The 72,089-nt window shown below is 38.7% G+C and overlaps 1 long non-coding RNA gene across 3 annotated transcripts; it reads right to left on the bottom strand.

The window, feature by feature from the left end:
• Positions 1-19,180: 19,180 nt before the first annotated feature.
• Positions 19,181-44,257, bottom strand: LOC135328007 (uncharacterized). Of its 3 annotated transcripts, none has more exons than XR_010388727.1 (4): positions 43,822-44,257; positions 38,235-38,335; positions 30,344-30,505; positions 19,181-19,976 (listed from the first exon to the last, which is right to left on the bottom strand). It is a non-coding gene; the product is annotated as an uncharacterized LOC135328007 (long non-coding RNA). The 3 variants fall into 3 exon arrangements; XR_010388726.1 differs by lacking the exon at positions 43,822-44,257 and adding an exon at positions 43,419-43,741; XR_010388729.1 differs by lacking the exons at positions 19,181-19,976; positions 43,822-44,257 and adding exons at positions 28,593-28,785; positions 43,419-43,741.
• Positions 44,258-72,089: the final 27,832 nt, after the last annotated feature.

Here is a 72,089-nt window from a genome sequence, read left to right on the forward strand (position 1 = left end):
TATTGGGCAGCCAGCTGGCTGGATCCACAGGCTGCCCACCTGGTGGGCAGGTGAGCTTCCCCCTGTTCTGCACCAGCTTCCCTGGCTGTATGAGCCATCGAAAGGTGGAATATGGAGCACGTTTTCTTCTGGGAACACTAATACATCCCTGCTGCAGTGATGCAGTGGTGTTTCCTAAAACAAATGTTGTGGAATTAGAATTCTATAAAAATATCACTGGTTAGGAGGAGGGGGAGGGGAGAAGGGGAAGAGGGTTATTGACCTGATTTGCCAAAAAAAAATCTTTTTCAAAACCTTGTGTTTTTTCCTGGAACTGAAATTCCATTTATTGGCCAGTTCTATGTGGATCCTGGAAAACAATAGAAAAACAATCCTCGTTGGAAACCAAACTGATTCCAAATGAAGATAAAAGCCTCATGAGCCTTGCAAATTACTTCATCAGACCAGACCACAGCCACTTTATCCACAAATAATGCAACAAACTTGTCAAAGGAAGCAGATGAAAGAACTGTATTGTCATGAAGCTCAGATGATTGTTAGATGGTCTAGAATAATTAGACATTATTCTACCTGGAGGAATTCCTATAGAAGCTTCTTGTTGTTGACTAAATCTATAAAACAAATAATATCCCTTGGCCTATGAACACAGTTCTACTTTATGTTTACATCAAAAGTTTGCATTCAGACAGGTCAGACTCAAGCTGGTTTCTTAACTAAATTCTCTAGGAACAACCCTATACTGTTCAACACTCTGATGTAAAATGCATGTGTATATTGTAAAATGAATATAAAATGGTGAACACTGTGAATACAACCAGCTGGAATGACCTTTATATAAATATAGTTCAAAAACAGGGTGCAGGTAATGAATAGGGAACCTTTAAGAGACTATGAAGATTTCAGGGGATACTAATATGAAGGCACATGTCAATATTCTTCTTTATTGATCAAAAAGAACAACAAAAGATTGAATAATATAACTAAAATAAAAATCGTTATATACTTTTATTTTTACAAATTATTATATCATGATTACCAATTATATGTAATAAATGAAAATAACATTTGCTATGCATTTTTTTGTCCCTTGCATCAACAGGGTTCACTAAAATGGCTATAGTGTATGTCGTACAACTTTCTGCCGTAGAGATTGTTATAGCTGGTCAGATCTGTCCATCCTATCATCCTATTGCTGAGGGTGGCCAGAACCAGATGGTTCAGAAGAATGTATTAAACCCCCCATGAAATGGTAATGTGGAAGGATAGTCTTTCCTCAAAAAGGTTTCATTCTAATCCCCAAAGGTAAAGTGCATTTTAAGCCCGAAAGTACCAAGCTTTCTTCTTGTTATATTTCATTTTTCATAGCACTAACCATTGTAACACTGGATATTGTTGACCTATGAATCCTTATTTGAATTGGCCTTGATGACATCCTATAGCAATGAGTTCCACAGTCTAATTATGCTTTCAGTGAAGAAGTTTCATCGGTCATGAAAGAAGTCAAAATTTCATTAGTTCCTTGCCTAAGGCCTGACCCAGAGAAGGAATAACTTTAAGTAGTCTCTCTCAGCTTGCTGAACTAGGAGTCTAGCTAAATTCAGGTCAGGGTTTTGGTGGAATAAAATTCACATATTAAGAGACAGAATAAAATTCACTCTGTGAAGAATATGAGGGAACTGAAGTTGATTAAAATTTTGTGTTTGGTCATAAGTTGCTAAAATGAGAGGACTGACTAAGAGCACAGTATCTGAGTTCATTTAAAAATGACCTCTGAGTGAGCGTTAAGTAGGATAAAACTCTTATAGCCTTATGAAGTTTGCATCAAGTCTGAAAGATTTCAAATCAGGGATTTTGATATTACCATCTCAGTCAGAAACAAATTGTTGGCATTGACAAGCTTCTTGCAGCACACAGCTGGAGAATCATAGAAGAGATTATAGAGGGCATTGCAGTCGCAAGTGGAAGCTTTTCCTTTGCTTAAACTTGTCTGCGGTCAATTCACCAAATAGCTGGAATACGGTGTGACTCATTGTGCAATGTTTGATGCAAAGGTAAGAAAATGCCAGCAGTAGATGAGTAAACCCATTTGCTCTGTATTGCATACTCACTTGTCCAAATCAGTTCACCTCATCTTTGCATCTAAATGTCAGGGAAATAGCTGCTCATGATATCCCAGACGTGCTTTGTGGGAAGGAACTTGCAGTTTAAAAATGAAGTTCCCAATTTCAGTAGTATTGATACTGCTGTTCTAGTTAGATCACCTTCCGAAAATAATTTATTGCTGTGGGAAACAAAAGACCATGTTTTTTGTGGTTGTTGTTGTTGTTGTCTAACACAAAAAAAGTGAAAAAAGAAAAACTTTCACAGCTTTCCCATTATTAGTTCTGGGAAAACATAATAAAGCCACAGCTGGCAGGCACTTATTTTTTTCTTAGCATTTGATAATAGAATTAATTGGTAAGTGGAAAGCTTACAGCCCTCTTTCTGCTGCAAGTTGCCCTCTGCTATCATTGTGAATAGATGTTAAAATCCAAGCTAATTGTAATTCACTTAATAATGAAGAAATATATTTGCATCATCAGAAATCAATGCTTTTTTGTGACAAGTAGTTTTAATGTAGAATGTCTGTAAACTGGAAAAAGAGATGGTCAGGTCAGCTTGAAGAGTTTAGGCTGGTAATGAGTTAAGTTCTAACGCAACACTTTTGTATGTGTGTGTATGTATGTATGTGTGTGTGTATATATATATATATATATATATATATATGCAGTCCGTGTGATTCCCTTTTTATGATAAAAATCCCTTTAACAGCATTTTAGCAAGCAAGGAGGGGTGAGGGTAGTGAGAGGAGTATGGTACTACCAAGCTGAAGTTAGCCATGCTGTGAGTGATGAACAGCAGTTCCAATGGAGTAGTCTACAGTAGTTCAAGCCCATTAATCCATCTCCATTAGAGACATTTATCATTTAGTCACTATGCTTATGCAACAGTATTCTAATGCTGCAAAAAATACCTCGCCAGCTCCATACTAGGGATGGGTGAATTTATTCCTATAAAATGAGAGCTATTCTTAATTTTTCCCAGATCTGTAACTGAACCAAAACCTAATGTTCATCCATCATTATTTCAGACCCGAGATCTTGTGCTTTGCAAGCAGGGTCCTAAAGTACAAAGCTCAGCGAGGTCCCTGATGCAATGGTGGTGGATATGGTATAAGAACCTGACCAGAATGGAACAGATTATATGGGAATTTCTCCATCCCTTTCCATCTGCAACCTTCTCTCCTAGGCTTCTTGCCAGTGGTGAAACCATGGTGAGGATGTAATATGATGGCAGGCCAAAAGAAGCACAGTGTCAGCAATATGGATTGATATGTATGTTTAGGAAAGACTGGATTTGAAACACAACATAAATTTATACCTCTCAGATTAATTCTGGAAAAAGGCCTGCTCACCAGTAAAATAATATACAAAAAATTACCTGCTTCTCCTATTTTAATTCCTCTGTGTCATTCTTTTCACATTTCATTATTTATGAGTCATTATAATATACATGCTATTTAAGAGAAGCTTTCAGCAAGTTTTTCTTATACAGATACAGAAAAGAATATACCTGTAATTACAGCAAAATTCACCACCTTCAATACCCAGTTATATTGCATCTTATTGGCTTATCACCCGTATCCAACTACACATTTTTACATCCTCAGAAGATATCTAATAATACAACAATCATCAGAAATCTCCTGGATTACAGAACAGAATTTCCTAATAATCGATAGAGGGTAAAGGAAGAAATATGTATTATAGCAGTGGCAGGGAACACACATAACAAAATATTTAGACCTTAAAAATCTTGCTTATTTTTAGGTTGTTTTTCTCAAAAGTGCCTAAATAACAAGCAAAAGCAGTCTCAATAGTGGACCTTAAATAATTTTCAGTGTTTAAACTGTGACATTTCAGCATCTTCCCTCCAAAAAATAATCTTAAGTAAGAGTCTCCCCTAGTCCTTCATCCTGCAGTAAATGAATATATTTCCGCATGTTACAGTTCAAGAACTGTTCACAGTTTACATTTAATCATCTGCAGCCAAGAAGCAAAACATGTTACAAGAAGTCTTCAAAAGTTAATACAAGGACCAATGTAAGGGCCATTTATTGGAATATTATTGGTGACCACAGTCATAGATTCAGCACTGCAGGTGCTCAGGGCTACCAGGGCTATGGGATTGTTTCAAAATTCCAAATGAGTCCTCTTGAATCCTCTTTAAGGAATTTTTTCAATGTTTTCAATGACAAAAAAGAATTTTAATTACAATAGAAAAGTCTCTGAAGCTATTCCCTCCTCTTCATCATAGAGATGTGGGCAAAAAGTCTTTGATGGGTAATTCTTTGTTTTGGGCCATGAGGAATATCTGATCCAGCTTCTCACAGCCAGTCCAGTGGCATTACTGGAGCAGGAGGTGTGACCTTTAACTACATTACAGATTTTTCACTTATCTGCTCCTGGCACTACAATTAGTTTTGTGGATGTCTTCTTCACAAGAGTCACTGGAATTTTGCCAACTAGCTGAATTCTGTCCTGAATGTTGTCTAACATGACTAGGATGGAGAAGAATAGCTTAGGAATACTGCAGGGGTAGAGTGCAGGAATGGGCCATCTATATTAGCTTGAGATGTAAGGCTAATAAGTAAGCCCAGTAAGCATACATGTAAGTAGACACTACAGGAGAATTTGGGGCATCTTCTGTGGAATAATCTCATCTATTGTGTGAATAAAGGATTAGGAGGACTTCAGGATTTGGACAATACAGTCTTGGCTTGGTTTCAAATCATTGCCACATAGCTAGAGATTTCTGCATGTCTACAGGAGTCTTGTTAGGGCTATTCTTGATTTACAAACTAAATGAGAAAAAATTAATCAATTCATTAGCTAAAGCGTGAATGACAGGATAATGCCAAAAAAGGCAAAAAAAAAAAAAAAAAAAAAAGAAAAAAAAAGAAAAAAAAAAAAGACCCCCTAAACCCCTATGGTGATTAATACTGGCAATTAACCATGCAGGAAGATGTTGCTGGATATCTCAAAGCTTATTTCTTGCATCATGTGCTATATGCTCTTCTTTTTTGCACTGTTTCAGACATAAGCTGATATGATGGATGTATCATGCAAGATCACTTTGCAATGTGAAACACCAAATGTACCCATAAAGTTAGATTAAAGTTTTCAGTTAAACTGGATAAATCTTAGAACTTAGTATCCTTAATTAGCTTAAGCAGAGACTGGTGGTGGCAAGAAAAAAGTTCTGTATTATTTCAGTAACACCAGTAACACCTGTTTCCAGCTTTACTATGATGCAACATATTTGGTACCTAGTCCACTGAGTCAGTAAGAAAACAACAGGTAGCTGTTGGCTAAAATTTACAAAAGAAAAAAGGGATCTCTGAAAGTATGTAGCACACCCCACTCTATTAATAAATTGTTAAACTGAAGGCTCAGATGTGCTTTCAGTAACTACTGACATTTTATCTGAAATAAGGATGAGAAATTTCACTTACTACAAAGCAAAGCATTAAAAAGGCTCCTTATCTATGGGACCAGAATAGGGATATTAGTAACACTGTCTGCTTCTTTCTAAAACCCTATTAGTGTCAGGTAATATGTTTCTCCAATGGCGCTTGACATTCACTAGGCTAAAAAAATTGTGAGAATGAACTTTCTTAGGGAATATTTTAAGTAATACACTAATCACCAGCTAAAGAAAATGTAACCTTTGATAGTCAGTAAACCCACACCAGCTTTGCTCCTAAAACTGCCTTCTGAATGCATACAGGCATTAGAAAGATAATCTGTTATTTCTCTTTCTTGTATGTGTTTCTCCTTTGATGTATGTGTATACATGTACATATCTATTAACCAAATATTGGGCATATGCTATTTCCTTGAATTCAGGAGGACATAAAGCTAGAAAGCTGGACTGTTCTAATGGCCAAAACCTTTGTTTTTTCTTTTTTTGCCTTACTGTACACAATATAAGTGAAGAGATGTGTATCTCACACTGCTGTGTTAGCATTGATCAAGCTTTTTCATGACATAGTGTTTTACTTTACATAACAAGTTAAGACCGTAAGGACTCAGACCTCTATCTGCCAAGCTGTGCCTCACAGACTATCCTTCCAGAGCTAAAAGGCCTGAGCCTGTTCAATACAAATACTGAATGGTATATGAATAGTATAGCTGGAATGCTTGAGGATATATTTATATTTTGAAAGACAGGAAATATTTATATTTTTGCAGGATAGAAAACTGGCACAGGCTGTAATACTGTAACTGGAAGTATAAAGATAGAAAACACCATATTACATGCAGAGAGCATCACGTGAGAAGCAGAGGTTATATTTATGCTGCTAAATAAAACAGGAGCAGAGAATGAACTTCGGCACTGGACCACTGATTGTTTATACTGACTGATCGCTAATACGTTCAGAGGCATGGTACAGGCTTGGCAAATACACTGTTCTCCCTGACATTGCCAGGGCACAGGTAGGTGGATAGCATGTGGTATGGACTATTCCCAAATGGCAGTATGGATAAGACTGGTTTGTCTCCCTCCACCCAACACATTTCTCCATCAATATTCCTACAGGACGTGCATGTTCAAAAATACCTTCTTTCCTGCATAGCACACTGCCTTGGTGTGCAAAACATTCCCTCAGTCCTGTGCCATGAACCCGTCTCTGCGATGAGCTATAACATGGTCCACACATTAAATCAGACCCTTAAACTAACAGCAATGTACAAAACCCAGTAATTATGTCCTAAAACCACTTGGAGTCCTGAGAAGATTTAGGACTAAACACTATATGGTGCAGATAGATGACACTGGTGTGTGCTATCCCTAGTCCTCAGAGGACATTGTCCCCCATTTATTTTGCAGGGCCAATATATATGTATCCAATAACAGAGAAAGTAAGTCAAAGGCAGTGGCAAATGTGGCAAAATGCTAGCAAGAGGTGGTGAGTAGACCTATCTCTAAAAATTTTTGATAGGATTAAGGCAACATTACCGAAAACAGCTGAAAACCAAGAGAGCCGCCAGAGTTACTCAGGAAGAGTGAGTAGAGAAGGGGCTTAGATGGAAGAGCCAATGCATTCATAAGGGAACTTTGGCCAAAGTGACTTCAGCTATGCTATATGTATAGAGCATATTCAAACTAAGACATGGAAAGAGATGGGAGTTTATTATCTTTGCCGGCTGAGTCAGCTAAAAAGAAAGCATATGCTTGCAACAAGGAGCCGTATTTACTTCAGAGTCAAGCTGTGTTTACCTCAGAGTCAATTTTGTGATATTGGATATTTCTTGTAGCATCTTGCACTATAGTCAGTGTAGAAAATAAACAAAGAAAAAATGGTGTGGTATATGCACCTCATAATGGGATAATTATTTGGCACACTGGGAACTTTCATCAGTGTGATGCTACAGTGACACACAAACAATGGACACACAAACATGTTTTATTATTTTGACCTGCTACAGGCTCTGCAGATATATGTTCTCAAGACAGGAGTAAGGCAAGGAAGGTGAACTAGGGCTGATCTCATTAGTAGTTCAATTAGTTTTGTTCTATAGCCAATGTACTGTTAAATGTCATTAGTGGTGCTACATATATAGACCAAATTCTCTTTCCATATGAGTGCCAAGGAAAGTGAGAGCCGGTCTGGGTTCTCAGGGCTGAATAGTACTTGTTTTCAGTCCAATTTTTCCGAAGAACTGAACCCAGTGTATTGGAATCTTTCTGAAAACGCCACCAAGTGTTTGGGTGTCCAAATGCAAGCAGAGATTCCCTGCAGCTCTGAGTCTTACCAGTTCTTCTGAGCTGCTTTTCAGATCTATCCGTTAATGTCCTAAAGTGAAGCTTAAAGAAAAAAAAACTAATACTTGGATGAGTGTAAAAAGAAAATCCCTAAAATCTATATGTTCCTTAATGAAATGATTGGTTCCGCTCAATAGTGGCAGTAGGTTTCTACTGAAAAGGTCTCTTGGAAGTCCACAGTGAATTCCGGACAAATGTGAGAGAAACAGTCCCAAGTGATGGATTGCTTGCTGAGTGGTTCAGAGTAACTTTGTGCCACATTCTTTCTCTGGATAAATCTTCCTTTTGAGAGTGCTTCTGAGGTTAAAAGTCTTTCTCTCTGTGAAAACTGCAAACAAGAGGAAAGATTCCACCAATGTACTTTTGGTGACAAAGCTCCCTGGGCTGTGAAGCTTTTCATTGTTCCATGCCCAGTTCTGATGAACTGGTTTCACAGCTGCAGTTTTAGGAATATCTACTAAATACAAGAGAACAAAAAAGATTAAAAGCCTAGGGAAAGTTTTCACTGACAACCTATGGGGCAGAAAAGCAGTGTAAAAACTGCACATGTGCTAATTGGCTAGAAAGCACAAAATCTATGTTTTTAGATTACTAAAAACTGCATTTTGATCTGCTTACCCATTTCTGGGTGGTGGCTCACTCTCAAAGTGCTTCTATTTGTTTCAGTAGGGCTATGGGAGACGTTATGCAGTGTGAGCAAGCAAGACAAAGCTTCACTGCTAATTCATATGCTACAGTTAACCATGGTTGATAAACATTTATCTCTTGATCATGACTGTGAGTCATGCTCCCATATTTTCATTATGAAACACGGTGGTGCAAAATATCGTGCTTGCTGTGCAAAAACCATCGCATTCCACGTGGTGAGTCTTTTTCACATCATCTTTTGCTCTCAACACAGGTTTCAGACTTCACCTGCTGTCACTGCAATACCCAACACTGGCAGTGCAATCTGATCTTGAAGCCAATCTAGTAGCTAATGCAGGCTTCCTTTTGATAAATACTATAGCCAGCATAATACTTGTGTACTGTTCTGCCTCTTGCGGCCAAGCTTATAGGTGTTATGTCCAGTCCCTGTTGTCCGTCTGTCATGTCTGTCTCTCATTATGCAGCTGGCACAAATGAAAGCAGCTTGTACCCTGGTTGGCACACCAGGCTTTAACATTGCATCTGCTTCTTTACTTGTTACTCCCTGAGCCTTATTTAAACAGTAAGAGTCTGGCTCTATTAAAAAAGAGCAGGTGAGCCATATTCTCTTGTGACACCTAAGATGGACTTCAGCATCAGCGCTGCTTCTAAGAGCACGAGAGTTATGAGGGCTTCAGCCTGTCAATGATTCTTGGCTAGCAGACCCTGAATCCCTGCAATCTGTGCAGGAGGAAAATGCTGCACCTAAAGCTGCCTGTATCCATATGGATACAGGTCCCACGTGTGCACATGGAACTACACACTGTGCAAATAAAGCTCCATCCGTATATTATTCTTTATTCATTCTAAAAGGCAGCTCACTCATACTGTTCATTTGTCAGGTACCATTTACAAGGCTAAGTAGATGGTCATTACTATTTTGAATACAGGCAGAAGAGATCATCTTTTTCCTTCAGACTTACCACACAAACAAATAGCACTTTACACTGTGAGTCTTGGTCACAGCTTCTTTTGTCCTCACTAAGTCTCTAAAGTGCAGATTAGAGGGATGTGTATATAACCAATACTGAATTTTTAAGACATTGATACATGTGGTGTCACCTGTTTCTATCACAATAGTAATGCAGCCCTCGCCATGCAGACTTTTTCCTTACACCGTTGTCCCTACGCTGGTTTTGTTTTTTCAGTCACCTGAAGGCAGAGACATAATGTTGCCTGTCTGACTCCAAGACAAGTTAAATAACTGTCAGGTATCATAAAGGCTCCCCTTTGTTATCAGTGCTCTGTGGTTGGTTATAATTAGAACAGTGAATTATTTAAGAAAGCAGAGGAGTGAGGTGGTTCCCAGGAACATAATTATCTACCTACTGCATGATCCTCAGAAAACTCCCATGGCTAGCAATATCCCAAATCTTCCTTCCTCCCCTCCAAAAAACCTGGTATTGTCTGTACCTTCACTCTCTCAGTAGTTTTAACAGAAGCTTTTTTTTTTTTTTTTTTTTTTTTTTTCCATGATCATTTCAGTTTTGTGCAAAAGCTGATATGGAGCAATTTCAGCACTGCTTCTCTCTGAGATTAAAGAACACAACTTTTGAATTTCCCCACATCTGTGAGTAGCACTAATCAAAGTTCTCAGTGTATCTGAAAGACGTAGAAATACTATTATTTCCTTTCTCACTTTGAGAAATAACGGCACTCAGCAAATCAGTTGATGGTATGACAAAAAGTCAGCAAAAGAATAACAAAGCACAGAGGTTCATGTGTTTTACATTGATTGACACGAACTGACGAAGCTAATTTTATCCATGCTCTTAGCTTTGCCTACGAGTTGTAAGTGTAGTTAGTCTCCAGACTAGTATAACCTGTCTTTAACAATGCTTCCTAGCTGGGCATAAGGCGGTAGTAGGATTTCTGTGTAGTCTGCAGATCAGAACTGGCTCATGTCAAGTCAGCTGGGCACTGGTCAGGGTGAGCTAGTCTGAACCTGCTGGTGTAGAGAAGCACCCTATGATGCCTGTGTCTATGCTGCTGCTAGCGGATTTCACATCCTCCAACTGCATAGGTACTTGCATCTGTACTTGCTCTTTCTCAAGGGGCCCAACAGGAACTGCTATGAAGGTCCTCAGAAATGCTATCTATCTGAAGTTTTTTCAATTTACAGTATAAATGTACTGAGAAACATAACTGAAATAACAATAATGCTGTTCCATCTATGCTGTGATACTGCTGGTCATGTTTTGTAAGGAATTGTGTGGTTTGTACTCTTAGTTCTCCAAAGCGATGCTGATGTATCCCCTATAGCATATGTTTGAAGACTAATGAGCTGCTTCTTAGATGTAACATTGACGAGCTGCAACAGAGCAATTCATCTAACTGTTGCTGTTCTGCTTAGTGTAATCATACTCCTAAGACCACCTAGTAAAGCACCAGTCTTCTTGCCTTCTGTCTACATTGAGCTTTGAAAATGCTTACTTGAGGAAAGGAAACTTCTTTTATTCAAGCTCTGATGGCTATATCTAGAAGCAAAAGCTATAGCGTAGTAATACATCACTATCCCACAACTCTCCAGCCCTACTGTTTTTCTCTTAATGTTGAAATAGGTTTTCATTTCAAAATCATCTCTCCTGGGTACTGAAAAGAGACCATCAGTATAATGCTGATTGGTGATACTTTGTCTGTATAACACATTAGGTCATCCATCAGTACAACCCCTATTATGCCAGGTGCTTCAAAGCCTGGGAAGTTACTGGTTCTCAAAACCCATTGTATTGCGAGCTGCCCTTGCTGCACAGAGAATGTCTTCACTATACATATCAGTGGGAGCTTGTTAAAAGTGACAGACCTCTACTAGAGGGGGAATCTCGGGAGATTTAGTTCAGACAATACATTAAACATTTTTTCAGTAACTCTTTGTTATGAAAATCAGCTAGGAAATCTCAGGAGAATAGGTCTTCTCTTTATGAGAGTTACATTATTGTCCCAGTTTTGGCCAAGCTGAAAATACCAGTAGAACAGACTTAAAATATTTCAGTAAATAATGACTGCTTCTTATCAAAACTAGGGAGAGTAAGAAGCCTGTGAAAACTCAAAATGCTAAACAGGGAAAGAAAATGCTTGAAAATGGATAACATCACTCTGGAGCTGACTTCAAAACCTGGAAAAATCCCCTATAGGCCTATCTTCAAGAAGGTTAGAACCATATGTTCCTGTGCATTTCCTCTTTATCTTCTCAGCTAAACCAGAAAAGAAGGAGAAAAGTAATAAACCCCTCTAACTCTGTTACAGCTTTTATCATTTCAGATCTTTCCCTTAATAATTCAAAGTAAACTAATTACCTAATTAAGTTAACAGGTGTCAGTCATTCATACATAAAGAGCTATTACATAGACCTGAATTGGGGAATTCTTTTCCTTAAGTGTCTGCACTTAAAATTTGAAACATAATGGCATTAAAACAACTGATTGAGTTCTTTTAAAGACATTGTAGCTCAGATCTTACTGGAGGCATTCACCTGTGAGGCAATTAGGCTTTTACCTCCCATTACAATACTCTGGCAAGTTTCCTGATGAATCCTTTATGTGTGGCCCCTCATGTCTAGAAGCCTACAGTAAAAAGTCATACTGTTTGAAAGGAGAATGAGGAGCTGTTTGTTAAAGGAGGGAGAGAACACTGGCCTTGCTGTGATTGTAATTGTGTTGGTAATTATAGTGTGTCCATTATCTTCCTTAAAAGTACTGTATTGTGCTAACATAACAGCCAGCAGCACTGTTGAGGCCATTGTGCAGTGGGACAGTGGTGTAAAATTATCGGGTGCTTTCAAAGTACATAATACCTATTTTTAATAAGAACTTAAGAAGGTTTTTTCTACTGTCTTTCTAATGCATTTTGTGCATCCCACTTTTTTTCTGCCTTTTTTCCTTCCTGAATAGCTGCAAGTGGCTGCCTGGGAGAGCTCTTCAGTGCCATAATTTCCTAAAAAGCATGACAGCACTATGTCTCAGAAATAACAATAAGCAGCAAGTCATTGGAAATGACAAAAAGAAAAAAGAAAAAAAAAAGAAAAGTCTGGGACCCATGAATACAAATAAATCTTATTCTGGGAGATAAAGCGTGCAAACATTTTACAGGTCTCAATACTGATTTCAGATCTCTCTTATTCTGTCAAAATATTTCAGGCTTTGAATGTTTAGGGTTTCTGGAAAAAGAGCATCACAAAAATCCAGCACATTTCTTTATTTGTAATGCTCAGAGGAAAACTAAATTTTCTGACAAAAGCAAGATCTAATCATGACTGCCATTAGAAAAATTGCTTATATGACCTGTAATTAATTTTTCTGGTCTGCCACATATAAGCACTGAACCCATTATTATTTATATATCCCTAAGGATATTGCAGATAAATGCTGTATGTGTGAATATTGTTTCTACTGCCTTGATTTCTTACTTCTGTACTTCATCCAGGAGCACAAGCAATAGCTTGTATGTGTTGTGGTGGTGAAAAACCATGACTGAAATCCCATTCATGATATTGATCCAGCATGACATTACAAGGCAGAGAAGTAGGTGTGATAAAGTGTGTGTGTGGGGGCTTGACTGCTGTTTAGGGGACCTGTTGGGACTGACCAATAAACCCCTACAATGGAAGAAGACTCAGAGGAGATGGGCAAGGAAGATGCGATGAAGCTCAGGGAAGGATGTAGGGAGTGACTGACCACAGGTGCTTTAGAGAAAGCTGAATTTATCTCCACATAAAGAGGATGGGAGGGTAACCTTTGTTTTAGACAAGCAGGTATATCAGTTGAGTGTTTCAACCAACTACAGTATGTCACATCTGAGTGGTTCAAATGGCTGTGTAACTGTTTTTCCCTAAGTTAATCAGGAGTGCAAATGTCTCCCTGAGTTAGCCGGACAGGCAGGGGGGAATGTGTATGTGGCCCAGTCCAAAATAGAGCATAAAACTGGACAGCTAACAAAAGAATTTTGAAGACAGCAAAGGGCATGAGCTGGTTTCCACCTACATATTCCTTTCTGGTGACTGGGGACACCCGGCATCATGACAGTGAGCATATTATAGAGACAGGTAATGAGAATCACATTTGTTTTGTGATTCAGCTGTATATTGCAATTGCTGTATTCTGCTAGGTGAAACTTACACTTGTATTGTGATTTCAGTATATTGCTGCATCACTCTGCTAAATCAAAATTCTGTGCAACAGCAAATATCTTCAAATAAGTAAATTTGATATTAAACATTACACCCTTCATGTGTGGAATATCTAAAAGAAACTGGTCAGAGACTATTGGACTCTAACACCTGTTTCTTATTATGATTGTCTAGAAAGATGTCCAGGAACTAATGTTAGCCTAAGAATGAATGTACGTAATCTGGCTATAAAGAAATATAAGCCAAAAGTTACCCTCTTCTTCCTTCCTTTCAGACAGGAAGGGGTTCAGGTTCCTGTGAAAGTTTGGAAGGAGTGAAGGGGCATAACAGCTAAGGCCTTCAGAACAGAGCTTGATGGCATGGTGGAAGGGATTATTGGCTGTGTACTGGGGTGCAGGACTGGAGGGCCCAAAGGTTTTTCAGTAGTTTTTTTATTGGTGCTGTGCTGGATGCTATGGACATGTATTTGAGAAGACTGGCTATGGTAATGGTGAGCCTGAGGCAACACTGTAGAGAAGGGAGCTCTGAACAGTGCAGAAGCAGGAGTTAAGCCATGATGTGGGCACATGATCCAGACCAGAGGACTGAGTTTAGGTGAGTTGTCTAGTGTCTTTAGTGTCAATATGTATATGGTAAAATTTGAAAGCTGAGAAGTTCCTGGAGTTGTTAAAAGCAGCACTGCAGAAGTCACATTAATTCTATCGCTTTGAGAAACTTTTGAAACATATAATACATGGAAGTGAGTATGAAGTGCCTGCATTCAAAAGCAGTTAGACAAATTCATGGGAGAAAGGCCCATCAGAGCAGTTAAACACAGAAATGTCAATGCCTACATAAAAAGTCTTTGAATGACTTATCACTGGGATGTGGAAAGGTATGCTGGGAAAGCATCAGCCTGTGTTCACCCTCTTTAACTCTTTCTCAAGCACTATTGGCTGCTGATGGTGACAAAATATTGTGTTAGATGGACCTGCAGTCTGATTTGAAATAGACATTCTTATCTTTTTATATTAGCATTTTTTCTGTGATGTTTGACATTATTTTTTGCAGTGCATTTATGTGCAAGAAGTATGCAATAATAAGGTTACATCTAGAAAAAAACATGCATAGAAATGAACAAATAACATTTTTCCTTCTTCAAGTTCCCAGCAAAAAAAATTACTTTTAGTCTAGAGGATACCTGGAAGAATTGAATAAAAATCAACTTTTTTTTTCACTTGAACTTTTAAAGGCCAAGCACAACAAAAATAGTTTATGTCCTGGCAACACACAGGTGTCAGGCAGAACATAATTTATTTGTATTAGTAAAAACATTTAGCATTCATAGTGGTTGTGTGCGGGGACAGAGGTGGGTTATGGGGAGTTTGTTAAATAGAAAGTGAGTAAAGGGAAAACAGGTGTTGTTTGATGTGGACACTTACAGATAAACTTCCCAAAAACTCTGCCAGCCAAAAAATTACTTTAATAGACAAGCCATTATGTTAATTATCTGTCTATTTATTTATTTATTTTTAAGGAAGGCTTAAACACATAGCAGCCAAGCAGTTCTATAATTAAAACTGTAACCTCTCCATGTGTCACTGAAAAACAAAACTGTTTCTCTGGCAGGGAAAGTTTATTTAAAGTTAACAAAATTATCAAAGAACATGGCAAATGAAGAGTTTGGGGAAACACTGTCAGGTCAGGCTGAGGGTGGTGGAAACACCACATCACTGGGACTGAGGAGCAGGGAAAAGAAGGTTCAACAAGAGAGATGTTAAATGATCTGTAGGCTAGAAGACGCCAGGTCAATGGCTTTAAGACAGATGGGAATGGCAATGAAAAAAAATGTCCTCTTATTCTAAGACAGACTGTAGGATGAGAACTGTAGTAGGTGGAGTCTGCAATGGCAAGAGAGTGGTTTATATGTGGCATACCCACTCCCGTAGGAAGTTCTTGGTTGCGTCTAGAAGGCTCTGCTCCTTGGTTATGTAGCTGAGTTACCAGATTTTTCCACAGAGCCAGGCAACAATATATTGTCCCCCTTTAAAGATGAAAACCATACACGTAATTCAGGTTACAACTCTGAATTATGCTTGCAAAAAAACCCCATAGAGTTTGCATGGAATGACTTGCCTGGTGAAGTCCTTTTAAGAGTGGAACTGCTAACTTGTCTGCTAATATGTATTTTTAAAGATAGCTAAATTATACACAAGTATACAGACATCTTTTAGTATTTAGAGCATATTAAACTATCTGTTTAATTTAATCTACTAAAATCTTCAAATAGGATGTCTATCATTCTTAGAATTACATTTGCTCACTAACAAAATATTTAGTTATTCTCTGATCTATTTGTGGCATATATTTACAGAGTAGCAACAGTAATAGTACCTACGTGTTTTCCCATAGATACAGTCTATGAACTATGTTTTTCTTTCTGTTGAAGAAATGCATGACTATTTTACTCAAACAATCAATTTTGACCTTCAAAAAGAAGAAACACCCCTTGGCCTGAAAATATAACAAGCTAAAACCATTTTGTCTTATGTTTGTATGCAATAGGATCCTATTAACTGACTGAGAAGTGTCTAATGGTTATAAACACAATAATAATTGGAAAAATATTTAAATTAACTAAGTTTAGGACCTTGAAATACAATTAAATTCATCTGAGTAAAATAGATTTAGTTCTCAATTAAGTGCTGTAAACACCATGTGTTTTTTCAACAGAACAAAACCAGAACTGAAGCTTCAGACAGGGATGGTTTGCAGTATATTTATGGTGGATGTCAGTTTTTCATCCCTGGTATGCAGTTTAAACTGCATTTCACCATAAAATCTCACTATCCTGGCTGCTCTGGGAATCCAACAACATTACAGAGTTGGTAAATAAGACCCAAGAGAGAATCCAACATAGGTACTATATCAGCACAAGCACAAGATGGAACAATTTGAACTGGCCGAAATGTGGCTTTCTTGTGTGTTGCTATATGGAATTATCTATGAGGCTACTACCATTTTTCATTGTTCTGGAGATAATTATGACACTAGTTGAATCTGTCTGCTTTCAGTGAGAGCAACTGAAATTACTTGAATGGCTGAGTGGAAATAGTTTTTTTTTTTCATACAGCATTCTCTGAATCTGCAACGTTTTTTCTCTTCAGAAAAAGAATGAAAACAAGACAGAAACAGTCTTTGAAATTCCTCTGGAAATGAAATTCTTAATATGTCACTTCGCATTTAACTAAACTCCTTAAAAAAGTAATTTTGAAGGAAAAATTGAATTATCCTACTAAGAAATTTCAAATTTACATTCAGAATGATATTTATCAGAATTGGCATGTTTTCTTGAAATGTCTGACTTATGACAAATCTGTAATTTGTTGTTGAGTAATAATTTGCTGGAGAATTTCTAACTGGATGTAACTGAAATTTGTTTCTGGACAGAATGTTGTCCCAGTGATTAGAAACACAATGATACTTCACCAAAAGCTCTCATACTTAACCAAACTCTTCTTGTGAAATTAATGGTAAATTCTCTTTGACCTCATGGGTGAGAATTTAAGTCACTAGGTTAAATAAACAAACAGATGCATTTTCTGCGGCTTTTGAGTGTTCAAGCATCTCTTTATGAGCAGTGCATTGCTGTAATCCTGTCAGGAATTACACAGTCTTTTTGTTTGCTCATTAGGATAGCATGTACAAAACCAAAACCAAACTACCTTCCCCTCCCAAACCGCAGATATTAGTAGGCAGACATCTCCAGGAGGAAGGCAGTAGGGCTCAAGGGACTGTGGATTTACATCTCTGTCAGCCCGTCACCCTCTTCCCCAACTTTAATACTGATTCTATTCTTGTTACTGCACAAGGTCATTGCTTGTCTTTGGGTTGTGGGCTACCCATATCAAATTCAGGATGCCTGTTTAAAGACACTTGTTGGGGGTTAGCCTTGTCTTATGAACTAGGGGTTGTCATGTTGTGTGACTCAGTGGGGAAGAAGGGTCTCAGCCCCCTCTTATGCCATTCAGTGTCTATGCAAGTTTTAATAAGCCAGAAAAACCCTACACCTTTTGCACTGGCATTTATAGAAATAAGTAAGCACAATGATCCATGAAAGGATTTTTTTTTTTACTCTGCCCCTGAGACATCAGTGGTCATTTCTGGATCACTTGTTGATGCTGGAATTCTCTAGGTTTATCGTCATTTCAACAGAAATCAGTGAAACACTGCTGGTCTTAAGTGTTATTACACTCTGAATCTAGCATTGAATTTTCATACCAGCTGGCAAGAGAAATGCCTTGAACCTGAAAAATCAGTGATTTGATATGCTGTATTATTTCAAAGGATGCCTGAAAAGACTGTATATTTTTACCTCCCTTTCTAATCTTTAGAGAGGCAAGTTTAGGGTTATTATAAAATCTCACAAGCCTATGGGAAAACGTAGCAAAGGCATATATTATATCACTCATGAACAACAAACACAAGAGCAATTTGCACTCCAAACTCAAGAGTTAATGGTTTAAAATACAAATGAGACTAATGGATTATGTCTGATAAATGGGGGCGGTGTGGAAAAATTCATTTGTGCATTTCAGCATGGGAAGCATAACATTCAGCCAGCTCAGGTACTAAAAAAAACCCAAAACACTTAATAATGATGTTTCTTTCTGTCTTACAGCCTTTTGGAAACCTTAAATATAAAGCTTCTTTCTTGTGCGTCTTTAAAATTCAAACATCCTGACTTTTCAAAGTGTTTTTCTGTGAACAACAGCATTGGAAGCCCAGATAATTACATTATCCAAAAGAAAAGAAAACAGCACTACAATGAGACTGAACCCTCTTCTGTGCTTTAGTTTGTGTTGGAGCTGTCTTATCATTATCTAATACAGATAAAACCTATTGGATTTGGGTGTTTTATTGGATGTCAGGGGATCCAGCTGCCATTCTTGACTGTCCAACTGCTATACAACGTGACTGCTGGGAATCCCCTCACTTCCTTGGAGCTTAGTTTCCTATTCTGTCAAAATGGGAATGGTATTTCCATGCACCTCTTCTTAGCTTTCTGAGTTCTGTGGATGTAAAATATTAGGCATGTGCCTTGTTTCACGAGCATATTAACAACAATACAATGTCTCTGTAAACCACTGACAGAGCTCAGTAACAGTATAAAGAACTTCTTGCACTTTTAGACCAAAATACATTGCAAAATAAAGGAAATTCTTAGTTAACAGATATACGAAGTGAGACACACAGACATCAAATACCATTTCTCAGTTCCACAGTAAGTAGGCAGCAAAGCCAAGAACATAACCTGTATTTTCTAACTACTGGCTTAGTCCTTTCCACCAACAGTTCTGTAAGCCATTTATATTACATATGCTATTGCCCTATGTTCCCTCATTCTGCCACTCAGAGTCCCATGCCAAATGATCCTAGGATTCATTATCTAAACACTTTGTTTTCAGAAGAATAAAGGAATAGTTACTCTATAGTACAGACACACATTGTTCTTCCCAAACTGATCCTCTCTTAAAAAAAGCTCTGCTTGTTACTCTGCTGCATTTCACATGCAAATATATTGTGTTCCTTTTACTTGTTTATAGTTTAATTGGAGAACAGCAGGTGATCAAAATCACGGTAGTAAGAAAGGTGTATTTCTGTAGAACAGATGAGAATTCCATTTAAATCCATACAGGGGTGCTTTTAGCTTTCCCTATTAAACAGACTTGCAACTTGCAAATCCCATCACTATAAAACCAAAGCTGAGCCTTACATTACTTACAAGTTACCTCAACCACACACAAATGAAGAGAAATCTTAGGCTACTTTGCTGTCTCGTTTCTTCACGTTTAGTTTGATTTTTTTTTAATCAAGGCTGGTTTAAAATCAGACATAGAAAATCACAAAAAGACATGGAAAATCAAAGGGAAAAATTCTACTTTCCTTTCACTGAATAATTATTATTGTTAAATTCATTATGAGTAATGGCACATTATTGTTGTCCAGTATATAATACAACGTTTCAGATGCATAACAGATACACAACACAATATAAGCAGAATAATCAAGTAACATACATACACAAATTTAGTATGACATTTAAGTATAGGAATGTTCTTTAATTAAATACACAGTCTATTTTTACAAGCTGGTTATACATTTTGGACTTGTATCTTTATAACCATGCAGTAGTCTCTTCCAAGTAATTGCCTATTTTTCTTTCTGGAGTCCGAGTCTTCATCTTTTCTAAGTCTCTCTTTATATGAACACAAACTAATGATATGCTTTCTTTCTGGCAGCTCATGAACCAGGCCTGGAAAACAAAGTAGGAATGAATAACGATGGCAAAAGTAGAGCACACAGAAGTAAAAGTGTAGTTTCCTTTGTTCCATTTTTTAATCTTTTCACTTCATCAGTAAACTAGGATTTTCCACTCTTTTTTATATATATCCACACATTTATCAACTGTGCACCTATGCATGACTTTTCAACCTTTAAAATATATATTAATACAAAAATTCATAACAAACTGCCAGAGACTGGCAGGAAGCAGATGATCCCAGTATTAACAGCTACTAAGAACATAAGTTGGAAGTCCTGTAGGGTGCAGTCTTTAAAATGTATGAGACATCTTTCATCTCATACCTTATACAGGCACAAGTCTGGATAAACATGCATATTTGATTGCCTTGTAGGTGAGCTCATTTGTATTCTGACTGAGCGGAAGAGGAATGAATTTTACACATTACCACAGATATTTTTGCTCTTCTTAAAAAGCACTAGGAAGAGAGCTACCTTCAGACATTCTGTGTAAACCTTAGCCCTGAACAAGGATTATATCTATTGCAGCATTGCCCAAGTGCTTTATTAGCATGATGAAATCAATGTGGTGGATTTCCCCAAGTTAGCTGTAGTGCTGCAAAAAACTCGGCTACTTCTTACAGCTAAACTGTGTTTAGTGTTATTTGGCTAACATCATTGCTGCAACAGATTACAGAGAAGACTAGTTTTGTAGTGTCAGCTTGAATTAGTGAGTAAGAGTGTTTTCTTTACCTCTGTAGTACCTTCAGGGAATATTTTAGATACACCATCACTCTGAAGTCTAGATTTAAAGAGATGGCACTCAGTGCAGCTTAGCTGCATTACCCTGTGTTTATTAGTATGCTTTTTTTTTTGTTTGATGGTGTGTTATACAATAATATTTGAACCTATTGTTCAATTTTAATGAAATTTGATGAAGTAGAAGTTTCAAGAACATTATGTTTCTACGAGCTTCATGTAAATAGGTAGCCTGATAAAGGAGATGATAAAGAAAGAAGAGCTAATAAGTTTGCTTATTACAAGAAGATAGGTGATCTGTAGGGGAAAGGAACATTACAAATCAGATTTCATTAGTCTGCTGCTTATGGGACTATTTTGTCTATGCTTGGGTTGGGGGTTAGAGGTGACTTCTTCTCTGATGTGGACTTTAATATTTATTTATATTTTCTGCTTTTTATTAGTGTAAAATCATTTAATGACATCTGGAATTTCCTTAAGAGGTTGATGTATTTTAGCTTCAGTAAATGGTTCCTAATTTTATTTGGCTGTGTTTGAAAAAGAAAAGTTGGCTATCTGTCCTCCATTTATCTGTTTCCATGCACTTTTTCTATAGAGAAGTTTATATTTCCCAAACATAAAACATTTGTACATAAATGGAGGGTTTGTTTAATCCTATTTATAATAAATCATGATCCTTCTTAGTTGCTGTTTAAGGTATCTCCACAGCTGTCAAGTTTTCCTCTGGTCAGCCTTACTGATGTAAAGAGCTCATGCAACTCAAATCTCTTTGGACATTGCATTTATGGACTCCAAGTTTTCACAGAATCACAGAATCATTGATATCTGAAGGGACCTCTACAGACCATCTAATCTACCCCCCCCCCCCCACTCAAAGGAAGGTCTAATAGAGCAGGTTGCTCAGTAGTTGCTCACATACAGTCAGTTTTTGAATAGCTCCAATGACCAAAAAGAGTCTGGCCCTGTCTTCTTTACACTCTTCCATTAGGTATTTATACATATGGATAAGATTCTGCTGAGCCTTCTCTTCTCCAGGCTGAACAGTCCCAGCTCTCTCAGCCTCTCCTCACATGACAGATGCTCCAGTCCCTTCATCATCTTTGTGATCCTTTGCTAGACTTGCTAGAGTGTATACATGTCCCTCTTGTAGTGGGAAGCCCAGAAGTGGACAATTCGCATTCTAAAACTTCTTCGGAAGATGTTATCATGTTACAAACTAAATCCTGGGTGCTTCAAATTACAGGTGATAGTTTGAGACAGTAGATGTATTAATAAAAAATACCATGACCCTCTGTCAGAAACAAGAGATTTCTGAAAAGTATACTGATACTTCTATTCTTAGAATAATAGATCTACCAAAAATCCATTGGGAAGGAAGATGGACTAAGTGAAGTCTTTTTACATTCCTTTTTTTCTATTGTTTTTATGAAAATCTAGATGGCTTTTTTAAAAATGCTTGTGTTAATTTTGGAAACAATTATAGAAAAGGATTTCAGTCATCATTACAGAATACTGGTTCTTTTTATGTCTCTGGATCTTCTTATAATTCAACCTTATTCCATACTTTAATAATGACTAGAGATCAGAAACTAATAAGGAACAGATAATGCAGAGATTATGGACTCAAAAGAGTCCTGTCATAATAAGGAGTGAAAGCTATATTTCTTTCTGGACATCATATAGTTAGAAAAATTGTTGCAGAAATGTAGGGCTTGATTCTGCTTCTTTCCTTTCCATTAAGTAACATTTTCCAAAACTATACAGTTCCCCCCCTGCCCTCAAGGGGTTTCCTTATAAATCTTCAGAATTACAATAGCAGTGCAAGGTTTGGCTGTTGCTTTATGGTGCTTGCATGTTCAGCTGAGGTTAAAACTGCATTGAAAGGAGCTGTTAGATGAAAAAATTCTGTGTTTAGCAAGAAAAACTCATGCTGAAGGTATATCATCTAGATTTAAATAAATGTAGTTATTAAAAAGGCCTGATTTTGCACCCACTTAGAGCATAGGGTCTGTGGAGAGCTAAGTTTAAATTCGTTCTTGAGACCTGTGTACAGAACAGTTACACAGCTAAATCCTTTAAAAAGCACTTTTGCAAGCTTGCCTGATATTTAGGCAAAGTTTTTTAAGAGGTACAGAAGTGGAGAGATTAACAAGAACTCTGTGTGACAGTGCAGTAAGAAAGCAGTGCTGCAGAGTAAAATCTTGGTTTAAACATTTATATGTTATATGAAATATTCCCAATGTGGAATATGAGCTGAAGTTTGATCTCATTCTTCCTGAGGGGGTATAGCATGAACATTTGTGAAGTATGTGAACACATGCTGCTTGGTCAGAGCTCACATGAGATGATGAATGTACTTAATTGAATTATAGAAATGGAACTGCACTTAGTACCTGGAACTATATAGATGGCAAAGCATGCTGAGTTTTATATAGTGTTGCTACAGAAGTGCTATGGAATGATGGGAACCACCCTCTCTTTGTCCTCTTTCCACCCTTACTGCTGTTAGCATAACCATCTGAAGAGATTTGTTTCATTGACTTTGCTGGGTGTTGGATTTGGCTTTGAAGGAGGTAAGGCCAGCGCTTCTGGAGCACGGCCAGCAGCAGGATGCTCGCAAACAGCTTGTACAGCATAAGAATAGTGGATCCTACACCATGCAAACAGAGTAGGAGGTTTTTGGGAACTTTGCTCACAGCTGCTTTTGTGATTTTTGTAGGCAAAAAGGTTTAAAGCCAGTCCACTGTTGATGAACGTAAGACATTCATCTCCTTATAATTTAATCTTGGCAGAAGAAGCAGGGGAGACATTGAACAAGTTTTGCTGATATAGGTTTGTACTCTTCATCTCCCAGGTTCTCTTTTGTTCCTTTGTTATTCTTTCTGGTTAATTATTTAGTCCAGACATCTACAGCTCTATGCTTTGTATTAACAGGTGTTTGTCAAGGTTGTGATTCCTTTACAGCATGGTTAGTTACTCTCCTGAGAAAATAACTCCAGTATTTTCTATTGAAATGCACAGTTAATCTAATCAGGGAATTTCTACATATTAATATAAAGATTTGGAGTAGAACTAATGTCAAAAGTAGAAACAGTTTCTCTTCTGACCATCTGTAATTTTTATTTTGAACCACCCCTCCAAGTTTCTGCTTCAGCAATTCCCTGCTTATTCTAGCAATCTGTACACAGACAATCACTTTTTTGCAGTTAACTTCCTCAGGTATCTGAGCTATCTCACAGGAGTCAGTGGAACTGCTCACAAAAGTAGTCTGCTTGTGCAAATGCAGGTGGTAGCCTCTGTGAAGAGAGTGCTTCCTTCTTCCTGCTCTTGTACCTCCTGTATTTGATTGTAGAAAGTGGCTGAAACTTGCCAGGGAACTGCTTTGGACACTGAGGCAAGGCTCCATTTGAGTCTTACTCTTGTGCTTCGCTTTTGCTTCCTCTTGTCTTCTACTGAGAGAGAAGCAACAAACAGAAGGGCACACTAAGGAGGTAACTGAGACATGGAGCTGAGAGCATGAACTATCTTTATCTCACTGAATCCACTTCCTTGACAGCAAAAGGCAAGGCTTGCCTGCTACCACTAGGTTGCTAATTGTATGAAAGGTATGTTTGGTGTGGTGGGAGAAATGTAGAGAGAAAAGTTATCTGCAGTTTTCATGTTTCATCTAAAAAAGGTTTTCCTGTTCTTTCAACTTTTCTTGGGAGTCAGCAACATATTTCTACCCTGTCTTGCTTTTCCCCTGTAACAAAAGTATAAGAGAACTTTCTTTAAATCAAAAGTTTTTCTTTACGACTTTCAGTGAGGTGCTGTTATTGTGCAGGTGCAGAACTGAGGAGTGGGAAGCCTCGGTGACTTGTTCCTGGCCACCTACTTGCACATGAAGGACCCAAACCCACCTTTTTGTGCATTGGTCAAGAGTTATCACCTCTTTCCCTTATCAGCTAGTGCATGTCTGCACTGCAATAGTCTTTGTGGAGATCCCTGGTGATGCCTGCTCTTATTCACTGGACAGGTAGATTCTGACAGAGCTCCTGGAAAGCCTGACACAATGTTTTATATAAAATTCAGAAACCACAAAGGATTTCAGTGTGGGGCTGAGGGATGTAAGAAACCCTTTATTTTCTCTTACTGCTTTCCTGTTGCTACTCAGTGAGTTACTTTACCATCACCTGATAGTATCTTCCAGCCATTCCCATCTACTGTCTACATGGTCAACAGTAAAGCAGAACAGTCAGCAGCACTTGCAAAGTCATGTTGAGACAGGGACCTGGGTTAAGCTGCTCAGGGTATGTGTCTTGGTAAATGCTATCTCTGTAACTTCCTCATAATTTCTTTTCCTTAATTTCCTGAACATTCCTCTTTCACTCTGTTTCTCAATTCCTTAGCAGTCCAAGTAATTTATAATGAATAATGGAACTGTAGATGGACACACACTTGACAGAGGTGGCCTAATCCCCTTCAGTCTTTCTGGCTGGTGAAAGACTGGACAATCTTTTCTGCCCTACCTCTTATAAGTCTACATAGAGAACGGGTTGGCAGGTGGTGTGTATCGTGCCTTTTTTTGTGTGTGGTCCCTCTAATAAGCAGATGCACAAAATCACCTTTTGGATTGACATGTGTGCAGCTAAAATTTTGTAAGAGGGGTGGGACCTCTTTGTTTCATTTGCATATATTTACCCTTAGAACAGAATTCATTTATATGGATTTCCTGGAGGGCTGTATAGGTTATCCAAAGACTATCTTTCAAAGGCAACTGACATAAAATATGCATGCAAAACATGCCTATGCTGTCACAAGCAGGTAATTTCACATGCAAAAATATGCTGTTGTAGACTATGAAAAACAAGCTGTCATTGATCCAAGTAGTGGCTTACTTTTGCAGTTAATATTTACAGATTCAGCTAGAAACAGAGACCTGCAGGACACCATCTGGGTCATCAGGTCCAGTTGCCATAAGTGCAGTCAATAGACGCATAGTGCAAATGAGTTCCTAAAATGTCTATTTGGCACACTCCAATGCACAGCATGCCACAGAACTGGTAACAGACCTAGCATCTTTAGAAAAAATTACCAAACGACACAAAAGACTGTGATGGGCCACGTGAAAAAAAATCAAGGACATCACCAGTGTCCTAGATCCTTGCACTTTTGTTCAGTGAATAGCTGTACAATCCTAGAAGGCTCACTTTCCATGTAAAGCTTCATAGTTTCAAGCAGACCTACCTCTTTAGTTTCATTAGGTGTAAAGGATGCTCTGCACCTTACAAAACTAAGTCCGATTAGGCAGTCCTACTACAGAGACACAGTGGGAATACACAGTTCCTACAAGATTTTAGGATTGTAGTCATCACAGTTATTTTTCAGGATAGCTGAGCAGAAAGAGATGCAGTAAAGCAACATGAGTTTCTGGAGCCTGGAAGCTCCAGCGGAATACTATTTGAACATGAATCAGCAGTGTGCCATTGTGGTGAAAAAGGTCAACAGCAAACTGGTCTGTATTAGCAAGACAGTAGCCAGCAAGTCAGAGGAAATGATTATTCCTCTGTGAGACCATATCTGGAGTTCTCTGTTCAGTTTGGGGCTCCCCAGAATGAAAAACACCTGGACACACTGGAGCAAGTCCAGCAGAGAGCCACCAAGATGGTCAGAGGGACTGGAGCACAGGAGAAGCCGAGAGATTATCAGTTTGTTCAGCCTCAGGAAAAGATGGCTGAGGGGGAGACCCTACTGCTGTCTACAATGATGTAGATCAAGGTGTAGGGAGGATCTAGAGAAGGTAAAGCCAGATTCCTCTCAGAAATGTACAGTGTTAGGACAAGAGACATTGGACACATGATGCAGCAAGGGAAATTCCAGTTAGATGTTAGGACAAAGAAAATCATCATGAGGACTGTCAAACACTGTAACATGTTGCAGAGAGGTTGCTGATTCTCCTTCTTTTGAGATTCGGAACTGGACTGGACAAGGCCCTGGTCAATCTGGTCTAGCTGGTCCTCCTGTGAGCAGTAGATTGGAGTAGATGATTAGGTGATCCCCTCCCACCTAAATTGCTCTTATTCTGTGATTCTGCTCTTGTTCTCAAGTGCAGAACTTCCTTTTGAACTAAAGCACTCCTACACTTTTCCATTGATTTGCTGTGGGCCAAGAACTATTTCAACAGCTGACATCCTTGCTTAGTTTGGGATTCCCTTTGTTTTTGATTTTTGAGCCTTTCTGTAAGACACATAGCCAGGAGTGAGAAAAATTACACAGAACAGGAAGCAATCTTAATATTTCATGAAAAAGGACACTTCTGACTTACTGTGTATTAGATTAAACACATCAGCCTGGCTTTGGGGCAATATGAGAAAAAAGTACAGATAAATGTCCTGAGGGAAAGATGAGCTCTGTGTCTTATATACCTCTCTTGCACCTTTTGGAGTGTGATATGTTAATACTGTATTGGTGTATTTGGGGGGAGCTTCTTCAGTGTTTTGAACTCTACATCTATTCTATTCACTTGATAGACAACATGCAGCACTAGAGAGGAAATAGCGTTGTTGGGGGCTTGATTATTCCTTGGTTAAAATTAGTACTACAGGTTGTTTGAGTTCAGTAGGGCTGGATTAGGCACTTAGCTGTGGAGTTCACAAGGGAAATTTCCTCACCCTTGTGTGAGCCCAAAAGAGATCTGGTCAGCTCAAGCCAACACAGTGCTCTAAAGAATGATCCTATATGTCATAAGAGTGGACAGGTCCTCTCCATCAGTGAGCATTTTTGCTGATAGTTTCGTTCCAGCTGAGCTCAGCAGAAAAGCAAGCACCCACATCTAGCTGATTTAATTTGGTAGAGTGTAATTAATTAAAGTAGTATCTGTGATCTGTTAATTAAAAGAATGAAATCTGAAATTAGATTTTTGGTGAAACAGAAAATGTAGACTTGGCAAAAGTTTTGAAACTCACATAAGGCTTCTGATAAATTCACAGTGGATATGAAGTTATTTGGGGGGTGGGGTAGAGGTTAAAAGAGGGTCTTTTATCACCCCCACAAAACCATCTGTGAGCCTTTTTTTATCTGACAGGCAGTAGAAGAGTAGGAGATGTGTAGGAAAAATTAAATGTTCACATTGTTCAGGAAGAAGAAAGGCACGCATTTTAGAAGCTTTCTTATCCAAACTTCTGCTTTCTTAAAAGCCCCATAAGCCGTATATAGGTTGTGTCCTCTGAAGTGCATCATTTGCCTTAAGGAACTTTTTTAGCACAGATCTCAGTGTATCCAATTACAGTCTGAGGGCCTGATCCAAACATCACTGAAGTCAGTATCTCCACATTCCATCTCAATGATTGTAAATGAGGGGGTGGAGGTCTACTGTGCAAACAGCAGAAAAATATTCTCCCTTTTCAGGCACATGCAACTTAAAAAAAATCCCTCATATGTAAACAAACCTTAGCAAATTATAGAAAAGATAATGCTGAAATAGAAAGCAACATTCAACATGTTAAATCCTGCATTTATCCTGAGAATTTGTCACATCATCCACTTTATAGATTTTTTTTAGAAGTCCTTAGACGTCTATGTCTTGTGAGTATCTTGCTGTTCAAAACCCTGGGGTTAATGATTTTTCAACAAACAACCCTATGAAAAGTTAAATCTATACCATATAATATGGTAATAAATGACTTGAAATGAGATATATATAAAAGTATGATACAATGCTGAAAATTCTACTCTAATAAAATTCTGTGTTGTTACATTAATAACATTCAGTGCTGTTACATTAGGCAGTATAAGAGCTGAAGAGGGAAAAAAGTAGGGAAAAAAGACTGGTCGTCATCAGTAGCTATTTAACAAGAATATCTTTAGAATTATACCAGTGAGTCTTAAAATATCTTGTTAATTTCATCATATGGCTGTATCAGATTGACACAGAGGAAAAATCGTATTGAGCGATCTTTACCGATGCTGTTGGTCTTATTTACTCAAGCAATCTTCTCCCTTGCAGTCAGTTAGCGGACTAGTATGTGGTATATCAAGCAGGGCTTTGACCCAGCCTCCAATAACTCAGCACATGAAAAGAAAAACTGTTGAAAAAGAAAATAATTCTTTGAATTCAGTGCAAATGTGCATACACACAGAGACATAAAATATGTCTTTATTTTATCATAGCAAATACTCCCACTGGCCTCAGTATAGAAGACTAACAGCTAGAGAAAAATCCATGGTGTGTTGATGTGCGTGAGCAGATAAATAATGTTTGTGTGTTTAAAAGCTGGAAATATTTCTACATATTGTTTCCTGTAGAAACCAAAACTTATTCTTCAGCATCCTAAAGCTCAGCTAAGTTCAAATAAAGAAACATGTTAGTCTGATTATAACCAAACTGATAAGGACATGTTTTTTTCAGTGCAATTTCAACAACATTCAACAAGTGTTTATTTTATTTTTTAAGGAAAAAATATTTTTTTCATCCAATATTATAGTTAAGTGAATGTGGAAAATTTTTGGTATTTGTCTTTATGTGTAAATCTGATGACAGCAGAGCCAGAAATTGGAGTTAGAAATTTGATAGTAATAAATACTTTGTCCTTGTTAATTTATAGGATTTATAGGATTTTTTTTGAGGGGGGAGAGTAAGATTAAGTATTTCTGACTTGAGATGTTGGAAAGAACATAGTCCTGAAGAAATTTTCTTTTAGTTCTGACAACCTGGAAATGCTGTTTATGTATCTACATATATGTATAAAACACTTTTACTCTAAGTAATAAAAATTTTACACTTTTAAATTGATTTCCATAAATTCAATTTTATGATTAAGAAAAACATTATCTCTAATTAAAGCAGATAAAAGCTGCTTAACATTGTCCAATTCCTGATTTAAATCCTCCTGTTTTCCATCTACTGCTTGAAGAGTCTCTTTAGTCAAAATTTGTTCTTTCAGTCTGAAAATAAGTGGCATATGACAGAAACCTCTAGTTTAACAACAGTCATGTTTCCTAGTGCCTTAATAATCTGCAAATATTATGTAGTGACACTTCTCATAATGAGATGACTTTACTGTGTCTCTTTAGCTGAATGACATCACGTCCAGAGGGGAGAGCAGAGCAAGACAGAGCTAAACGTGTCCCTATTACCTGCAACTTGAGACATCAGGAGCAGGTAACAGGCATGAATATAGATGCGGTCAGGGATCTGCAGGCCTTTGGCTACATCAGTTTCCATAGACAACCCAGGCCAGGGCCTCTTTGGCCATTCGGCATGGTATCCCTACGGCTAAAGTCTCTTTGCACCCACAACAGGGTGGCCTCCTCCTGACTGCTGATAGACCCTTGCATATATTACTGTTTCCTCCACAGTGCCTGGCTGTTGCCAAAGAGTGGAAAAAACCAATACAGATGACCATATGTCAGTGCTGATGTACATCTTCCAGTCCCAGTCAACCAGCAGAGACAAAGTCTATGAGTTACTTGGTTCTTTCTAATGTTATTTTTTTTCCCTGAGGTGTCCTGCTTTGATGTATCCATATGATTAGAAAATAAAACCTACTCCACCAGAATCATTTCAAAATGGCAGAGTAAGATCTTCTAAAGCTCTTCAAAGTGAACTCTCCTGTGGCGACCGAAGAATGCTACACAACTCACCAATGCCCAGTCAGTGAAGGTTTGTAGGAACCAGCACCAAGAGGTAGATGTACAAAAGGGTCAGTGAAGCTGAAGGGTCATTGCTGCCTCTTCCTGATGGCCTCTATTCGGGCAATCTACAGGCCACAATCACAGTTCCTCTGCAAGGTCCTCAGCTTCAACCTAACAACAAAGCAAAGACTCAGAATACTTTGAAACTGCAAATGTGGTAGACATGTCATTCAGAAAACAGTTACCAGTTTTCTATATCCTTACTGAAGGAAAGCATGAAGCTGTGATTTGACAGAATCGAATGACACATTTTCAAATTTTCTTTGGTTATTGGGTAAGGCTACAAACCTGGCTTTATGCTTAGTCTGAGCAAAGTTTTCAGGAGCAGAAGTCTTGGTTTCACAAAAATGGAGGCTGTGTTACACAAGCACCTGTTTTGAGCAGATATAATGACTTCATTGGCATTAATATGGGCCAGTCTGTATTTTTAGTTACTCAACTTCCAAAACTCTCCCTTGATTTCTGTGAGATGCTGTTGCAACTTTACAGGCATATGGGCCAAGAGGGTAGGCTTCTTCAGTCATGTTTTGTGATTGCCAGGCATCTCCCTGAACAATCCAACTCCTGGTGGCCCTCCCAAAACAATGGGAATGAGGGGATCCATCACAACAGCGAATGGAGCAATACCTATGCAGATCAAGTAGTCTGTCAAATTACAGGTCCAGGACAAGATGGGACTGATGATGGCTGATATCTGCCACCTGAGTCTGACGCTGCAAGGAAGGAATTGGTTTGGCTCAGTGGACACAAATACAGGTGTCTTCTTTTGTAAATAATGTGAGTACACATGCCTCTGTTTTTGATGAGAAAGCATCTAAAGATGGTAAGTGCAAAGCTGTACTTGAGCTCATGCATATAGCTCATCTTTACGCGTTGCCATGAAGAAGAGACGCTAGTTCTAAAGTCTCTGATATTCATTGACAGGTCTCCCTTCAGCTTGGGAGGCTTTGGGTCACACTCAGAGGTTACATTTCTGCTCTGAAATAAAATGGGAAATGGCCCCCTCTCTGGCCTTGACAACAAGTAACATGCCACAGTGAGGGTCCATACAGTCAAATTGTCTTCACCCATAAAACAGTGTGGCTCTTTACATTGCATACGGAGGTGAACCCATGATTTGTACCATCTGCCTAACTTGAATTTGGACGTTTATTGGCTATTTGTTCTAGCTCAAAATCGTGTAGGACTCACACTAGCATTAAACAATATGGATGACTGTGGCATAGTGCTGAGGTCTGTGTCCTGGCCTTACATACTTTACTATTACAGGCCAAACGTAATGGCCAAAGATGGCCAAAGTTGTCACCACCAGGAGGAGAGAAGGAAGAAGCTGGTTTGCAAGGGAACGTGCTCTCTTTTCAATTCTAATGATTTCCAGCTATTTTTATGTACAGTAGTTAGTTTTCAGACTGATGAGAAGGGGTCTCATTTGTGCAGATGGGAAATGCTTATTATGCTAATAGTGTTCTGCATTGTTAGTGGAGATTATTAGACAGAGATGTTAGAAATGCCTCTAGTGGAATTAAGTAGGTGACAAGGTAAAGGGAAGAGATAAATGACAACAGTGATTAGGAAATGGATTGTGCTGAATACGACAGTGCAAAGGAAGAAGGGAAAGGAACTTCATTTCTTACAAGAAATCATTTAATCAGTAATGTATCTATGAAAAGGAAACATAAAAGAGAGTATACCCAGATGATACCAGACACTGCCAGTTAGATTAAATGTAATGTTTAATCTGGAGAAAGCTGAGAGAAGTGTCAAAACGGTCAGCAAGGAGGAAAAACAGAACACATGAGAACAAGGAAACCATAGACAGCCTTGTGTTTTATAATGAATATATTCTGCCAAATATCTGTACCATGTATGGCCAACTATATATTTTCACATTTAATTCAGTGAAATGTGCTATTTTTATTCTCTGAACTTGTAATAAGTTAAGAAAATTCAACATTAAAGACAGGCTGCACAGCCACACCAGTTCCTACTACTGCACTGAAAATCATTGCTCTTTTGGCATATTGTTTCTATACCTACATCCATTGTTCCAGCTGGAAGATGGGATTTGCAACTGCAATTTAAAAACCAGGCATCGGGCTTTGTTTCTAAAGCAACACATGTCAGTATCCTAACTATGCTGTAAACTTTCATTAAATCCTTAATGGAAATCAATGCTCATTTATAATGTGCTTTTGCAGCAATGCTTGTTTGTGAATCACTAGTGACTCAGTCCTGCAAACGTATTGATTGCTTTTAATTATTCAGTATGGGTAAAATCTTTGCTTGTACTGTCAATTAACATGGCATGTTCAAATATTGTTCATTTTGACTGTTCACACTTGCAGTATGTGACAGATCACTGAAGTTTCTGGAGTTGTTTCCACTCTTTCATCATATGCCTGAAACTTCCATGAGAGGTGGAAGAATGATGAACAAGCAAGTAGTTACAGCCATTAAGTGATAACAAAAGCTCTTGTCTGCATTCAAACTTTTCTGCTTTTGTACCTGGCAAACAATATAATGATTACTTTTTCTCCCTGAGACTGCATATGTGTTAAGCAGAGAATTCTGATAAGATGAACACAGCTTTGAGTTAACTCCTTTGGGTTAATTCTGTATGATATCTGTGGCTTGCTGGTAGTAAGATCATGCAAGTAAAAGGCTTAATGACCAGAGAACTTGCCCTGACTGGTCATAAAATGACCTCCTGAAGTTTGCCTGAAATGGGCATATGTGAAGTAGCTGTTTGCTGATTTCCAGTGAATAACCTTATGCACCAGCTGGCTTTATTTCCCCTGTTCTGATTGTGTTGGTAGAGTGCCAGGTTTTCGGCCAACCTGGCCATAATTGGGGCCTATCCATCTCACTAATCGTCTGGATTAGGGGTTGGTGTGTCCTCTGCTACCACAGTACCTGAAGGCCTCACAGTCTCTAAATCCTCTGAGAGGGGCAAGTACATCTATTTCCATTTCACAGATGGGAAACTGGGGCAAAGAAAGGCTCCGTGGCTTGTCTAATGTCACATAGGAAGTCTGCAGTGAAACAGTAAACAAAACAGATTTCCTAGGTTCTGGGCCTTAAACATCTAGGACTTAATCTTTTATGTTGGTGATGCATGAGATATTTGAGCTGCAAGGAGCAGCAGGGAAGCTCATCTCCTATGAGGAGATGCCCAGGATACAGCAAGTGTGCTCAGCACTCCTTGGCGGTTGATACAAGGTGCAGAGGAGAGGGAAGGGCTGTTTTATTTCTGCTGAAAAGCCATTCAGAACAGGCTGTGGATGTGTGTGTTTATACAAGACGGTGTGGATGTAGAATGATGTGAATAATGATGAGTCACCTGTGTCCTGTTATGAGGTAATGAGAAATGCCTCATTCCTCCCCTTTCTGAGACTAAGGATCAGGCAAAGAAAGTTCATTTGGTGACCCAGAAGGAGAGGATGGGCTCTCCCTGATGAGAAGGCACTTACATTTCTATTGGTGTGGGAAGTCATTATTTTAAGAACCATCAATTTTTACAAGACTACTTTTTGAAGTTGGACTGTTCTCCTAAAAGAGGAAAAGACATGAGAGTCTATCCAGAGTCTTTCAACACCTCTTTAGGCATCAGCAGCTATTTGCTATGGCTCCCTGGAGGAAGATGGAGCAAGGTGATCTTTCCTTTGTGCTGTTACAGCTACGAGGAAGAGCAAAATTACATTGTGGGGAAAATTTCTGTACCACCATTCCATGAATTCAGGTTGTCTCTGATCAGACATTTTTTACAAGACAATTAATTATCATCTTATTTTACAAAAGTCCAAGAGTGCCTTACAAGACTGTTTTTTCTTTTTCTTTTTTTTTTTGAGTTGAGAATAGACACAGAGACACAGTGGCCTCTTTTCACTAGTCCAGCCCATTTCCAAACTGTCACAAAAGTATTGTCATCAGGCTAAGCCTCCAACTGTGACTCTGACCTCTGTCCTTCCTGGACAGTAAAAACGTCCATCAGTAGTTAAGACCTCTGCAAACAACAGGCTTTGATGAGAGAACGCTAAAACTGCAGAACTCCCAAACTCCTATCACTCAGAAAAAAACCCAAAATCTCTGGATGATATGAGTCACAGAAACAACTGCTCAAGTTATTTCTTTTCTACATAAGGCAGCTAAGTGGCTAGTAAAAGGCTGTCTCTGTCACTTTACTTTCTCCTTGGATGCCTCTCTGGCTTCAGATTTGCATATGGCACAGACAGCGGTTCTTGTGGGGAAATTCTGACTTTGCAAAAAATTTTGCTATTCTTATCAGGGAAATCTAACAAAACTTATCATTTGGGAATAGGATGATTTGAATTAAAACCACGACATTTAATTCTGGGTTGGTTAGACTTCTGGGTTGGTTAATATTCTCCTGACCTGCCAAATTCATTCCTAGAAGTTTTGTTTCAGATATCTCTGAATATCTGGACATTTATGGAGGAAAACAGAACATAAAGATACTGGATATTTCAGTAACTAGTCCAGGTACAATTAATTCTTAAATGAAGCCAAAGTGAAACAGTGTGAGTCAGTTTAATAAACTGTACTGAAACATTGCAATCAAATAATATTGTTATGCTGAATTTTGAATTTAAAAAATTGTTCAATTTCCATGCCATTAAAAAGATTCATAAAGCAATTTTTGCCATCGATGACAGGAGGATAGAAGTTTTTCAAAAGAAAAATTCTGATTTCTATTTATCAAATGGAGATCAAATGCACAACAATGATGTGTGCATTTTGACTTTTCAGATTCATTTGTTACACTTCAAAATGAATCAGGAAGCCTAGAAAACTCCACCAAAGAGAATAAGCCAGTGCACATTAAAAACATCTGAAAGTATTAACCTGAAATATTGTATTTTTAATAGACCTTGACTTTGGCTAGCACAAGTAAATGAATTTTGTTGATTCAGCCAACGTGCTCACCTTCCCACCCATCCACTATTGCAGATAAGAGCAATTCTCTAGGATGAGTCAAGTACCAAAATGAAGGCTGAGTTGCCCTGAGAGGGGGATCACAGGATCCCTTAACAAAAGGACAAACTTAATTGGATATACTTCTTAATGTGTTCAATCAATGTAAGCAGTGGAGGGATGTTGGTACTTGTATGAGCTCTGTTCTGCAGGTGACTGCTGTTTGTCATTGACTCTGGAAAAGCTCAGAGACTCCTAATTTACTTGTCTCAGGTAGGAGCCTTCAGGTAGATGAGACAATTATAGATTGCTATTTGCCTAAAATTGAAGGCAGAGCTGCTTAAGAAAATTGCCCCCAACTAGTAAAACTCATTGGGTGTATTTCTATGTTTTTCATTCTCCTCCGTGTTGAAGCTGGGATCTCTTAAAGTCTTTTAGTGACGAACGGAAGGGAAAGAAAATGAAGCCTGAGATAAGGGATTTATGTTCAAATCCCTGCTCTGAACTAGCACATTGTGACCAAAACCCCCATGATTTGGAAAATAACCAAGTGGGAATCATGAGCCAGTGCGAACACGTTGCTTTCCTGCTTCATTCTATGCCAGCTCCCTAAGACTTAAAGTTCAAGTCAAAGTTTCTGTCTGCTACTGTTAAAATTTTCCATGAGTTTGGTTCTCTCTGTCTGAGAGTTTACTTTTCTCTGTGACTATTAGAGTCTTTGACAGGTATATTCCACCAGCGAAGCTGCTCCTGACTAAGAACAAGCTTGTGAACTCAGAAACTTTCACAAAGCTGGATTTAGGCTATGGAATTCATTTCCACAGGGGATTAGAAAACCCATGGAGCTGAGCATTTTCCATCTGAGCACCTATTTATTTTTCTCTGCATTGTCATTTTCTCCAAAATTTCAGTATGCATTCCATATCATCAAGCTTTTTCTTTTTTAAAACACTTAAATTAGGAAACAAACAGCCTTTAATGTATCCAGACTACTTGTCTTGCAGGCAAGAATGGAAGGAGAAGGCATAACAAAGATTATGATGTCTAGTTTTAAATACCTAGCAAATTCTCAAGTGTAACAGTGGGAAGGCTACAGGGTAGACTAATACTTCTCTTTGTATTAGCATATAGCTCTGATTAACTATTGCTTTTATAAATGAAAGAAAAAATGGATGTATTTTCATAGATTTTTAAATTATAAACTCAGGAGAGATTACTGGTCTAGGATGAATTGTTTCATACCTCTGGACATAGGACTTCCTTAAATTAATTCCTACTTGAACTGGAGCATAGCTTGTAGTAAAGAATCTAATCTCAATTAATATTTTTGGTAATGCTTAAGTAACAGGAGTTAGACTACATTATGCTAAGAAATGAAGGCCAGTTCTGTAATAAGCTATGTTACATCTGCTATCACAAGTGCATTAACCTCTACCCAACTCTTGAAATGATACTATAGAACCAATCAAATTTAAAGAAGTATATCTGAAATATTTTTTCTTCTTTGTTTTCACTCCCCCAACTATCTTTTTTTTTTAAAAAAAAAATCAGAATAATTCCTTCTACCCAGATATAAGTTCCTGTCCTCTAAAAAAGACACACCCAGTTGCTGGAGACTTTCAAGACAGGATCATTTTGTGGAGTATATGATATGAACTCACTGAAAGCAACTTACCCATGCAGAACTCTCCACAGAATTATAAAATAAAATAAAATAAAATAAAATAAAATAAAATAAAATAAAGGTTATGTGCACATCCCAACCTTTTGATTGCTCTCAGCAAATGAGGTTCCCAGTGTTAGGATAGATTTATTACTGCTTTCAGTGTGTATATTTAAAGTCAGTCTGGTATGCATGTGTTTAAAGTAATAAGGTAGACATCAGAAAGTTAACGGTTTAATAACAGGTTGCCTAAGAATGCCAGGGCCCTTATAGTGATCTGAATGTAATTGACAGCTATTATTCTTCACTTAGGAGCAACAGCCCACCCCAGGAGCAATGAACAGACAAATCATATAATATCATGTTCCTTCTTGATTGAACAACTTCAGGGGCCCATGGCTGACTGCATGGCCTCCTGTCCAGCTGCAAAAGTGTCTTTTTATTTGTTTGAGGAAGTGCACCATTGAATAAGGAGGTGAAATAGAGGCCATTTCTCTTTTCTTTTTCTTTTTTTTTTTCCCCTTTCCCCTCAGCCTCAGAAAGGTCAGGAGCCTGCTTCATCTGTCATGCTTAATCAGCTGATGAAAACTCTGCTGATGCACAAGGTTGTGGATCCTCTATTTTAAGCATAAATCTTAATGGGAGAATCATTCTGTAATGTGTTACTTCCTGAAATCTGGAGCTGCTCTTTTAGGAGTGTGCTGGAGGCTGCTGGTAGCATGGGTGTACAGTGTATCTGAGGCTCTCCTGGGGCCCATGCTTTTGTCGGGTGATATATGTGACAGCTTCCCAATTGCATATGATAAGGCATGCGGTCTCAGACTCCTGCAAAAGGTTGTAACAAAGGGAATAGATGTCTCAGCTGGAATGTGAAGCAAGTCATTATGCCCTCACTTAACAGGATGGTGCTAACTGAAGAACAAAAACGGGAGCACATTTCAATTGCCAAAACCCAATTCCTCATGCCCCCCAATGCACTAACTTTCTCATTCAAAATGTTTGAGGAACAGAAAATGTTTGTATCTAGTTAAGCTTCACAAGAGATGTTTGGGTGTTGAACGACAGAGGAGGACGGGATTATGCAGTGTTAGTGCAACCAGTCTTTTGCCCTGCCTATCCTGCCTGGTAGGTCTGGCTGAGCACACGGTGGGCAGATACCGTCCCTCTCTTATCAGTGAACATCTCTTTTAAATCCCTTTGGAACCACTGTGATAAAATATGTCTTTTTGCCCAAAGATTACATACCTATCTGTCAAGTTCTAATAATCAATCTTCAAAGAGGGCTTGCGGACTTTTATTCACGTAGATTTCAGGAAGGCCCCAGAATTTCTGCCGGGAACAAGGCCCTGCAAAGAGAAAAATTGCAACACCATAAAATGCAATGCCTTCTTTACTGTCAAAAAAGACACTCAGAAAGCAAAAGGGGAATGAGTTACAACATAAAAATATGCTGCTCAGAATGGTTATGGATGCTGCTTTTTGCTCTGGGATGGAGGAAGGGGAAAAAATACCCAGCTTCACACAAAATGAAAGTAGCCTACAAGTACTTCTCCTTTTTAATGAGGCTAATCTCCCAGAAACATGCTTCATAAAAAAGAACGGGAAATGATACCTAGGGACTTTGTGTGGGTTCAGAAATGAAGAAGGGTTGATGTGGCCTCTGTCAGGTATTCTTTCAGGAAAATGTTTGCTAGTTTACCCTCCCTTGAAGTAATTTTTACTGACCATTCTCAAAGCATGATCAAGAAATCATCTCACAATATGAGTAAGAACAGGTACTTGAAAAATCATAGCTAATAATTTTTCTGCTTTAACAGGATTGCATTATTAAAAAAATCTGCTGAACTATCTGGATTTCATGAAAGTTTTGTCCCCTAGGAGGATGTGCAAAGTTAAATTGTTCATCTTTGTATTCATGTACATCATGTATTTACACACAATTCATGAAGTCCAGGAGTGAAAAAACGAGGGATGCAACTAAGAGCCTTCATAATAGCCTCCTTCTACTCTGTTAAACCCCATTAAATTGGGAGGCATTTCTCACTGTATCACAATGTACAAGGAAATATAAGGGAATGTACAGACAAGAACCATATTAGACATGTAGAATACTAGACAGTTCTTCACTGGCATATACAGAAGCCAAGGTCCCTGTGCTCACCACTATATTATACGAAGGCTGGCAATAATTTCGTAGCATTCTGAAGTTGAAAATACTACCTTGGGATTGACATACATGGTGTACCTTCAGCTAAGCTACATTTAAACACACATCCACCTCAGACTTGCACAGGTGTGCACAGAGATCACATTACCCTCTAACATAGCTCTTCCAAACATACAGGCTTCAACCTCATGAAGGATCATTATGGCAATTCTGTTTCTGGTGTTAAGCTAGAAGATCAGTCTGCAACCTCAAGTGAAGTTGCAACTGGAAAGGATTTGTGAACTGGTATTCGAGTGACAAAATGCAACTCTGCAAGTTACAGCAATGTCTCAGGATTGAGCGCATGTGTGCATGTATGTGCGTGATTCATGTCACTCGTTCTCCACCTACTGGTGGCATTTTTAAGGCCTAAAAACCCTAATACCCCATGTTATGAATGATGTAGAGGTTACCACTAGTTAATCCCATAAAAATGTGCAGTCAGCTAATTGGAAAATTCGAATTCAGCCTGTGCTCATGGTGCAGACATCCATATCTGAAAGAACACTCGGTTTGTCTGTGCGACTGACTTGCTTGCCACGGGAGAACAGCAATCGAGTTGGGCAAGCTTTCCTTTCCCAGCCACTGGAGCATGATGGCCCAGAAGACTGTGTTGATGGCTGGCTTGCTGAAGGCCGATTTTTATGCTGCAGCAGCCCACGGTTCCTTAGTTCCAGCTGCCTATTCAGCCATGTTCCCTGTTCTCACTAATCACCCTTTCAGAAACAAAATGAACGGGGGTGAGCACAACTATCATTAGGAAAAACGATGACAATTAAATATAATTAATAAACATTCCTATTACAGGGCATATGCATGCTGTGTGTCTAAACTGGACTGAGTCTGAAAATTAGCACACCTCATTACCCAAATGAATTGGTATTACACAGCACAACTTCCACTATTAATACAGCTTAAAGAAATCCTCCATTTTTTCTCATGTATATCTGTTTCCAGCAAACTATGTGCTTTTTAGTCAAAGAATATTAGAATGAACATTGCTAATCACATCAGTCCAGATGGTTGGCTCTCTTCTTGCCAAGTGGAAGTATTGTAACCTATTTAATGTGCAATTTACATAAGCTCCATGTTAATAAAGATCCATGAGCTTGTGGACTTTTTCTCTATTTTCTATCACAGGTTCAGTCCTCAGAGGAATGGAATAGTGGTTGTGACTGCCACTGATGCTGGCTGCTGAAGCAGGGCTGCTCAGTATCTTGCCCCTGACCCCTTGTCCCTATCTTCTTACAGCAGTATGGGATCCTTTAATTGATCATTATCCCCTTTTGAAGTTAAAAGTGCTGTTAGGAGCATGTATGCCAAGTCCACATAAATCTGTGGTGAAGGTTGGAGTGAAAGCTAGAACTAGCTCAAAATAAAATTATCCTGTTACTGTGTGCATTCAGTCTGCATTCTTGGACCAGCTGGAATGAGTTAGAATTGTTTTATGTTTATGGACTCTCTATCTAAACTTTACTGAAAATTTACTAAATTTGAGGCTACTGTGCACTCTGTCTAAGTAAGATTTTCTATTTGGCGGGTCACACTAGGCTGGTGATCCCAACCTGTTTTTCTGATAGGCGGAATGGTGTGCTTATAAATTAATGTTTGTATCTCTATAACTCAAGTGAGAAAACCTTTTGTTGCTGAGAGCACATCATCATCAGGTTTGGCAGGTCACACACCTTTCTGTTATCCAACTGGTATGTGGAAAGAAATCATACAACCACAGATCATCCAACATTAAATCGTGGGCTTGGCTGTACATCCCCCACATTTCCTGGATCTTCCAGACAACCTTATGGAAAGCAGAGACTACTTTTTTCTAAGCGCTATAGAAACCCACTGTAAGAGAACTTGTGCTCTGTGGAGTTTGTAGTATATACAGATGGGACAGACAGAAGGTGAACCAGGGAAGCAGGCAAAATTATGTTTCCAAGGCCATATAGGAGTTTAAATGGTAGAATCACAGGGTTCCTACCGTAAGGCTGCGCTACCTAGATCAGCAACAAATTCTGACCCAAATCTGAGAAGGAGACCCTCTGTGTCTGAATCTTTTCTAATTTGGAAGGTTGTTGGCCCATGTGGGCTTGATCTGTTAAAATGTTTAAAGGAAAATTGCATGCTTTTTATTTTATTTTATGCATGCTGGGATTCCTCTTGAGCAAATCAGCTGTCAGACAAGACGAACTTCTGGAGAAATGACATGTGGCCCGGAGCTGGCTGAGTCTGCTGTTCTTGTGTGCATCTTCACCATTTCAAACAAACAGAGTGTACTGGATCCCAGAAATTTGAGGCACCTTTGTGATGTCCTATTCATCTATATTTCACTGACAGATCATCACCTTCCCAGTGGCTATAGGCATACAAACCTGTGTTTTTTGTCACCAGTACAGAGGCATGGTCCTGCACTCTCCATGCAGGGCCTGCTGAAAGAGAAGTCTCTGCCCTCAGGAGGAGTGCAGCCCACTCCTTATGCATGGCCTGGGGATGGAAAAGGAACGAAAGCGAGGTCTGCAATGAGGAGAAGAACATCCATTCCGTATATGCGGTTGTACGGGGAGAAGCAAATCACTTGATTTAAAAGAACGAGGCATCTAACACACTTGTGCCACATGATGTAGTATTTGGACTGAGGGTTGGGCTTTAGTTGGGGTTTCCTCTGGATGGCCTCTCTAATGCTTTTCAGTGATGGGAATATCAACAGAAAATTTTGTAGTAATGTGTGTGTGTGTATGTGTGCGCACACGCGTGCGCGTGTGTGTGCGTATGCACATATATAACACAATGGGGGGTTTAAAAGAAATGGGGGTTTAAGAGAACAAGTTCTTATAAAGCAAGAACATTATAGGTCATCCATTAAAAAATAATACTAACAAATAGAATATCTAGTTGTTACATGCTAGAAACCAGAAAAAAAAAATCAGCTCTTTACTTTGTAAAACTATTGCTTTCTGTGCACACCTTCTTACATTCAGCTCAGACTGACACGTGCCTGTGTCTGTGAGCTTGGGCAGAGCCAGTGAAATCCCCACGGAGGGCTGACACTTACTGCACCAGTGCCTGGTGGTGTCAGGCCTGGAGCTGGCATGTGTGCCCTTTGCGCTTAGCACAGGAGAAAATAAGACTCAGAAGGTTTTTCTGAGAGTGATAAAGTTCTGGTGGGGGCAGACTTCACTATCTTAATGTAAAAGCTGGCCTTCCAGGACTACTGTAGCTAGAGTTACTCTTGCTTTTGGAGAGGAGAGGGGATGGAAAGGATGACTCTATAGTGCCCCTTCTTGCCCTGCTTTCTGTTATTCCTTGAAAACAAATAACTCAAACTCTGAACGAGATATTTTTCAAACATCAACAGTCTTCAAGATTCCAAACCTGAAAATTTAGGCAAATGTTTATATGATAGGAAACTGTCACTTGCATTTCTGACAGACTCTGTCTTGTTTGGTTGTTGTTTTGCTTTTCGCCCATTTCAAGTCAAATGTTGAAATGTCCTCCTCGTGCGCATGGGGAGATGGAATTACTCAGAAATGATTTCTTCTAACTTTTAGCAAACGCCCTCATATTCTCCAATTGTGTGGCTGCTTCTAATGCCTCCTGCTGCTTTAACCTCAATTTTACTGCAGAGTTGTGCATTTATGGCATTTTAATCAAGTCTCCTTATTAAACGTGTGAGAACCATTTTATGAATGGCAAAAACATGAGCACAACCCCCATCAACACTTGACAGAGCCTGGAGATTATACATAACCTACATAGCAGCTTTTCTGTTACTCTTTTGACTAAGTTCTCACTCATTTACTAAACCTTGACAAGAGAGACAATCTGCCTCCCCATTAAAATCTCATGCTTGTTCCCCCACCATTGTCGTCAGCTCTCAATGAATGAGGTGACTGTAAAACTAAGTTACATTTTCTGGTACCTGCTAGTACCAGCTAAATCTTCTTTATCTCCTATTATAAAAAAGCCCTGGTGAATACATGTGCTTACAAGATTTACAGTAGGGATTAGAATCTGGAAGATAAATTTTCCTTCCCATTACACATACACAACCTATTGCAAGGTCAGGATGCATTCTGTCACTTAACACAAGGGAAGACTCTGGTGTGAAAACCAGGATATGTTTTAATCTATTAATCAAGACTGGTGTAAACCTATCTTTAGACCTTGTCCAGACAAGAATGAATAATCATGTTCAAACAGGAATAAGTAAAACAAGTTCTTACCTGCTTTATTTCTGTGATGCTTTTTTTTTTTAATGTTTGAGACTTGGTTGAGATTTTACTGCTGAAAGGTGAACAGGGCCCCTCAAATGACATATTTCAACTCTGTAATGATTATGAATATTTGTTTCAGTGTTAAAACGGCCACAAGAGCCTCCAAGCAGGCCTTCATTTTTTTCTGGATGTTATTCTAACATCTAGAAAGGCATTGTTTCTTCTACAAAGACTTTAGAAAGGTTTAATAACCTCAAGGCAGTAGAACTTTAACAAAACAAAACGTCACTGCTGGACATGGCTGCTGCTGAACTCTGCCTTCTGCCTCTGGCATATGTCTTCTGTGAATGACTGAATTGTCACAGTCAGTAATTACTAATTCCTATTTTGGTCATTCAGATTTCTTTATTACCTTTTCTGGGATTGATCCTGAACTTACAGCTGGTGCTGCTTAAGTGAGCCCGATGATCTTGCTACAGGGATAGTAGAAGCTGGTTCTTTCGTATCTTCTGTATGGCAGTGCTGTCACGGAGCAGTCTACTTCCTTCTTAGAAATGCTTTCTCTAGACAAGGAAGAATCCTATTGCAAACAAGTGTTATTAATCCATCCAATTAAAAAATCAAGTACATTGGAAGGTAAACATAGTTCAGTTCCATTTGCTTCACCTCCTCTATTGGGTTTTCCCCCAGTAGTTAAGAACACTGTAACATCAGGAGTTACCAACTGCCTCTCAAACTCAAGAAAACTAATTTTTCACCTCCTCCTTTATAGCTGGCCTCAGGCTCTAAATCTCTCTATATGACCGTCAAGTAATGATTAGAGCAATTAGTTCCTGCCCCTCTGGAATAATTGCTAGTGTAAATTGAGCTGACTTTCCTAAAAGTTCCTTAAAAAAAGGAGAGAAAGAATGAAAGAAAGAAAAAAGACCTGAGGAAAACCGAGACACAAACAGACCAAAGTAAATGGGAAAGGGAAAAGCAAGACAAGACAGTCTTCCACATTCCATTCCTATGATGCTGCCTCACTCACAAGCACCACATATATAACATTCCTTCTTGCAGGCAACCGGCCTCCCCACCCCAGGTGCCATCAAAAATTATGGGAGGAAAAAAAAAGAGAAACTCATATCTTAAAAGCAACCCTGTTTTTCATCAAAACACATTGCTTTAAGGCAGCTATCTGACTGGAAAGGGAAAAAAAGAATTAGAAGAGCCTTATTCTTTAAATTTTTATGTAATGCTCAGCCAAAAGAATGACTGAACAGTAATGAGCAGGAACTTGAATTCACCAAACTAAAGAGAAAAACACTGCAGTGGAATAATTTGCTAGAGGGGATTAGGTGCAGGTCAGCATAGCCTCTGTGGTCAGCAGCAACAAAAGCAGCATCAAGCAGAAATTCACTACCAGGCCAGTGCCAAGGGTAGGAGTGCTGTATTTAATGATTTCAAAACTTGGCTTAGTTCAGAATCAGCACAAAACCTGACAATTTCAGATTCTTTCTGAAAGAAAGAAGTACAAGCTGTTTTACTTCCCTCAAACCCTTCTGTTTTAACAACACTAAATTTTTTTTTTGATTTTAGCTTTTCTTGTTTTATAGTATGCAACATATAGAATAAATATTTGAGGTAAATAATTATTTCAAGATAAGAAACCATCATGCTTGATTCAAACACATTGAAATGGGACAGTTTAAATAGTCAAGTGTCCTCCACTTACTTGTTTTCTAATGAAAATGAAACACTGGTGAATTTGATCTGATTTCAAGAAGTACTTTGGTAGACCCACATGGACACAGAGTATATTCTCTTAATAATATTAAAGCCAGCTGTACTTCAGAAATTAATTCTCCACTGTTGCTCTACCAGAAATATGTTGCATAAGTGCACTCAATCTGGCACAAAATACAATGAAAGTAGCTAATATGAAATGATTATTTTGGGGTGTGAAAGAGGGAAAAGATGTACTTGATAAAAGAATCTTTAAATGATTTCATGCCACTTGTATAATTGTATAATCCTCTAATTCCTCTATATTTCTTCTCTCTGACACCCTTGCATTTGCTTTCTTTGCCCCTGTTTTCTTAAGAAAATATCTCAAGACAGCACTGACATTTTATCACAGTATCATAGTTGAGAAATACTCTTCTGGAGTGAGAGAGCTAATTGTGATTCAGAAAATCATTTGACTTCTGCTTAGCTGCGGCTCCTGGGGAGAGACAATCGTCCCCTCTGTGTAGACGAAGTCCTGTCTACATGGCTCAGCTGCTCCAGTGGAGGGGCTGTGGCCCAGGGAGCCACCACTTCCCTCCTCTTGCCCAGTGAGCAGGGAGTGAGCGGCAGAAGCACTAAGGCTGGAAGACCTGAGGGGAGCAGGTAGCTGATTCACCAGGCCGATGCCCGTCTGTGTCTCCAGTGCAACCTCATGGCTGAAGAGGACCATCCAGGAGCAGAGGCAACACACAGCTGATGCGCTGCAGGTACTTAGGTCAGGTCGATGGAGCAGGAGGGTAGGGGGCAGCCTGGCAGCGATGCAGTGCCCGTTCTCATCTCAACACTTGCCCCATCCAGTCTGCATAAGAAACTGCTGACATATGCCTCGAGTGCTACGACATGATTATTGTTTTTTGCTGCAAGTCCTCTGCTGTCCATCAGCTTTCAGAGAATCGTTCTAAGAGCAGAAATCATTTTGGACTTATGGCTGAAACATACTGGAATTGAAAGCCACACTGACAGAGAAAGAAAACAGCTTTTAATCTTGAAATTGTTTGTCTCCCCATCTCTGTATACTGACTCATCTGTATGTATTGGTAGGCTGGTTACTGTAGTCTGGGGAATGGACCAGTAATCATGTATAAGAAATTGTATTGTTTTGAACAGACAAAGTCTGACATCAGGACACACAGGTGATATTTGGATGTGTGGTATTTTGCCAGTCTAGAGTGGCCTTTTCTTTCATAAACAGCCTCTGCAAAGCTGTTTGCTTGGGCTGGAGGAATTAAGTGTAGTGTTTTGTAGGTGAACAAAATGTCAAGTCTGTGTCCTAAGACACAAAAGTCAATACAGGCACTAACTGATTCAGCTCTCCACATCTGTGTGAATTTGCTCCAAGTGAAGGATGCAGAAGGCAGAGAAACTTTGGTGCTATAAAATTCTTATGAAAGGAGTCTCTGCTTTTCTTTTGTGCCTCTTTCTGCCAAATTATTGGATTACTGTAGTGCTAAAAAAAAAAGGATAAGCAACACCTAAATCTGTACAATGCTCTCCTCGCATATAGCTAATGCAGTGAGAATTCAAATGAAATACAGCAATCCGAAACAAGGAGAGCAAATTATGGCTAATACCAGACACAGTGGACATATTTATATTTTCTTCAGTATTTCCTTTGGGATCAAGAAGCACAGCTGACATACATTCAAATGAGGTAATTTGCTCATCCTCAAAGCGAGTGTAACATGCACTTGGTCATTTCAACTAAGATGAGGGAACATACGTAGGAACTGTCAGCTTCATTAACCTCAGTAAGTTGTAATACCTCATTTACCTTTGAGAGTCTGCAACTCTCTCACTACAGGCATGAAACATGAGTGGTAGGATGTATAATTGGTGAGTTAGGATGTCAGGAGTCAAATACTCACAGGCCAAGAATTACGGCGGGCATGAGGTCTTACATGTAAGAGCTCTGCTCCAGAGCAGGGTAATGGCAAAACTCTCAAGGACTACTGTGACAGGCCACTCTGATCTTTGGAGTAACCTTTAAAGCTTTAGGAAAAACTAAAGGACCAGCTTAAGTCTGTCCAGTTAAGAGATGTCAATGATACAGCTAGAAGAGATAATAGGAGGACAAACATGAAGTTAGAAAGATTTACTTTGGATAAAGATTTTCTTTATCTGTTTCACAAATAAGACTTCTTCCATTTTATTGGTTTTGATTATGTTTCTTTTGAGTCAGGGTCTGGGGGAAATGAGTTACATGCCATGCGTTGTAGTCAAATCCAGATGAGAATGCAGACTAAATCCCCATATCAAAATTCTTCCTGCATTTTGCAAAGTTGAGTCCTTCTGTGAAGGTGCAAAAGATGTCAAAAATGTAGAAATTGAAGGAGGTAATAAGGTGGGTGGTGCCACTGCTAAGCTGTATGAGTATGGGTACATGTCACATACCTGTGTGGGTGTGAAGAAGGCCATGTGTGGGAGGATGTGGGAGGGATGTGACTCTTGTAAGAGGATGTCAAAACTTAACATCCCTTGTAGGAAATATTTTTTTAGTTTCAAAGCTAAAATGTTGCCTTGCAAGAAAATGCAACACTACCTTTGTATATTTGATTATTTTGGATCATAAACAGAAGGATCTTCCCACTTAGGATTCATTGACAAGAGAACTCAGCACTTATTACTGGGGGAAGCAATGTGTAAGTTGACAGTAAGATGCTGATTTCTCCACACTAAACCTAGCTGTAAAGAACAAAAGTGTTTAGTGGCTGCACAGCACTTCAAGAGGGAAGAATCCCAGTGCAAATTTGATGGCAAAAGTGGAGACTCTGTTTGCCTATTTCCAAGTGCAATTTTTAGCTTTTAAGCTAAAAGTATGCTTTTGTGCAGCCTTGAAAGATAGTTCAGATAAGAACCTGACTGATGGCAAGTAAAGCTATCTAAGGGTAAGACTCCAAAGAACAAGTCTGCCTCATGAACGTCCTTTTACTAGGTAGTACTGTCACTGCAGACTGTGAAGTGAAGCTGGGAATATCATCATTATTTCTTGTCTGTACTTCCCCATCTTGAAGCAGTGTAGAGTTTTACTGACTAGGGAAGAATGTGGGGAAGTGAAGGATTTCTGGGAGAGGGTATGTCAGATATACACAACTGTACACAGAGTTAATATATGCTTGGGCTCCCACTTTCTTCATTCTCTCCTCTAAGCTACATGCCTGCTGAGCTGAACATCTTGGAGATGGTGGCACAAGACTACAAGAAAGGACTCTCAGGAAACAGTAAAAGTGTAAATGGACCAGCACCAGCTGATACAAGGGATATTATGATTTTAGAATAGGTCATAGCCTCTTCTGCATTTAATTTCCAATGTTCAGCAACACATTAGCCAGGTACAATACATTACCAACTCGCCCCCACACAGAAGATTTAACATTTACTGGAATACAGAAAATCCACTGAAGGTCTTCCGCGGCTGAATGTAACTTTTGTTGCCTACACAAAGTACACTCTTGGGTTCTGCATATTTCTTAGTATTGATCCAGTTTGATATGGTGGTGACTTTCCAGATGTTGACTTTTCAGGATTCAGGCAATTGTAAGTGCTCAGCACCTCTGAAGACAGGTGGAAAAGTACCGTGGGTGATAAGTCCCCCCAAATTGTTATGTTGGATCAGTCATGGAGTCATTTGGCCAAAAACCTATCTCCAAGGCAATTGCTTCAGAGAATGGTTCAAGACAATTAGTGGCAGAATGTAACATGTGCTGCATTAAGGTCTTATCCTAATCAATATTAGAAGTTAGAGTAAGCTCTAAAGCAGTAGGTTGCTCTGCCTTCAATAGCTGCATTAGCTGTTCTGACTCTAGATTCTTGCCATCCAAGTAAACATCCGCTCTCCCTTTGAGTTTTACCACTCATGAACCTCCACTATTTACAAACATTCAAAAGTAGGTCACTCCCACTTCTTCAGATCCTGAAGCTGTATTGAAGTGCCAACACAAATGCATTCTTGTTGAACCGATCATGAGTCAACTTTTATTCACACACCTACCTGTGGGACTGAAGCCTAAACAGGGAATGTATACAAAACTACAGACAGAAAAGGTTGCAGAGGAATGCATTACAAGATTGCTCTTAATCTATCTGTTTTATCACCCTCTCTGCTTTGTACTTTTTCTTTATGCCATTGTTCCTTTCATATTTATTTCCCCTTCTATATTGCTGGTCTTTCATTCCTGTTCCATAGCTAATTCTCATTTAGTAATCAGTCACTCCTGTTTTCAGTTACATAACATCCCCGAGTAACCACCTTTTAAATGAGATTTTACCCTGCCCAGCATCTCCTTGATGGCAATTTTCTTTGGGCAGCTGAAAATGACCCTCCTCCTGCCCAAATTAGTTTTTTTTTTAAGTATGAAGAGAATGATAAAAAAAAAAAAAATGTTTCCCAGTATGAAAATAACATAGTCGCAACATTTATTTTTAAATGGCTGTAAAGCAAAAATAATTAGAGCTCGGAGCTGAACTCTAAAATGGAAAGAACTCTTAGTCTCATAAGATTTACAGCCACATTTTGCATTTTAAATTCTGATATTCATCTGGCCAAATGGATGGATCTACAACAGACATAGTCTCTTCCTTCTCCCTTTGTAATCAAAAAAGAGGTAGATAATCTAACACACAAATTCCCTGGTTTATTTTGGATATCTTCTTTAGGACAAGAAGTGGTGTCCCTCAAAGAACTTGTAATATTGACATATATGTTGGTCAGATAAATCTCATCCTGGTCCCTGTTCCTCCAGCATCCATGGCCTGCTGCATCCTTGCAAAGGGTTTTTCCTGATTCAGCTGTAATGCAAATGGTGACTTCAGAGATGCAGAGGAAATCTCAGGGAATATATGCCCAGCTTGGCTATGCTAGTAAGGGAAGCCTACAGCCACTTTTGTCCCCCTCTGGTAAATTTTCACATATGCACAAAATAAAAGGCCCTAAGGAACGAGGCCCTTTTATGCCTTTATTCATATATGCATGTGCTCATGCATCTCAAAGGAAAGTCAGTGGGAATTACCTGTTTACACAGAAGGAAAACAAAATGTATTCTTGAGCTTCTTTCCCCTTGATTTCCTCATTTTCTCTCAGATTCCTCCTAGCATAGTTGGATCATAGTTTCCCTTCACCATTGGTCTAGTAAAAAGTCATTTTAAGCCCTGCAGGTCTGCCCACAGTAATGACCATGCTAAGTGACATTGTGTTGGATCTGGATGTTCACCAATCAAAGCTGTTCCATTAACTTCTTTTCTGCTCAGAGGTTATAAGTCTAATAATTAGAGTGGTCCCTTGATGAGCACATTGAAATCCAGTTTGCCTGCCTTAATGGCAGTGATAAGAATAAAATTATAGCTCTTGAGAGAAATCCTTTTTTGATACGGTGTTAACTCTGCATTGTGTTAGCTTAATGTTTGGTTATTATATCCTTGAATGCCAGTAGAATTTCACTTATGACCAAAGTGAGAAAGACTTGGCCTCTTGGGACATTCTAAAACTTTTTTTGTGCTTAAAGAAGAAAACCTAAATACATAAGCCAGCCAGACAAAAGCTCTTTCTATTTATTTCAATAAGGAATAGAATTATTACCTCAGGCTACTAGACAAGCTGGACAGTTTTCCCCTAACCAAGGACCCAGGTCAGACCAGCATCCGAACACATGGTTACACCTAATGGCTTCAGACGGATTTATGCATGTACTTAAAGTTCAGCATATAGTTATATACCCTTCTGAAATAGTTGCATTTTCCTGAAGTAGGACCCAATTCTAGTGGTTCAGTGCAGTGAATACAATTACTGTAGTAATAAATAAAAAGAATATTAGCTTTAATACTATAAAAATGAACACTGCACACATCTACAAGCAAAAACAGAAAGCAATGGTTGAGGTTGATCTATGCATAGTTGAAAGCAATGGAGTTTAGTCACCTATTTTAAATCCTTAAAGCAGTTAAAGAAGGAAAAATCATGCTCATTTTGAAAAAATGAGGCTGCCTTCCTATTAAGTTTCAGCCCAAATAAAATTTTAAGAATGAGGTTAAGTGAGAGGTAAATGAGGGAAAATGAGAGTTAAAAATTGTTGAACTTTGAAATTTCTTACTCAGTGTATCTAATACTGTGCCCCTTGCAGTTAGAAAACCTGAAGTACTTTTCTAATTTAGGATTCCAGTTTTGCACGCAGATGTGCTTTGAAATCAGATTATAAATTTGAAAAGCATTATTTGTTGCATATTCAAAATTTTCTCCTGAGTTATGGAAAAGTGTTACTTACTAGTCTTTAATCTCAGAAATTTAAGGAACAATGTAAAAAAACAGAACAAAATGAAACAAGCAATTCACAATGGAAAAGAAAGTGGTTGAAATATGATTATTCTGCATTTTTAAATTGTTATATGTAAAGATAGAACAACATTGCCTGCATAACAGATACTAGCTCCAGAAATCTCTGTAAACGACTTGTGGATCTGAGGGGATTGTTCTGGCCAGAGATAAAGTAAAATAAGAATAGTCTTAATTTATCTTTGGGCAGTTCTTGATGTACAACTTTCAATTCTTTGAAGTGTCTAAACAAGTTTAATACACTGAGGAAATAGTCTCCAAACAGACTTTTTTCAGAACAATTATAATTCCATAGATTCAAATTCCTCCTTTTTTACAAGTTAAAACAATAAAATGGAGCATATGTAAGTTTTTTAAATGGAATCTTTTGGAAATAATATCAGTCCTCTAAGTCAATTTCATACGTTTTTCATATGTTTTGAACTTTATTAAAGGAACATCTTCCAAAATCATATTAACTGAAGCCCTGGGTAGCAAAAAATTTCCCATGAATGTTGGTTTTGTGTTACTGCTAAATTGCTTCCAGTACATTAGATTAGTTTCTTGCATAACATTGCATTATTCAGTGCTTGTACTTTTTCCTCCCTGCTATTTCTAGCCCTCATTCTTCTTTACTCACCTCTGGGGACAGGGAATTATCTTACAGATATTGCCACCTACTGAGGTAGAAACTCAGGAGACTGGCCTAAAATTAAGCAAGTTTGTGGCAAAAAATCTTCTGATTGGGTTGTCTATAGGGATTGTGCATGGTATCGGAAAGTGTGGGCACCTGCTGGTTAAAGCTAAAGGATCTGTTCCACCCGCAGGGAGTCAACAGCAAGGTTATGCCCTGCCGAATATGCAGTAGCTAATGAAGAAAGACAGTGACCAAGGCTGGCTTTGTAGACTCCTACCCTCTGTGGCCAGAAAAGATCGCCATGGTCATCTGGACTGGGCTCCTGTGTATGCAAGTTGTAGGGTTTCTCATAAAACTAGACTAAGACCTGTGGCTGCCTTATATGGCATAGATATGTACTGTAGAGGCTGATGTTAATTGGGAAAGGCTTCAACCTCCTGAATGCCTTTCCTTGCTAAATCACTATTGGAATCAAAGCCTTTTTTATTAGAAAAATATGTGATCTGATTTTAGTGGTTCCAAATGGCAGCACATATGTGTAAGTATGTTTCAGTGCTTTAAATACCCAAACTTGTAGGAAAATGTATCTTGTTTCTCTAAATTCAGCACCCAGCTATTTGTTGCAGTTTTTCCTTTGGCAGTAGAAGTTCTTTCCCTTTTCCTCAGATACCTTTTCCCTGTGCAAATATTGTTATTCACTGATTATATCATTTTATCTTTTCTATGTCACAGAATGTCATCCTTGAACTTTGTCTCATACAGCACATTCTTTGTGCTTGTCTTTGAACTCTTTCTTGTATTTCCATATCCTGTTTGAAGAGTGAATCCCAGAACTGGTTGTAGTCATTTTACTATTTCTGCACCAGGAATTTTATCAGTACAACTCTTCATTTGTTTTTGTTGTTTGTGTTTGTGGAATTATGGCTTGGTGGTGTGTAGTAGAAGCAAGCCCTTAGAAAATGTCTAGTTTTTGTTAATACTTTCAGCTTTTCATTTGTTGACACTGTTAGAATTTAGGGATAGGGATACCTTTTTTTTTTTTTTTGGAAGTCCAGCTGAATTTATTATTCCTTAATACCACATTCTTGTTGCACAAATCTTAGCATACTCTACTCTAATAGGACATGTGGATGAATGCATACAAGAAATGCCACCATTTCTCTGATCCATATACATTTGTTACAAGATAGAAGAACAGTGTCCTGTAATATATAGAACACTATTATTCCTCTGGCAGGCAGACCTGCTCTACTTCAGGTATTTTAAGCCAGATTTTAACAGGTATTTAACAGCCAAAGAAGAAAAAAGTATATGCTAAGGGATTTGCAAAATCACTTGGATACTTTATCCCATTAATTTCAACAAGAGTCAGGCAGGTAGGATTATGAAAGTTTGCACATACCCACACCCTGTTTACTGCTTACTGCGTACTACTGTGGATGGGTGTGTGGAGGTGTCTTTTGGTGCATAATTTGTATGCACATAGTGGATCTAACTCCAGGGGGATTTTCAGATTTTTTTGAAGTTGGGATTTCTCCCACCTACATTTATGCTTCCTGCATAGAGAGATTGTTGAACCTGCACTGTCCTGTTTTAGTTCATACACTCACTTCTTGTTTTGATTTTTTTGTGGGAAGGCAGCCTTGAAGTTAGATACCACTTCTCAGCCCACAGATTAATTGATCTGGAGGTACCTCTGATTTTCCCTCAACCTCTGGTGTGATGACTGCAAAAGCACAAGCTGCTGGCTCTGTGCAGAATAGCCACAAAAACTGCTGCTAGTGAGACAGATGGAGACAGAGCTCTGCTGGGGGCTGGAGCATCCTCCCTTGCACTGGGCACCTGTGAGATCCTTCCCTTACATAGGCCTTCAGATGGGCTATCTGCTGGAGGGCTCTCACATCCTTTACATGCAGACTGAGACTTACTTAACAGTGCTGGCTGCAGAACAACAAATCTTTCACAGAGTCTTCAGGCAGAATAAATCATGATTCTGATTCTTATTCAATCAATGTGACAGTGAACATAAATGACAGTCATCATCCAGTTGTGCCTTTTGAAGACAGTATCAGGCTCCAGTTAGAAGTCACTCTTTTATAACTCTGTCACAAGCAGTGAAAATATGAACTATCCCTTAATCCATCTGGTGCAGAGTCAGCTAGGTTAGCTTGGACCCCTTCATGAGTCAAGGCAGATGATTTTGCCTGAACTGCCTGCATGAACTACTTCACTGGCAGAGCTGTAATTTCCAGCAGAAGCAAACAACAAGGTGAAGATGCTTACAAATGGTAGAGCAGTTTGCAGTGTGAACTCTCATGCATAGCTTCATATTCATTTTCAAAATTTTCCAATTTGTCAGAAGTGCATCAAGGGTCCTTGGGCCCTATCCATTCCAAAAAGTTGTATCATTTTTATTAAGTTAGTATAGCCTAGCTAATACACCCTCTCACAAATCGTGGGAAAGAGTGTTTTTACTGACACGGTTTCTTTCCCTATGCGAAGTTAAAGGAGAACTAGCTTATAAAGCCTTCCTGATTTTAGTTGAATTTACATGTTTGAAGAGGCAAATTCCTCTGATTTTTTTGAAGACTATTTATACTTTAAGTAAGGGATTCTCTATTTTGGATTAGGTAGTATTTTACTAAATGGGAAGCAATACTTATAACAAAAGGAAAAGTTAGGAAGTGAAGCACAATTAGGTTAAAACGATCAGTAGTCATTCTTTTGTCTTCCTCATGAGGCTTCACCCTTTGAGTAAGGTTCTGTAACTTTGGCAACGAAAGGCCACTTATCAGCTGAAAAGAAAGAAAAAAAGAAAGAAATTCTTAGAAGTGCTCTGGCATTTTTGTGACATTTTTTCCAAATATAGGAAATCTAATCCATAGGATAAGTGTGATAGTATGGAGGAAAGCTAAATCCTCTCAAAGGCATACTTATGAGAAAGATGTCAATTATGTCCAAGCACAGATATGATCATTGTTCAACTCAGAGGAATGAATACACTTCTGAGGGGCTAGCAGAGAAAATATAGAAGTAACACAGCATTTCTACCTTCTAAAAGATGTTTTAAGATATATATTTCCACTGACTTGATATTATTGAAATTAGTTTATTTGGCTTTTGTGCTAAGGAGTGGTTATTCACTTGCAATACTTCTGCCTAAATCTAGAATGATGAGGAATTATTCAAATAATTTAATGCATACAATTGAGAACAAAACAACATGAGTCTTCACAGGTGTATACTCCATAGCAAGCTGTCTGCATATTTCAGCTAGCCCAAAATTCCAGAGTGGCAGACAGATCTGTGTTGCTTTCAGGGGGGGTTTAGATAGCATGAGTTGAGATAACATTTACAGAGTTTTCTTTAATGAGTTTAGATGACATCCATTGGAGCTGATTCTGTTGTTCTGACCCAGGTGGTTAATTCCAAAAGTAATGGATTGGAGCACTAGTATCTCAAGGGCTAGATCCCAACTTAGTCTGTGATCCTGCAGGAAAATAAGAGAGAAGTATTGGATATAAAAATCAGGATTTTACTATGTGATGAGGATTCTGAATATCCTAACATCCCCACAAACTGAACAGTAATTCCTCATCATCCTAGATTCTGCTATCTGTAGATCTTTTTTTTTCTTGACCTTCTGGATACTTGCAAAATGAAGAATTTCATAGGTATTTCCTATCTTCATTTTGGATTGTTACTGACCATTGAGTCAGTGTCTGCACCCTGTAAGGCTATTAAGACAACCCAAACTGCACACTTGTGGAGGTTGCCTGATTAGCAGAATGCGTACATAGACTTCTTATGGTAGAAACATGCCACTTCCAGTGCACATTTTCACTACAGATCTGTGCAAAAAGCTAACAGCAAAGCATCACTGCTAATGAGTAGGGCTAGCCTCCTGCATGCTTGTGTATGCATATTGGTAATGATGAGGGACTTCGAACTGCATGCTGATATGTGTATTTTGGCAATTCAGGGTGGCTTTGCTCCCTGCTCCTACCGTATGTGTATTTTGGCATGTTGATTTAGTGCATATTCCTAAATAGTATGTAGATTTGTAATGTTGAGCCTGGGTTTGCATGTTTTGGTCTTTCATAGCAGTAGGCAGAATAAAAATAATTGAAGGGCGAAATGGGATATTATTTTGTTGCTTTAGTAATATCACAAGTCAGCAGGGAAACTGGAAAGGTGTAGAAAACTTTGTATCACTATTGGTTGAGAACTGAAAAACCAACCTGGGTGTTATTTAAAGTTGTGCAGCTGGAAAAGCAAAACAAAAAGTCTGAAATTTTGCCAAAAGAGCAAACAAAAATGGCAACCTAAGTTTATCTCTTAAAGACACTGAATATAGGAGATGATTAATAACGACTCTTAAAAATTATTTGGAATATCCCTGTCCTAATTGAGTCGGATACTTCTATTAGCTGCATCAGGAAGAATCTTAATAACTTCATAGAAGTAAATGGCTTTGAACTCTCCAGATAAAGAATCTCATCCCCTGAATACAGTTTTGTTTCCCTCCTTCCTTGACTGCCTAATTAAATAATGAGAAACATTGCCTGGTATTTTGGCCACTGAGCCCATCAAGAGTGAACACGTGGTGTTCAAAATGTTCAAATGGTGTTCAAACTGCAAAGTGCCAGCTGTTGAGGGGTCTGGTCTATAATCCAAGCTCTGCCACCAAATCCTAGTTTCTGACTGGTGTAAGTGTTTAACCTCTGTGTTCACCTCTTTTTCCTTATCCACAAAATTAGGCTGGCATCATCTCACAGAGGCAATGTTTTGATAATCTCAAAGTGTTTTGAAAACCTTTGATAAAAGATCCTGTTAAGCAAGTTTTAAGTATGAAGCAAGTTTTCTGAAGGTTTAGGTTGAGTGCAGGACAAACTTGTTGAAATACTTGTTGATTGAATGTTAGCCTATTTAAATTTAAATTTGAATTTAAATTTAAATGTGAGGTCCTAAAAGCTTTAAATGTAAATATTAAGTCCTAAAAGCTTGTAATATATATAATTTAATATTTCTAAGGTGAAATTAATTGAATCAAGACTGACCTCCTACCAGAAGATGGATTTCTCCCCTCTCTACCCCTTGTATTGACTTCCAGCTCCAAAGAATATTCTCCTGGAACTTCAGGCTGTGTCTCAAAGCAGATATGCTGAAACCTAGTGAAAACATACAGCTGTGAGAAATTAAATGTGATTTTGAAGGCCCAGAGGATCTAAAGAGTTTGAATTAAACAACAAAAAAATCAGTTTCCCTCTAAAAAATTATTCCCTGTATTGCTTGGGGGAATGCAAGGAAAGCGTATGCTATTTCATTTGCCAAGAAATATATAACAGTTTAGTGTGGGAATAGCATCTCTCCATCCTAGCTCTATGCCCTAATAAAAAGGTTATGCTACACTCTTAAAAGAGTACTCAGTGAGAAGAAATAATAGGATAGATATAGTGCATGCCAATGCCTACAAAAAGACCTGCATTATCTTCAGCAAGAACTAGATAAAGCCTATCACTCCCTTTCATATTTATGTACAGCGAAGAGCTCTTGAAAAAGCTAACAACTTCAGAAAGTGCCACTAGCTGTGTGTGGCAGAGAGAGTGATTTCCTTTAGCCTATTTACAGTGAAATTCTGTTGCAAAAGAAAATGAGGCTTCATAATATTTTAAAGTATTGTTAGTTGAAAATATATAGAGAGAAAATGTCTAGAGAGCAAGGGAATGGTGTTATAGTTTAACCAAGTCAGTCTGCCTGTCTATACTGCCTGTTCAAGTATTCCTCGGTTTAGGACATCCATATCTTGGCACAGATTCTTATAATATCACTAATTTCACCTCTGTGCTCTGACAAGGGTATCCCCATGGTAGACTTTGCACTCCAGCAAGTGTCAGTCACAAAACCTAGCACTGAGATAAGACAGCAGGAGCAGTTCCAGAAAGAAGGCAGTGGGTGTCCCTGAAGATTTGTAGCACTCTAACATTGTATTCTGCAAAAGGTTTTCTACTTTATATAAACACCTCAAAAGATACCATTGTTTTGCTGGGATATTTTATGAGCTGTTTTATAACAGACTTGAAAAAAAATATTAGCTACCTGCAGAACATTTTCCTTTCACTGTATTTAAAATATAAGGCCAAATTTGACTCAGTTATACTGACAACTCATTTCACATCAGTAAACTCAGATATACACCAGGCAGAATTTAGTCCCTGGCATTTAATCTTTTCTTCCACCTATTGCTTTTCACTTTTGTTTACACAAGCCCCTTTTCATGGGACACTTATCAAAACCCAAGTATTTCTAAATTTTGTTGAGATATATTTTGTTTTCTCACATAGGGTAAAACAAGTTCCAAATCAATAATTTCCCTGGAAATGAATGCTCTGCATCTTAGATTTTACCTGAAAACATTAGGTAAAGGTTTGTAAAATGGTGAAATGCTGTTGCCTTATTTTGAACAGATGCAGCCACAGATGCAGCTTTTTTGCCAGTTACTTTGCCAGAACAGCCCTTTACTGATATCAAAGTGTCATCTCATCTTGAATTTGTAGATATTTTAGATGCCCAAATCATTTTGTTTTGGCAAACTGTGCTAAATTATTTGACAAATTTCTGACTTAATAAACTGTGGAGCAGAAAAATCTTGTGGAGGCTAGATGTTTTTAGTAAGCAAATATTCTATTACTAATGCTGAACTAGTACCGTTTGCTCTGGACATATATATTTACATAACATTTGTGATCACCTTTCAAAGAAATACACTGAGAATTTAGTGACATCTGACTCATGTTGACTTTTACTGTGGCCCCTTGCAGAAGACAATACTTCTTATTGACAACATATTAAAACAATGATGGGTCAGATGAGGTAAACAAAATGTATAAACAATTTATGGCTGCAACTATGTTGCATTGTATTTGCTTTATGTCAGATTAACTCCACTGAGAGTCCACTGATTTAGAACCAGAGTCAGATTTTTCAGTGGGCACTAGAAGTTCAAATATGATTCAGCAGTTAGGTAATATAAGTTCTTATCTTCTGAAGTTTGCAACAGGGTGACTGAGAGCAACAAGGAACTTTAGTTCTTTGTGTAACTACTGTGTGCAAGGAATTTGCTACCCCTTTTTTGTGAAACCCCAGATAAACTATCGCTGTGTATTAGAAAAAAATCTAAAAATGTCTGACAGTCCAGTGATAGACGCGAATTATCCTACCACATGAATAGAATCACAGAATCACAGAACAGCTGAGCTTGGAAGGGACCTCTAGAGATCTTCTAGTCCAACCCCCTGCTCATGCATGGTCACCTAGACCACATTGCCCAGGACCCTGTCCAGACAGCTTTTGAATATCTCCAAGGATGGAGACTCCACAGCTTCTCTGGACAGCCTGTGCCAGTGCTTAGTCACCCTCACAGTAAAGAAGGTTTTCCTCATGTTCAGATGGAACTGCCTGTGTTTTAGTTTTTGCCCATTGCCTCTCATCCTGTCACTGGACACCACTGAGAAGAGTCTGGCACCATCCTCTTGACACCCTCCGTTAAGATACTTGTGTACATTAATAAGATCCCCTCCCAGTCTTCTCTTCTCCAGGCTAAACAGGCCTAGCTCTCTCAGCCTTTCCTCCTCTGAGACATGCTCCAGTCCCCTGATCATCTTCGTAGCCCTTCGCTGGACTTGCTCCAGTAGTTCCACATCTCTCTTGTACTGGGGAGCCCAGAATTGGACACCAGCCTCAGCAGGGCTGAGCAGAGAGGGAGGATCACCTCCCTTGACCTGCTGGCAATGCTCTGCCTAATGCACCCCAGGATGGTGTTGGCCTTCTTTGCCACCAGGGCACACTGCTGGCTCATGGTCAACTTGTTGTCCACCAGGACTCCCAGGTGCTTCTCTGCAGAGCTGCTTTCCAGCAGGTCAACCTCCAGCCTGTACCGGTGCCTGGGGTTACTGATCCCTGGATGCAAGATCCTGCATGTGCCTTTGTTGAACTTCATGAGGTTCCTCTCTGTCCATCTCTCCAGCCTGTTGAGGTCTCTCTGAATGGCAGCACAGCCCTCTGGTGTATCAGCCACTCCTCCCAGTTTTGTATCATCAGCAAACTTGGAGGCTGAGGGTGCACTCTGTCCTTCCATCCAGGTCATTGATAAATAAGGTGAACAAGACTGGACCCAGTATTGAGCCCTGAGGGACACTGCTAGCTACAGGCTTCCAACGAGACTTTGTGCCACTGAGCACAACCCTCTGAGCTCTGCCATTCAGCCAGTTCTCAATACACCTCACTGTCCACTCATCTAGCCCACAATTCCTGAGCTTGCCTCTGAGGATGTTATGGGAGACAGTGTCAAAAGCCTTGCTGATGTCAAGGTAGACAACATCCACTGCTCTCCCTTCATCTACCCAGCCAGTCATTCCATTACAGAAGTAATGATTAAGCATGATTTCCCCTTTGTGAATCCATGCTGACTACTCCTGATCATCTTCTTTTCCTCCACATGCTTTAGAGATAACATCCAGGATGAGCTGTTCCATCACCTTTCCAGGGATGGAGATGAGGCTGACTGGCCTGTAGGTCCCTGTAGTTCCTCCTTCTTGTCCTGTTTGAAGACTGGAATGACACCGGCTTTCTCCCAGTCCTCAGGCACCTCTCCTGTTCTCCACATCCTTTCAGAGATGATTGAGAATGTCCTAGCAATGACGTACACCAGCTCCCTCAGCACTTGTGCGTGCATCCCATCAGGGCTCATGGACTTGTGGATGTCAGGTTTTCTTAAATAATCTCTAACCCAATCCTCCTCGACCAAGGTAAAGTCTTCCTTTCTCTGGACTTTATCCCTGGTCTCCAGGGCCTGGGATTCCTGAGGGCTGGTCTTAGCAGTAAAGACTGAAGCAAAGAAGGCATTCAGTAACTCTGCCTTCTCTGTATCCTTTGCCACCAGGGCACCTGCCCCATTCAGCAGCAGGCCCACATTTTCCTTAGTCTTCCTTTTGTTAGGGATGTATTTAAAGAAGCCCTTCTTGTTGTCCTTGACATCCCTTGCCAGATTAAACTCCAAATGGGCCTTGACCTTTCTAGTCGCACCCCTGTGTACTTGGACAACGTTCCTGTATTCCTCCCACGTGGTTTATCCCTGCTTCCATCTTCTGTATACTTCCTTCTTCTGTTTGAGTTTGTCAGGAGCAACTTGTTCATCTATGCAAGTCTCCTGCCCCCTTGTTTCAACTTCTTGCTCATTGGGATGCACCACTCTTGAGCTTGGAAAAGAAGACCCTCTGAAAATTGCTCTGAAAATTGACATAGTTAATTTGATATAACCAGCTGGAATATGAGGTGATAAGTAGCTGTGGTGACCTATGAACAGGTCAGGGCTCAGACTGATTCTCAGAGTCATGGTTTGGACCCTGTTCTTTCTTCTTCACCATAAGCAGCTTCAGTAGCACTTTTGCAGGCTGATATCTTCTCTTCTGCTACACAGCTGAAGCTGGTCAGAGAAAAAAGGAGCCTAAATAACCACTTTCTTCATCCTCTGCATCTCTCTGGTTTCAGAGATGAGAAAGGAAAGCCAAAGTAAGACAGGAATGAGATTCATGTCTTCTCCCTCTTTGCTAGTGAGACACCAGGCTAACAAAGTACATCTCAAAAATACTATCATTTCCAGACTTTACCCCCCACTGTCCACATCGGCCAGGAGCAACAGGAGGCAACATAGGGTTCTGTGGCGGCTCCCCTGTTATGTGTCCAGGGCACTTGTGTCATGACCTCATGGTCCTCTCTCCAACCACTGTCCCCAGTAGAGTAAATCTGTTCCTCATCCACCCTAAAACTTTTTGCTCCTCTTGTTTGCTATTACAAGTGAATATGAATCTTAATGTAAGTGAAAAGTGAATATGAATCTTAATGTAAGTCTATTTTACTATCATGTAGGGCCCACACCCGCAAGCCAGATCAGAATGTGAAGATTTGTGCACATTGCTAACAACAACTCCACTTTACGAAACAGATGTTAAAGATGTCAGGATGTGTGGGGGTGGAAAAATTGAGAGAATAGCATAGAGCAGAGTCAGTGCTAGTAGAGAAGCTTTGAATTTCAAATATCCATTATCTACTTTTTAAATTAGAAAGTGAAATGGTACCTCTGATGTCTACTAAGAGTCATCTCTAAGATTCTTTGACAAGACCAGTACTTTTATAGAAAAAGCAATGGAGCTCATCGCTTGCATCATTAAGATACATTTTGGATGTATCTTTATGAATTCTCAAACTTCACATTTGAGGACTTAAACCAGTTTGTAAGTATTAAACCCAGGTTGAGACCTAATGTAGGAAAAAGATTACCCTATGCTGGCCTACAGCAGGGATTTTTCATCATACTGGAGGAGGTGGACTTGAGTCTGAATCTATGACTCTTCCTAGATTCTCGTAAAAGAGTTCAGTGAAGACACGACATTAGGGTGAATCCTCTGAAGGCTCTTGTAAGTCACCTGTCTAGCTTCAGCTATTTAGTTGAAGTCTCCTGCATTAACCGTAATGCAGGAGACTAAAGATGTGGTGCATGGAAGAAGTTTAAACATACAGAGAAATGAATGAATTGTAACTTTGAACTAATTTTAAAACCTAAGCTAAGAAATATTCACTAGTAGGACAAGTCATTTAAAGAAGGGGTTTTTTCCCCCCAATTTCTTTTCTTTTCATTTTGACTGAATGTTTTGTGGGCCCAGCAGGTAGGTGTTTATGAAAGCAGCATTCAAAAATGGCCAGTGTTTTTTGGTGTTTTTTGCCAGCTCCTTCAGAGAATGTTGTATACATGAAATAAAGTGGGCTTTTGCTTTGTTCATGGCTCCCTGACATGCCCATTTTCCACAATAGTTGGAGTTCAATAGAACTAAAACCCCTAAGTCTCAATACACTTTGCTCTTCATGCAACAGAGGTGGGGCTTTAGCACTTCACAGAGTTCACTTCATCAGGGGAAGTTTGTCTCCTTTCTGGGCTGTGTCATTTTGTATTTGCATTAGCAGTTATACCCTTTGGACCAGGTTCTGCCACTGGTTACACTCAAAGGTGCTTATAGAAGAGTATAACCAAGGGACAAATTTCGCCCTTTGTTTGTAAGCAAGCACCAGGGGAATGACATGGGTTGCCTTATTTGGTAGAACAAAAGGAAATAGTACAGCTTGACAACCCTCATGTATCCCAGTCTCTGGCGTCTGTAGTTCTTCAGCCCTCTCAGGCCTGTGCTTTTTCACTGTAAAACAGCAAGCCCTTGAAAATACAGTGCCGGCTTGGCAACTGACCACTGCCAGATAACAATTGACACTAGGACTAATTTGGTAATGTGCAGCTTTGGGGAGTGACATTTACTGTATCTCCTGGTGCAATTGATACAAAGCATGCAGCCATGGCAAGCCCTGCATGGTATTTGCGAAGTGTCAACTTGAAAGAGTCAGGCTGCTCTTATGTCTGCTCTCAGAGGCAATTGCTGCAGCTCATCAAATCAACCTTCATGTAGTATAAACAGGGAGACGTTCTCCCTCCATTCAGTGTTACTATTCTGTGTGGTTGCTGGTTATATCATATGTCAACACATTGTACAGATAATGAAAATGGGGAGTCTGAACTTGTACAGGAGATGAAGGTTTCCCTGGAGAAGCAAAATTATAGTGAACCTGACAGGCGAAGATTAAGGATTTTGCAAAATAATCAAAGACAGAAAAGTTAGCCCATTTGATATGACTGTTAGCTGTGGTATGACTTACTATACAGAATAATTCTATCAAATTAGTTCATTAATATGTAAGTTGTAATGATCTCTGTAAAAGGGACTTTCAGCATAAAATACCAGTAGTTCTTTCAGGATTTCCAAGTGGGTAGGCTGAAAGCTATTGTGACAATGATTGCAAAACCAAAGATCTGACAAAAGAAAATTTCACCTGGATTTATGCAGTAGATAGGGATTTCGGGGGGGGGGGGGTTGTTAACTAATAGGTGTTATCAAATCCTCAAATAGAGATATTGTTTTCATCATTTCTCCCCTTTCATAGAAAAAGCAGTGGAAGGTTTCCAAACAGAACAATGGAAGGGTGTGTGTATGCAATTTTACTTTCACCCATTGACTTTTTGCCAGAATGAGCAAAATGCTTAGATCTCAGTAACTTAGCAGTGCTCTTTAATAAGAGCTGCTGTTGTAATCCGTCGCTGTGCTCAGAACAGAATATCTCGTTTTAACATTCAGCCTCTTCCCCGGTCAGGCTCAAGGGGAAGCTGCTCTGGGGCTATCTCAGTCAAGCCCTCTGACAGCCAAGTGAGCTGCACAACTATTTCTACTGCTGAGGCCCACAAACGGCATGCAGGCGAACAAATAGCATCGCAGATTCTCCCTAGTAACTGCTTCCTGCACCAGCTTAACTCTAACCCTCAAGAAGCTCATAAAGGTGAGCATTAAAGCCCGTCAGAACTCTAACTGCTGGCTAACTCATGCAAAAGAAAAGCCCCAGGGTAGAAAGACTTGTCAAAGCTGTTACCATTTCTTGCAGTTATGTGCTGTTTATATTTTCTGCAATACATGTAGCAAGTTATTTTCAATCAAATGAATTTGTAAAGGAATTGTTGGTCAATAGTCCTGGTGATACTGAATTTCCGAATGTCAAAAAGCTTTCAGTAGAAAACAGCACAGGAATATTGAAGAAATGAATTAAAAGTCGATATTTTTTTAAAAAGTAATTTCTAAAAAAAAAGTATTTTTAACCAGAACAAGCTTTAGGTATAAAATTTTAACTAACCATAAGATTCTTATGATGCATTTCTGCCAATGTTGGACTATTTCTGAAAATATCTTGAAGTTTGGCTAAAGCACACAGTTAACTTGCCAGCTGCAGTGATGTTTCTGCTTTATCTATGTTCCCTGTACTTAATGTGGGAACACTAAGAATACAAAACTTTAAAAAGTAATGATTTTAGTTTTCACTCCTCTGCGTAACCCCATAATGAAAAGTGACAAAGTTCATTGTGGGAAAATCAAGATGTCTCCATGGTATATTGTTTCTCTCTCACTCTCTCTTTTTTTATAGTAAGAGCATTGTATTTGTCTCAAAGCAGTATTTCCATGTCCAGGTCAGTGATTAAGCTGCTAGATTTATATCATAGCGCATGAATCAAAATTATCCTGATCTCCAGAAGTGCTGAGCAGCCCAAACTGGCTGAAATCAGTACCCGGTAGAGTGAAGCCAACCTGCAGTTACCCAGGCTTCAGGACGCTGTTCTTAATCAGGCTGCCTGTGTGAACTAATTACATGGGCAACACGAGGGCTTTGCGGGAGCAGAGGACGGCCGCCGCATGACACCCAAGAAACCAGCAGACTGGACTGCAAACAGCGAGCAGCCGTTCAGACACCGAGGAATATATAAAACAGGAGAGCCTGCATGTGAAGACAGCTCTGCAGAACTCTGCAGGGAACAATTCGAGACACTTCTTAATCTGTTTTATGTTCCCATTGCATTTGCAAATGCTATTTTGTATTCCAGGAGTGAGATAATGCATGAGTTTGGGAGAAAATTGTGGCAATACTGGATATTTGGGAGAGAAAATACTTCTCCTCCAGTGGTATTTGCAAGTGACAGAAGTGTACAGATTACTGTGACGGATAAAATTTTGTTTCAGATTATTTTGGTGGATTGTGATTAATAATTACAATGCTAATTAAATATTAGCAATCAATGGCATTAGTTTGATATTTTTCTAGACACAAAGGTCAGGCCTATATGTTCCGTTTAAAGAACATTATAAAGGAATGGAAAAGGACAAAGCAAGAAAAAAGAAAAGTCACCAGGAAAGAGCCCAGTACCTGTGTGAGATTTCACTGAAAATGAACATAACACGACAAGTGGAGTCCAGTGGACAAGGAAATTTAAAGCTCCAGTTCCTAGAAATGTCATCGTTGCCGCACAGCCACTTAAAACAGTGATAAATTTACAGAGAAAATTGGGATAAGTTTTTCTGTAGATTATGGAGGAGGAAGAGTCTCTTCAGTTTTATGGTCAGCAACAAAGTGACGATTACAAAGTTTTATTTTAGCCCTCCTCACCCTTTAATTTTGGCTGGGAAAATGTATATTATCTGCAAATTGCCAGGTTTGATCTGGAGGTAAAGGTAAATGTTGCAATATTCAACACCACTTTGTCAAATTATTCCTGAGTTAACACTAAAAGTTCCATGTGAAATGGTAGATAAAATCCAATAAGCTTTTCCATTAACACCATTGAGACCTTTGAGCTTCTAAATAAATGTTCGTCCAATTTAAAATATGATTGTTAGTAGTTATTTAAAATTTTCTATGTAGGCCCAAGGTTTTTTTGGAAAACTCATGTACCTATTCTATTTGAAGACAATACATTTTATGTTAATTTTATGATTTGTTTGAGGTCAAATTTACTGTGACTAGGGAGATTCTTTTTTTCTTCTCCTTTTTTCAGCTTTTTCTTTTTAAATTTCTTTTCCTTAAGTAAAAGCAGAAATTAACCACTAGAAATAAAATTCAGGTCAAGTTTAAAAAATCACTTTTTTTGATGTCCAGATTTTTCCCATTTTTGCTTTGTTTCACTTAAGGGTAATATTTTGATCATCCAAGAGGGAACATTTCTCACATCTCACTGGACTGAGACCTATGCTTCAGTGTTAAGGCACTAAAATTTCGCTTAAACTCTGGTGTCTTTTTACAGAGGCACTAATAGCTAATAACTAGCTAAAATTACAAATCAGATTTCAAACACTTGTCAGCTTCATGATATTAATTAATTTGACCCAACACATTAAAATGTATTGGGTCCTTAAGTAACAACTTTCTTGTTTGATCTAGAATTCAAAAGAAATTGCTCTATTATTCTTCCTTTAGAAAATATATGAGAATGTTAATTTGACAAGGAACTGAAAATTAGTCATCTTTTCTGAGTAAATTTTTGAAAATCATGACCTTACATGCCCACTTTCAGTGGCTTATGGATAGGTGTGTGCTCTGACTTAAAAATAAATCTCTGTTTTGTCTTTTTGCAAAAAGCTTACTTTGCATTTGTCCTTATAGGATGAGTCTAACACTAACCTGTGGATCGGGAGGTCCTATTGCTACTCTGCTGAAATATTAGTTTTACAGACATGACAATCATCATCTCAGCGAAGCACTGTGATTTTTTTTGTTAAATATGTTCATATTTAGAAGACACAGTGATATGTAATGCCAGACTTTTCCCTGCTTCAAAGGAACAAATGTTGGGAATCAGTGCAACATTTTAAGCAATAGTTTGGCATCTTTTTAGACTTTACATCATTGCTGGTGGGAAGCATATTCATACAGAACTATAACAATGTGTGCAAGACAAAACCCAATGTAAAGATCTCATGAGATAAGTGTTGGCTGTAGCTGTCTGAACTAAATCATATAACTTCCCATATTGTGTAAAAAAATGCTTCTTGTTTATAAGATTTTTTTTAATGCTGTTAGCAGAAAGTTGCAAAGCGTTGTCATGTGATTAAAAAGACAAAAACTTTTGTTTAAAAGAACTTTTCATCCAGACATTAAATCATTAAAATAAAATGGAAGTATGATATTTTGGATGATATTTTGGACAAGAACTCAAGAAATTTGGGTGAAATCCCATCTCTGCTGCAGATATTCTGCATGAACTTTGAGAACTAATTTCATCTGCATTTGTCTTAAATCCCTTTTTATGAATTGGAGGTGATGATACTCAATTTGTCCTCCTTGGGGAACACCCTGAGAAATGCATAAGTGACTTAAAGCTTACCTCCCAGGCACTTCCCATAATGCTAAAAGAACAGAAAGGAGTTTTTAAAGTCGATATTTGAGTGGTTGAATGCTTGACAAATTGATCATTTTAATGCTGTTGTACAAAGATGCTATTGTATATTAATGTCATGCCAGCAAATATGACGTTTTGAACAGTAATAGGTAAGAGTTGTTATATCAAACTTCTAGTTTCTTGAGAGCAAATTTAACTTCCTGAGTGGTTCCACCGAGGGAAGGTCACAGAGCAAACATTTGCATTACACCACAATCCTCATGGCATGGATCATTATTGGATGGAACTGAGGGACTTCCACTACCTAATCAGTTTATTCTTTCTTCCCACTTTTCTCTTCAAATTGAAATTTTTGCCTCCAAAAGAATTTTAAAAAGTCTTTTGAAATTGGCAGCAGAAAACATTTTCAATTTCTTTATGACTGGAGATGCTAGAAACCATTTGGTTTCACCACATCCCTGAATAAGAGAATTTATCTGTGCTTCAAACCTATCATGAAAAGTTTTGCTATTTTTAGAGATCATCCTAAAGCTTGACACTCAGAACAAGACCACATCTCATTGCTGTGGCAAGTATCACTGTGCACCAACATTCATTATTACTTGTTTCAGAATGTTTATAGTAGTTGAATTTGTGGAACAACTTGCACTCTACAAAGGGTTTGAATGGTTTTTAATTAAATGTTGATAAAACAGAAAAGGAATCTTGGGATGTGAAAACAAATTAATTCAGGTCATTAGTCACCTGACAAGCACATTACAGTACAGATTTTTTATAGCTCCGTGGATGCTTGTGAAACTGGAAAGATGGTATTCTAAATGGATTCCTTGTTAGCTGCTTTGAGTCACTGTGAATATCATTTTAGTTACCTACAGTCATTACTGAAATAGTTATGTAAAGTAGCTTTCAGGGCAATATATTTCCATGCTTGTGTCTGATTTTCAAAATGAATTCTGAAAGCTAAACTGTAAAAAATATAGGATTAGTTTAGTACAGTTCAGAACCTGCTGTGAAATCTTGAAATGAACCAGGTAGTATGTCTTGGTGATATTCAGCTACCAGCTGCTCTCAGGGACATTTCAGAAATATGGCACATATTCCCTGCTGCCCTTTGTTCTTTTCTGCTTGTCATATGTCAGATGAAGTTAACATTTGGCTTCTGCACCTTGCATCCAATATTGTCCTTTTGTCAGCTGAGAAAAAAATCATTCAGTTAAGCAAAATAAGCTAAAACTCTTTAGCTTACATGAGGAATTAGAAGGATACAGAGCTTTCTAATTTTAAGTATTGATAAGCCTGATCTTTGAAAAGGAAACGATTTGTGTAAATGGAAAACTATGTGATGTACATGGGATAAGGTTCTCCTTCCCTAGAAACCTCCTAATCAGGTGTATATCATTAGGATTATGAAAGAGAGAAAACACCTTATATCTCTGTGCAAATTTGGTTGGCACTTTCTGCAATGAGTTGTACTGGATCTGAGATTACCTTTAAAAATTGCTTGCAGTTGCCTTATTTTGGCTGTTAAGCAGAAAATAGCTTCTTGATTTATGTGTCAGTTTACCAGCACAGAATATTACAGTGACTAAAGTATGTCTGGATATTCAGATTATATATATTAATTTGCCGAGAAGCAGCAAAGTGGAGGAGAGCATAATGTGCTCTCCTAGTGAGCTGCTAGGAAATTGGTGTAATTGATGCCTAGATAAGTTTTGCTGTCTGACTTTGAGGATGTAGGAGCTCTCATGAGCAGCAAACCCAGGAATCTGGAAACCCAGAACAAGCTGTGTTAAAGCAGCTTGTCTAGGTGCACACCCCAGGACTCTGGGTCAGGGAGCTTTGAGTTTCTCTGCTAAGGGAGGAAGTCTGCACAACAGCCATGTCTTGGTGATGGAGGGCAACCAGGCTTCTAGTGACGCTGACTATTTCCAAGAAATTATGTTGAAAGCTTCAAAGAAGAAAAAACGAATTGGTCAGAATTTTTCTGATCAGCCGAACCTTGTAGTGAGACGAAAGTTACCTTTCAGCCAAGCGGGAATTCACTGTCTTGCTGAAAGTTGCATTCTGGTTCCTCTCCAAAAGGTACATTTGTCTGCTATATGTCAATGCTACATGCTTGCCAGCATAGCCACTGCATCTATAACTGTTGGAGTACCGACCTGCACAGATACAAAAAGAATCCAGTATTTTGTTGTGTAATACAAATATCCACCTATGAACAGAGAGCAAAGATGCAATAAACTTGCCAATGCAACACTGTGCTCCTCAAGTAGATTCCAAAGGAAGTTTTCCTGGCAAAACTTTTGAGGAAAGGACAGAAGAGGAACAATATGCCAGCAATAACAGCAGCTAGCAACAGGAAATCTTTTTGTTTCAAATCCATGTGCCTTTATAGTTAATAGCTGCCACCTACAAAATGGCATTATCTCTGGCAGAGGAGTATGTAGAAGTACATTAAGTTGAGCTAAACAAAAGGTAGAATTAGGCTCATTATCTTAAATTGGTTTATGTTAGAACAATCTTGGAACATAACATAATTTTTAAATACTGTATTAAGGAAATAAAATATAAAAAAGCAATTCTTTTAATATGATTGACCTAGAAACAAATAGATTGATCCTGTGAGCCTTTGCTACTGAATGTAATGCTTGCATGCATATAATGCCATGTGCTAAAATCAGTGGTATTATATGCAACAACAAGCACAACATGCTCTTTTGTAAGAGCTTGGAGAAAACCAGAGCCTCAAGAAGTAACCAGTGAGAATGTTCTGTCTTCCAATATACTCGTTTCCTGCATGAAAGTGGGGCCATATATGTTCTGAATGTATTTCTTCTGTTTTGCATAAATTAAAAATACAAAAATCAGAATGAACAAAATTAAAGTCTCCAGCCTGTGTCTCTTTGTTAAAACAAGATAGTCAGTTCTACCTCACAAAATGGCAGTTGTTCTTGCTTGTTGCAGCTTTTAGAGACTGAAAGGTTTGAAATACTGAAGCTAGATCCTCACAGTGAAACACATACTGTTGCAGTATAAACTCCCACCCCAATATCAGAATCAGGAAAATTATCACACTGGGAAAGTAGCATCAGTGTTTCTAAACACATGCTATGGAAGAGTCTTTTTTCAAGAGCAATGCCTGTGTCTTTTGTTCCATATGTAACCCCCCTATTTTCTCCAGGCTCATACTTCAAATTCAGGAACTAGTAACGATTTGGAGAGAGAATGAGAAAAATGCTTCTTTTATGACATGGCATTCCACTGTTAATTCTTAATGAAGATTCAGTCAGTGAGCACTGAACTCATATCTGACTTACTCTTTAAAAAGCAAAGAAACATCTTTTAAAGCAGAGTTTCAATTTTCTAAAATCATGGTTAATAAATTCCCCAGCTGCCTTCTTGTACTATAATACATTGCAATCCACTTTTCAAAGACCCGAGGTGTTATGATGCGTTGTGTTTTCCTCTACCTCAGAACTGCTGCCAGTGGCAATGAGACCTCTGCCTCCCAGAAAGGCAGCCAGCGTGAATCTCAGCTTGGACCTCTTGCCCTAGCGAGCTGTCACCCGTGACAAGACAACTCACAGCAAACCCCGATGCTAGCTGAAGCAGTGAGACTGAGGGCAGAAAGGTAGCTGTGAGGATGAGGAAACTGCAGATCTTTTCCCCATAACTGAGCTGAAACAGCATGCTAGTCCCTTTGCTTTTATGTACATATTTTTGGCAGTAAATGAAATGGAATATGTTGTTTTCTGCTACCGCAGAGAGTCATCCAGCACTTCAGTTAGTGAACACATTATTTCATTCTGAGGTTTTACTGTTGCCACTCCAGATTCTGGTCTGCTTGTACTGTCTATAAGGAGGCATAGTAAACATGGACGATTTAATCCCACTCCATGTGAAAGAAAATAGGTATTTTTTTATCACACAGAGAAGACTGAAGATTTTAATTGTGAATTCTCAGGAAAACTAACTTTGGCTTGGAGGCTTCCCATGTTCGTTGTCAGGAGATCATAGGGGGAAAATCCTTTTTCTAATTATTCTGCAATATTTTCCTGCATTTAGAGTTGCTCTAAAGCAATTTACAGTTAGGACATCTACTGAGCAGTTTGATTAGGCAGCAGGCACAACAAGCAGTGCCATTTGGATGGTTACTATTTG

The sequence above is a fragment of the Dromaius novaehollandiae genome, chromosome 3, assembly GCF_036370855.1.
Source record: "Dromaius novaehollandiae isolate bDroNov1 chromosome 3, bDroNov1.hap1, whole genome shotgun sequence".
Taxonomy (NCBI): domain Eukaryota; kingdom Metazoa; phylum Chordata; class Aves; order Casuariiformes; family Dromaiidae; genus Dromaius; species Dromaius novaehollandiae.